This window comes from Schistosoma haematobium, chromosome ZW (genome assembly GCF_000699445.3).
Source record: "Schistosoma haematobium chromosome ZW, whole genome shotgun sequence".
Lineage (NCBI taxonomy): Eukaryota > Metazoa > Platyhelminthes > Trematoda > Strigeidida > Schistosomatidae > Schistosoma > Schistosoma haematobium.
The window spans coordinates 69,432,289-69,483,419 of NC_067195.1; the positions used below are offsets into that span (position 1 = coordinate 69,432,289).

At 33.9% G+C, this 51,131-nt stretch overlaps 1 protein-coding gene across 1 annotated transcript; it reads left to right on the forward strand.

Moving 5' to 3' along the window:
* Positions 1 to 529: 529 nt before the first annotated feature.
* CHD6 (choline dehydrogenase 6) lies at positions 530 to 44,812 on the forward strand. Its single transcript, XM_051212159.1, has 27 exons — positions 530 to 2,570; positions 4,122 to 4,804; positions 6,179 to 6,323; positions 7,550 to 7,672; positions 8,792 to 9,033; positions 10,429 to 10,537; positions 11,941 to 12,753; positions 13,354 to 13,902; positions 15,251 to 15,493; positions 15,579 to 15,764; positions 16,583 to 16,764; positions 19,209 to 19,282; positions 21,807 to 22,087; positions 22,788 to 22,964; positions 24,504 to 24,614; positions 24,761 to 25,748; positions 26,072 to 26,281; positions 28,708 to 28,897; positions 29,686 to 30,121; positions 31,622 to 31,695; positions 33,562 to 33,854; positions 34,363 to 34,627; positions 36,602 to 37,134; positions 37,767 to 37,918; positions 38,912 to 40,060; positions 41,121 to 41,562; positions 42,980 to 44,812. The coding sequence occupies exons 1-27, from the start codon at positions 669 to 671 to the stop codon at positions 43,795 to 43,797; spliced, it is 11,370 nt and encodes a 3,789-aa protein (XP_051072310.1). The 5' UTR covers positions 530 to 668; the 3' UTR covers positions 43,798 to 44,812.
* Positions 44,813 to 51,131: the final 6,319 nt, after the last annotated feature.

Genomic DNA, 51,131 nt, shown 5'->3' on the forward strand with positions numbered 1-51,131 from the left:
GGTGAATACCATCACTACGTTTCATTTGCCGTTTAACATACGAAAACAATCGTTTCGGACAAGTATGACTGTCATATACTAACTGTCGTTCGTAAGTGGTACGGGATTTGGCTATGGTTTTCTTACAGATATTACGGAATTTTCGGTACTCACGCTTAAATGGTTCATGACCTGTCAACAAGAATAAGTCCCAGAAATGTTTCCTACGCTTTAACGGCTTCTGGGTTTCCTTATTAATCCATGGAGGGCAATGTGATAGCTTACGTGCTGACCATGGGATAAACGGCGACGTTATGGACTCGAATGCAGCCTTAAACTTATTCCATTCATCTTCGATCAATCCATCCGCGTCGACCGACCAATCAGTCTTGAATTACCCTTGAATAATGCATACTTCATCAATCTGATAAGCGTAGGTCTACTTTATCACTGAAAAACAGTAAATAACATCTTGTTCATACTATCCTATGGACCCAATATTTGATAAAACTCGTTGTTCTATTTCGCTGCTTTTATTCAACCTTTTCAGGGTTACGTTAGGTCATTCGGAAGCGGTGTCATTGAAATGAAAAATGGCAACTATTATCCTAACTTCCACTGATTCAAGAGATAATACGCATTAAAAACAGACATACGGGATATATTCTGTGAACTCAACTTATTTTCGAATGGAACATCAGTACCGATCATTCGGTGTCGAGTCATCTAGCTTCCTGGAAGACCTAAACGACCCAGGATCTTGCTCATATACAGTCCACCAAAACGTCCAGAGCAATCCAAACTTCACCACTAATTTTCAGCAACAGGCACCAGGATATTACGGTTACGAGTCTAGATTTAACATTCCACAACAGCAGCAGATTCGTTATGATCCCAAATTGTATACAAGTGCCCCTTTAGGCTTTCCGAATCCCGAACATCAATATGATTGCAGTAACAATCGACAACGATTAGTCGCCCCAAGATGTGGTTCCCCATATGACCGCCCGGAGTACACATGGGACCAAAATTCACCTTACACCTCGCCGAATTACAGTGTGCGACCAGGTGATGCACGTTTTTCACGACCCCATTCACGAACTTCTGAAGTACATCCTCAAACTGTGAATCAGTTTGCCTGCCGTGTTTCCACTAATCAAACTCTTACATCCAACTCATCAAGTTGTGCATCGAGTTATTTAAATGGAAGTAAAGACTCAGGTTTTCATCAAGCCATTCAGACTCCGTCTAGTATTCAGCCTCATTGTTTACAAAATGATGCAACTGGGTCATATGTCAGCACTTTAGATTGTAAGTCTCAAAAGGTCAGTTTATACAAGGAGGAATCAACTCGGATTTGCGATCGTTTGTCTCAACTGTATCGTTTGTCATCCACTTCCCCAACTGTTCAACAAGAAATCAACTTTTTACAGGGGCAGTTGAGAACTTTAGAATCGTCTGCCTTAATATCTGAAAAGCAGTCTGTTCAACCGTTTTATTCTTCTCAGAACTGTAGTGATAAAACACTTCAGAACGTACCTCTCCCTGTTTCTCAATCGGCCCCTAATCCGTCCTCACCATCATCATTTTCAATCCATCGATATTCTGTAGATTTAAAACCAACTGGGACTAACTGTAGTACTTTCGATCCGCGAGTTGTTTGCTGTCAGAATGATACATTAAAAGTTTCACAGAAAATTACTAGTACAAACGATTGCACAACCCCATCCATTTCGTCCAGCTGTATTTCTGTCGCGAATACTTCCTACCCATATGTTGTCACACCCCATTTACAGGAGGGCTCTCCGGTTGTGAGCGGCCATCTGTCTGTCAATACAGTTAATAGTTACTCAACTGTTCAACCCACCTCAAATAATCAGACTACTCTGTCAAGCACTATTTCAAATTGTTTCATAGACAGAAATATATCTTCTGGGTCCAGTTTACTGACTGTATGTTCTCAGTCAGGTAATGTGTGTGGTCCTTCACTTATCATATCCCCAAGTAATAATATAAACCCTTGCGTCACCTCTTCATGTTTATCAAGTTTTTGCCAGTCAGCTGGTGTATCTAATGGATTTTTGGAAAGTTCCATTAACCAGCAGAGTCGGGAATCACTTGCACCTGCAAGCGCCGCATTACCTCAGAATAATCTAACCCTTCAAAGTTCGTTAGTCGTTTCTAGAAATCAACAGGTTATTAATGATGCGAAATCAAATCCAAGAAAAATTCCTGAGTCCTTAAGTTGTACTTCTGTAAACACTGAATTGGACTACAGCAAAATGAATATATGCACTAGTCAAAGTAATCTCATAGGACCACTTAACTCCAGTTCATTTACACTCAATTCAGATACAGTTCAGCAATCGATTCATGGATCTACAATACATTATCGCCAAGCTGAAAATTCTTCTGATATTTCTTATAATCCTCTGTGTAAAAATATATCAGAATCTTCTTGTGGGAGCGTTTCATCTGTCACTTCTGGCAATTTTTCTCAGGTATATCAAAGCTATGGACAGTACGTCCCATTTACACAAGAAAGTCGACTAAACATGAATACTGGAAGCTACTGGAACCCACAATACCAGGTAAATGCGCTTTTTCTTGTTCTGAGTAAGGATTAGCTTCGTAGTTGTTTCCTTTACACATACAAAAAACTTGTGCATTCAGAGACCAGAGAAGCTGCATTTTAAAACATTCTAGGATCTAGCTTTTTAAGTTTCGCAATGATAATTAAAACTTCTACAATATTTCGGAGTTGGACGCTAAGTGCTTGGCAAAGATGCTATGTCAGTTGGTGTGGTTTTAAACCATTATCGGATGGTGGGGTTGAAACACATTGCTTATGTGCAACCAGTGTCTACCTCAACGAGTGTTGACAACTGGTATAGGAGTAGGTTGAAAGTTACGTGTGACCGAACAAAAACGTGGCTGGTTTATGAAGTAGTCGATTGTTAAACTAAAGTGTTTTGGTGTCTATGAGGTGATTGCAATAAATGGTTCGGGACTTCACGCGGCATACCTCAAAACGATCATAGAGGAGATGCGATTCCTCGTATCTTGAGTCTTACTAATCATTCGTTCTTACATTTTCATCTTCCCAAATTGTATCCTTAATATCTAGTTTTTCTCACCATTGTTTATACTATTATTATTTGGAATTCACATTGTTAATTTAACTAGGTATCGGGAACAGAAATCCATAGAAATTTAGGACCTCACCGTAGGTGTATTCATTTGTTGCGGTAATACTCCTGTTTTTAAAATCTTTGTAGCTCGGTTCTACATTATCATTGCAATCCAAGATTGGAGACTAAGTTACATAATCCAAAATTGGTAATTTCGCTGTAGATGCATTCACAGTTTATCTTACTCCTTATCTTACTCTTATGATTCATACTTTTCATTACTGAATTTTGTCCTGTTCTATCTGGCAATGAAAAGCTTGCTCACTACATGTAACATGGTGTTCTTGCGCTAGCAATTGATATCTGCTATACGTGTTGCTATCAAGGTTAGAGATTTTAGAATAATTAGCCTTCAATATCGTCTCAAATTAGCCATTTTAGACAGTTCTCTTTAGTTGGTATGTGACTGAATGTCTCCAAATGATTTTACAGTACTTAAGAATATACGTTTGCCAAATCACAGTCACTACTTTTACTACTCTGGAACCTGCTCCGACGAAATTACTAATTGGATATGGCAACTCGAACTAATGTTCTCATGTGTGAGACTCTACGTTGCGTTTGATTGACTGAGTTACTCCTCACTGTTCTTAAGTCAATCAATGTCTTTTACATATTATTTAATACTAACTTCAGAGAATTAGAATTCTTAATGTGATTTGCAAAACCAGTTGAATAGACACACAAGTCCGTTCTCGTTACTGTGATAAAACACCAAAATGAGATTTTGAGCTTCTGTAATGAAAATGAATGTAATTGATGGCAATCATTGTAGCCTTGAGACGCTTAATACCTGTTAAAAATGATTCTAATCAGTCATTTATTTATAACTTTAACGGTAAATAGCTATTCTATATTTCCTATGAATTGGTTCATATTTTTTTGACGTAAAATAATTGCATTCTATTTAACTCCCTTATTCTAACTTGATAATCTGTGAATATTAATCAGGGGACTTCGAGCGAATTAATTGGACAGCACTTACAACCTATAGCACCAGCACCTGTACATTCCATCGTAGGACCCGGAACTCAATGTATTGAAATGAATAAATTCAATAGTCTAGGCTGCAGTGATATCTCTTACGCTTCTATACTACCGAAAACTACATCTACTGAATCACAACCAGTGAAAAAGACTAGAGGACGTAAGCCTCGAAATCACGAGAATGATACAGATAAACATCCGCGAAAACCAAGAAAGAGTCGGGAAGTTGGGGCTCCGACAAATGAAGCGCAATCTGACAACACTCCTGACAGACCTGTTTTTATAGCCCCGCTAACAAAGCGTCCGCGTGGTCGTGCACCGAAAAAACCTAAAACAGATGTTGAGAGTGTTAACAACATCGACTCAAATCCTTATGCCACTGAAAGTATTGGTGAAAATATCGATGTCAGGGGTGACGAGTCTCTTTTAGAATCCAGAAAGCGTCGGGCTTCTATTCGTCCTGTTGAGGTTCGGAAAAAGCGAAAGTACAGAAAGTCACTTAAATCCACATCTATGTTAGCGAATGATTCTTTGAATATTTCACAGTCTTCAGAAACAACATCACCTAATTATGCCACACAGTTATCTGAAACAATAACGAAACAAGTTAAAGTCGTACGAGCTCGACCTCGTCCAAAGAAAAGAAGGTGCGTTTATTCATCTGATTTTCTCACAATTTGCAACATATTTTAATGTACACTTCTTAAACTCATTTTACTATTGTCTGCATTACGAAACATAAAATTAAGTCTGGTTTTTCTTAAGTGTTTTGTGTTAATCATGTTAATTAGAAATAAAGTTACTGTGCAGGTCTTTTACTGGTATAACATGTAACCACTTGAAACAAGTATAAATTTGTACTAGGTATTGTCTGTACGTTTGTGAATTCACGCATTTGGTTTTGTTTCTGACGTATCTCGTAATTAGCTTCGCAAAATACCAAAGACCATGTCTTGTTATAATCCCTTTTTCCAAAACTTAACTACATGTTTGTCGGATTTCATTCATAATGTCTTTTTGTTATCGTTAATTTGTTACTCTATTATCCGTGCCCAAAGATTGGTAATGAAAATCTCCACATTTGATTGCTAGTACTCTTCTTTTCGTTTCCACTTTTAGTGATGTTTCGTAAGTTTGTGCTCGGTTTAGTTGATCGAGAGATTCTATGACGTTTGTTATTAAAAAGCATACCGAAGAAGTACATCAACTTTGTATAGGCTCTCTACTTGAACAGTATTGGTCAAGTTCGAGTTTTAACCAAACTCACCAGAATTCTCAACCTCAAGTGGTTTGATTATGGCTGTTCACTTTCTCTACCGTGATTTAACTTCGTCATGGACATCCTTTCTGAGCTTACACTCTCATAGACTGACTTTTAAGAGGTTGATTTCCTACTAGGATATTCACTTATTGACCTATAATAAACATATGTCACAACCCTGTTCGTCGAAGATAGTGATAAAATAGTTTTCTGACCGCTTTACGCAACAATACAACCATGTTTGAGATGAGTTCCTATCTATCTAAATATATAACTCTTCAGAAGTGGTCTGCATCAGCTTGGATTATTGGTAAGTAGTGAAGTATCTGACTGTGTTGACTGCTTCACTTGTTTTGGAAGCCTCATCAACCCTGTTGCTTTGGTGTCTAACAAAATCTCAACACGGACTCTGAAAATTCACTTGATCTTTGTCATCTTGCGTCACTTGCGGGATAAGATAATTGTCCAACTCCTTACCAATGGGAGACTAAATAGTAATGAAAATAATCAATTTTATTCAGTTTTCCATCAACAATCAAATGAAGAATAAAACCGCTTGTCATTTTAATTTTATTTCTAATAGCTAATCGTTTGCAGAAGGATAGTCTATCCTCTTCACTCATTTCTTAAAATATGTTAATTCTCTGGTAAAAAACATTTTATAATTATGTGATACTAGTTAGTAAGTGATGCATACATTAGCATTATCACATTGTTTGCAGTGTTTACTGGTTAACATAAAAAGTAAACTTTGTTTTAGACCTTTGCCTACGTTGATCAAACGAAAAAGACGCTCAGCATTTTATGGAGATGACTCAGGATCCGAACCGGATGTATCAGGTCGCCTAGGAAGCCGTACTTCTGAAGTTCGAGTAGAATCCGAGGGTGCTAATAACTCAAGAAATGTAAGTTCTCATATTGATTTCCGGCAATCTTTACCCATTTTTCAAAACTGTAAGCTGCGAACTAAGCGAACAATTAGAATATAATTATCATAAGAACCGATTTTCGGGTTGGCGAAATTTGTTTCCAATCATGGACTTGTCTAAACAAAACTGTTCGATTAAATTTCACAAGTTTTGTCACAGTTGTGAAAAAACTAAGAACTCGGATAGATTTTCCAAGTTCTTTTTTCACTTTTATAAGGTGTTTTAAAACAGATTATCTTACTCATGGATATAAAACATTATAGTTGTGGTCAAACAATATATGTATTTGAAGGTATCGAACTATCATTCTAATTAGATCGCTAGTATTTCACAACACCGCTTGATTATATTTTAGTTTCCGGAGAGAAAGTGTCGTTTTTTATTATTGAATTAATCTACAAGCTTTCAGCTTCTCTTTACTTTAACAAGAGTAGTGTCAAATGAATTTCAAACTTTGACGCTGAAGAGGGTCAGATAAAGATAAAACAAAGTATATATCATCTGAATGATAGTTATCGTCCGGTTTCTTTCGTCAGGTTTTTATCTTAAGGTTTCCTAGTTTTTTTCTATAGCCACGTTCTCATTTAATAATCTGGCTAACCTCGACTGTCTAATTTGACCTCACTGTCATTACATGGCACTTAATAGGTTAATACTTCCCCAGTAAAAAGATTGATCACAGTGTTTTAATTATGAGTAGAATATTATATCAAAAATAATATTCGGTGGACGATAGTGTCACACTATAAAGCATATGATTAAAAATGAAACTGTCATGTCATTAAACACAGTATAATATTCAGTTTCCATATTTCTATTATTTTTACATCCTACATAGTGTCAAATAATTACTAAATCTCTTTTACAAAGTCTATACTATTTAGATCAGCGCATTGGTGGAGTCGGTGGCTTAGTGGTTAGGGCGTCTAACTTTTGGCCACCTAGTCTCAGGTTTGAACCTTTCTCGGTCTACTTTGGTTTCGGTAACCTAATGTAGTTCATGTCTAAGTACGTGGTGTGATTTAAAAAAGTCATTGTATTAATGTCTTAATTATCTCAATTTTTCGGCCAAATTATGGTATTGTCAGAACTTTTTCTTCTCTAATAAAAATGTCAGGTATCTAGATTCTAGCTAAAATGCTTTTATAGATAAATTGCGTTGATAAAATATAAAGTTTTTTTACCTTTATATTTTATTATAGAAACGTCGTTCCGAACGAAATACTGGCGATCGTAAAAGTTATACTGACGATTTACAGCTTAACCTCAGTGATGATGAGATCGATGGTCAAGATGGTGAAGTGATTACGCTCAATGATTCTGCTGTAAGCAATTTCACGAAGAATAATATAATGTTAATTAACCATATTTTTCCTACTAAATCCTTAGTTGGACTTAAAACTCTCAGTTAAACACTAACGTATTTATGTGCTATTTCATGTCTAAATTAAGTAATTTAACACATTTTGTCAATGTACTAAAAACCGATAGAAGAAACAAAAGTTAGAGGGAAAAGTGAGGACGTGTAAATGATATCGTACTTGTAATACGACTATAAGTTTATGACGAGCGTAAGCATTTTTTGTTGAAGTAAACTTTTGTAGGAAAATGAATGTATCTGGCTTGCGAAATGTAGTATAAGCTACTAAATACTAGTCAATTTTCTTTTATATCCAGGATTCTTTCATTTAAGAAGCTAGTCTATTTTCTTTCTAGTATGACTAATCCAATCTTGAGATATTGATTACCAATCATACTGTAAAATGTGCCACAAGAAATTACATGTGTTTGAATACCCATACATCATATCAGTACAGCCAGTAGGATTTTTAATGTTAATCTCTAAAAACCTTGTTGTAATTAACTCGTTTTTAACTGTAGAAGTAGCGTATTAAATACATATTTTCAAGCTTATAAAACTTTCGGCGCAACACTTTTGAATGAGTTACTTTTCATTTGAGCAAACTTTAATACATAATCGCTCAAATAACGATGTGATGTGCTACTTTCAAACTTTTTAAAATTAGTAAGTGTCTGTATTTTACGAAATCTTGATAGGAATGTGAAAAACAGCATATTTTTGAGGTTTGTTATCCTCGAAAAGTAGTTGTGTTATCGAATCATCCTAACAGCTCTCTACTTTTCTTAAGTAAATATTTCTGGTTCTTGGTTCTTAGGATAATAAAAGCTAATAATTTTATGCTGCACAAAGTAACCTAAAATAAGGATGTATTAACTATAGAGCCACGTTTATATTAAATGCGTTGTACTCATGATCACTGTGTTAGAAGAATCACTGGCCTAGTTATTTGTATGGGTTAACTAGTTAATGTCTCTTTTTGTATTCAATAATCCATAAACACTATAAAACTCAAAGCTTATTATTTAGTTTTCCTAGAATCCTCTTTTAGATATTATACCGGTTTTCGTATTTTATTGTTTAGGATTTTGCCGAAGATGTTGATAACAAGATTGTTGAGTCTGTACTTGGTCGACGAATTACTAAGAGATTGATCAAAAAAATTACTCAAACTGAGATAAGATCTACTGACGATGTTATTAGCAAAAATAGTAAAGTTGACCTGCAAAGTTCAACAAATAATTCAGGGGAGAAGTCTCAAATCACATTTACAGAAGAAGAGGAAGAGGAAGAAGTTGAAGAATTCTATTTGAAATATAAATCTTAGTAAGTTTTCTAGTGATTATCCTTTTAACGTTCTCTACTCGCCTTGTTCCCATTTTATGGTGATATTGCGAAATTCCACTAATAGTTTGTGAATTCACGGGAAATCGTTCTGAACATATATTTGTTAAGGCAAATTTTTACCACCTGTATTTAATCATACTTCTTCCTCAGAATACAACAATTTATGTAAATTAAACACAACTATATACACATTTACCTCTGTCTGACCATTAAAGCATACATTGTATTGTGATACTCAACTCTTAGTGATTTTCGCAGTTGAAGCCACAAGTCCATCTGCTCTAGACCAACAGTGGAAACCTGTGCGGCCGTTTCGTCCCGGTACGGGACTCCTCAGCGGTGCTCATCCACAATCTCGCACGCGGACTCGAACCCGATACTTCCGGTCTCGCGTGTGAACGCTCAACCTCTAAACCAATGAGCCGGCATTCTACAGTGTTAATGTCTAGCTTCAATCAGTCCACAATGTTGCGCGACCATCTTCCCATTGTCTTCGAAGGGTAACTTCCTCACACCCGACACAGTTGAATTCCACTGTTCATGGCTCCGTACTAGAACTCCAGGAGTTACACCTTGAAGCTAGTCACTAGTAAGTATATGATTGTTATTAGTTTAGGGGGTTTGTAGAGATTGTGATATCTTCACAGACAAGAGTTCGCGTGCGAAGACGAAGGTCTTGGGTTCGAGTTCACCCGTGTGGGATCATGGATGCACACTGCTAATCAGTCTAATACTATGGATAGACGGCCGTTCCGTGCTTGAATATTCTGAATAGTGGTCTAGCTTATGTAGGCTCGTAATTTCAACTGTGAAAATACTTCTATTTCCAAAAATTTCCCATCTTAATTATCTCACTGTTTCATATGGCCTGAATATTTATTTCGTTAGAAAAACTGTACAAATAAAGACAATATTTCTTAGGCTACATTATTGAAGTGAACCGTAATTGGAAGTCACCGATTCACTGTCTGATGAATTGTCACTATAAAAAGTCACATCAGTTGCAATAAACTCATGTTGTCTGTTCAGTCTCTGCCAATACCCTGAATAATTTCAAATAATAATAAATAATTTCAAAGCTTATAATAAACCACATAGGTGTGTAACAATAACAACTCCTATGCCATATTATTTGGAATGTAGGAAAGTTTGTGAAAACGTAATCTGAAAATCCTATCAGTTAATTGAAATTTAGTTTTAGCATTGTAAATTAGCGTAGGTTTGAGTTATCAGTACATGGTACATATTCAGCTATTATGTAATCTCTCTGTTTCTCAACTATAAAAAAATTATTTACTCCTTTCTCTTTGATAAGAATGATCTGTTCATCAGTAAAGCATGTATTCGGTGTCATTTTAAAAAATATTTTTGCAGTTCATACCTTCATTGTGAGTGGCGTGCTTTAGATGAAATCACTGATCCGCGTATCCTTCCGAAAATAAGACGATTTGAGATGAAACAGGCCAATTCGATACGCACCGAAGTAAGTCTTTATTTAACTAATTAAATGGTTAGAGAATTTTATTTTTACAATTGAGCGTAATGCTAGCGTATTATTGATTGTCTAACTGTTCATTTAATATGTGCAAATGTCACATATCACCAGCATCACCAGGACACATACATCATGAAATCATTTCTGGCTTTTATAGTGTTGGTGGTCAGCAGTGGGGTCCATATTATGTAGTTCTTCCTATTTCAGACTCACGAAAGGGCTTCACACACCCTAATTATTATACTTTTGCTAACAATCAAATGTTATCATCTGTCAATCGAGACGACAGTGTTATCCGGCGGAGTACCAAATTACCTTCACCAGTCAGTTAGTTCAATCATAAAATTATTGACAAGAAACATTACCTTAAATGTAACTTACGTATATATTTCAGAAAAGACGTAATAGGCTGAACAATGTAAAATCTCACATCTTAATTCATCCGTTTAAACAATTAACCGAAGCAGAATAAGTACACAATGAACAAATATTATGTTAATGTATTATTAGTATATCTTGGGTCATAATTTCCAGTTTTTTATGATCATCGCTTTATAAGCACTTAGACCTTAATCTAAAAGCTTATAGTGCCGCATATAATACACGCCGATGGACACAACGTACAAGCGTTTATATCATTCTACTCTACTCACTTGTTTCTCATCTATCTGCCTGTAACAAGGTAGGTAGCATAAATAATGTATATCACCCATCTTAGCTGTTAGGTTTTCGCAAAAACATATCAGCACTTTTTTATTACTTAAACTCTTATGTTAAACCTTAGGAATTCAAAGTTGGTAAATGCCGTGAAAACATTAGAAATAAAATTTTGGTTTGCTTATTTGTTTTATCTTGGGTAATCACAGGATTACTTGATAAGTTATTAGGTAACTTCACACCACAAGTGAAATTTTAAATCACACTTTTAGTTGGTAAATTATTTTGATGATATTGAAAATTGGTCTCGTGTTGTAAAAGTAGTGTGGAAACTACTACATCATTGTTTGAATAGACTTTGTGTTTCCTTGCTGTGCTTTTTGCCTTAGTAACCGTCTTGAACTTATTGGTTAAAATACTTCTTTAGATTTCAAATTTAAATCCTGCCCCACCTACTTCGTTTTGGGCAACGGGATAATGTCATTATCCTATACACGTAGTATATCTCGAAGCTTATAGCATGAAGCTCCTGTTTGTAAGAAAAATAAATTTATTGATTGTTCATTGTAGTGTTAGTGTAAATTATACTTCGACTTTAATTCTTATTAAGTCTTGATTACACAAGGAAATGCCATAACGTTAAATAACTCGGATTCACATATTATTTTTCAAATATATTTGCTTTTCAGGTGGTTTTACTTATACTCTTAATTTATTATGATTCTAACTTTTAGGATGATGATGTCGTATTGTTTAACCCAGATTATGTGGAGGTTGAACGCGTACTAGACGTTAAAGTTTATAGTAATGGTCAACTAGTACCTACGGAGAAGTTAGAACGTGAGTCTGGTAGAGAAAGCTTCAGTGGTGATCCGGCGGATTTAAAAAGGTATATTAGACGACACAAAGAGCGCAATAAAGTCCGTAATGTTCATGAAACAAAATGCAAAATAAAAAGTGAGGCTCCATCTGAGGAGTCGACTATCATGTTAACAATGAATACTTCAGAATCTGTTTCAGAAAATCATTCAACAACACCACTTACTGAAGATTTTCTTGAAGCTGATAACAACACAAATTGTCCTCCTCCTAGTAGTTCCAATGCAGGCGATACATCTTCACATATCTCTCAAACCACACTTGTTGAGTTAGATATAAAATCTACAGACATTATTTGTCCTAGCCCTGCTGATCTAATGTCGTCTCATAATGAAGAGAAGGATAGGCTTAATGACATCAGCGATGGAAATACATCGTCAGCAGCCAAGCAATCTGAAATAGAAAGCGTTCAATTAGAAGCAACTTTACTAACAAATAAAACTGGAAAATATGATGATATCGATGATAAGGATGATAATGTTGATGATGATGATGGCACCTGTTCACCTGTTAATGTAACTTACTACCTGGTTAAATGGCGTTCATTAGCTTATGAAGATGCCACATGGGAATTATCTCAGGATGTTGACCCAACAAAGGTTAAAGAATTCTACAAACGTCGTTACCCACCAAGGAATCCTTTTATTCCTAGGGATAATAATTACAAGGTAATATTGTTTTCTATTTTCCTATGTCTTGGTAATATATATACATATATATATATATATATATATATATATATATATATATATATATATATATATATAGAATTATTAACTAATATTTATTAAAACTGCTATACTATATAATATAGATGAGTGTTTTTACGGTCTTAGATACTCTTATAATATATGTCAGTCATTTTCAAAGTATTTTTGTGGGTATATTATTCAATGTATCTACTTTTATCTATACGTTTATAGACTAACTCTTTGCAGATAGCAAAGGATGATTTTGGTATTCTACATGATTTTGATGCTTCAGTTGCCATAAATTATTTTTATGCAAATTTCTACCTCTTTTTCTTCATAATTTGTACTGTAGAAATTTCCAAAGCTCACTCATATTAGAGGTCATTTCATTCATTTTTTTAAAGAAAAGTCAAACACATGGGTACACAAAGTTTTACTCTGATCCTTTATTTTCATCAAAATATGACATTAAAGTTTTTATGTTTGCTGTTTGATTACTATTTTATGCTTAATTCTAATACATTTGGTTTCTAATGGTTAAAGATATTTTTTGTGAAATGTTTTACTTCCTTATAGATTATTCGACCTGATCCTTCTACTTGGAAACCGATTGATTCTAACACAATTTATAAAAACAATAATAAACTACGTGATTATCAAGTTGAAGGGGTGAATTGGCTTACATTCTGTTGGTATCATCATCGTAATTGTATACTTGCCGATGAGATGGGTTTAGGCAAAACAGTGCAAAGTGTTACATTTCTTTTAGAAATATTTAAAGCTAGTGTCCAAGGTCCATTTCTAATTATTGTTCCTTTATCTACTGTTGGTAACTGGCAACGAGAATTTGAAAATTGGTCAGATTTTAATGTGATTATTTATCATGGAAGTTCTGTTAGTCGAAGTATGATTCAAGAATATGAAATGTTCTATCGTAAGCGTACATCCGGTGCACCTAGACACGATATTTATAAATTTCATGTGATAGTTACAACTTTTGAAGTTCTTATGAACGATATTGAATTTTTTGGTCAAATTCATTGGGCAGCTGCTGTGATAGATGAGGCGCATCGATTAAAAAATAAAAAGTGTAAACTTGGTGAAGGCTTGAGATATTTAGATTTGGTAAGTCAAATATTTGTTCTTTTTTCATTGTGTTTGTTTTTTATTCAAATGGAATGCCCTTGTTATGTAACATATTTAATAATAATTTGTTTTTACTGAAATTGATGGGGATAGGAAACCGTTTTCGTAGACTAACGTCGATTCGTTGTACGATTTTTCTCCTACTCATACGCACTATTCACCTTGATTAGATTTGTAATGATTTCCATGTTTTTACAAAATGTTCATCAAATAAATAGGTGAAAGAGGTGTTATGTAATATTTATATTTGTAGTATTTCTTTGTTACATATATGAAATGTTACAACAACCGATTACCTAAGTAATTTAATGCTATGGTTGAAGAGATTACTAGTTCACCTAATCTGAGAACGAAACGAAAACTGTGACACAATGACATAAGCTAGCTATTTCCGACGCGTCCCAGTCCCGCTAACTAGAGTAAGAAGTCCAAGTCCAGAGAGAGAAATATATTCCACTAGCAGCCAGAAGCACGAACAACTTCAAGCACAGCATAAAAATGTCCTTGGGAAGCGTTACAAAATAGCATACTAAAAGATACAACGAACCAATGGCGTCTAAGACCCTCCCAAGTGGAAAATACGACATGAAGGTAAAAATGAGCGCCTTTGGCGCAAAAACAAGAAATTCAAGTTTATGAAATATAATTACACTAATAAGTTCTGGGGATCTAACATCCTCAACATCTAATGATCATGTATTTCTGGATTGTTACTTCGACTGGAAATTGATTACTATTCTTAATAAACGACATTTGCCAATCAGTATCTTACAATTTTATTTGTGCATTGAAAATAAGTAGAATAAAAGTTTCACTTTAGTGATTTTACTAATTACTTGTTTATATATTTTATCTAGCGTAATGTCTACCCATACTACTATTGTATACTTTGAGTTAAACTGCTAGTACTTTTTATAAGCTAAATTATACCCAATATAGCTCTCATAGATAAAGCTGAAATATCAGAGCGAGCTTGATCAAATCTGTGAATGACTTTGACAATCTGTTGACACAACCAATTGAAATGCAGCAAATATGAACGAGCGATTTATGGTTCCGGCTTAGTTTTTAGGTTAAAGATGTGTAGTTATTTCTGTAAGGTCAGGATTAGAATCCAGTATCTATTTCAAAGCCAAAATTAGGTTCTAAGGCTTATAATAGGTTTTTGGTTAGGGATTAATTTTCAACCTTAATCTCACATGTAAACAAATTTCAATACTGCATTATGTAGGATAATGATATACATTTTAGTCTAAATAAAAGAAGTGCAACCTGAAGTCAATATGGCTACCGAGTTAAATTTTTCCTTTTACCGTATAACTTTCAGGATCACCGTGTTCTTCTTACTGGGACTCCATTGCAAAATAATGTAGAAGAGTTGTTTGGTTTATTGAATTTTTTGGAACCTGAAAAATTCAATTGTTCAGCCACTTTTGTTGCTGAGTATGGTGAATTGAAAACAGAAGAGCAAGTTGAACGTTTAAAAACGGTGCTAAAACCTATGATGTTACGTCGACTAAAAGAAGATGTTGAAAAGAGTTTAGCTCCAAAAGAAGAAACTGTCGTTGAGGTAATTCAGTAAATTGCTTAATTAATATACGCGCTATTAATTTTGTTTTTATCTTGTCACTTATCCAATTTTTTTCTTTAAATAGGTGGAATTGACTAATATACAGAAGAAATACTATCGCGCAATCATGGAACGTAATTTTTCGTTTCTATGCAAGGGTTCCAGTACAAATGCACCTAATTTAATGAATATAATGATGGAGTTGAGAAAATGCTGTAATCATCCATTTTTAATTAAAGGCGCTGAAGATGCTATACTCTCAGAATTTCAGGTATTAATTAACTTTTGAAACCTTTGTTTTTTCTCGACAATTAAAATATATAAATATAATCTATTTCTCTCTGGAACAGCATTTTATATCATTTGAATAAAAATAGCGGTTCAATGTTTATTATATATATATAAAATTGATTTGATGAAACTGCACATTAACACAGAATAACCAGCTTGAGAAATTCATTTTTAAGACAAAATATTTTAGAAAATAATAAATTCTCCTAGCTTTTTATACTCGATATTAATTTTTTTATGGCCACCATCTCATGGTTTTCATCATATATGTATAGATCATTGCTTGGCCTAAGTTTGGTATTTGAAATTTCTGCAAACTGTTGATGTAATCTCACTATACTTTACAATCGACTATGTTAAATCATTATACATACCGTTGTACGGCTTTATTGAATAGTCTTCATTCTTGACCTGAGGAAAACGTTTTGTAAATTTAAGATTACGGATGATTAAATCTGCTGTAAAGTACTTGTAAGCGTAAACTTTTCGATGTGTTTAACTGGATTCCATAAACGATGCCAATCTGTTATATAAATGATGGCAATACAGTTATTTTTAGAAATAAAAAGTGGATGTAAAGATTGAAATAATTTTTTCGGCATGAAATCGCTTCACTGAATTCCGTGTTTTTGGTCCATAATAAGCATAAAATACGAGTTTTACTGAAGACAACTGAATGGATGACAAAATCAATATTCTTTTCATATAATTCTGTCATGTGGCTTACTCAGTTTAGTAAAAAATATATTTTTGATTGTTTTACTACGGAAAATTAATGATTTTTCAATTTTATTCAAGGCAAACGATAATACTTTGAGCGAAGATGATCTGACCTTTCGAACAATGGTCTATGCCTCAGGAAAGCTTGTGTTAATTCATAAGTTGTTGCCGAAATTACGTGCTGATGGTCACAAAGTTCTCATATTTTCTCAAATGATTCGTGTACTCGATATTCTTGAAGACTATCTTGTTCACCAAGGGTAAGTTGCTACTTTTTCAGATGTCATGCTGGCAAAAAACTTTTATCGTGTTGTATTTTCCTTAATTTTAAAGTTACTTTATAAACAATTGCAATTATTCTTTGACATTCTAAAAATTAATAGTACCAAGTTATTTGACTAAACCCTGTTTCTATCTGCGCACCCGGGCAGTAACACAGCCCACACACAAATCAAGTAGCGCATATGTATTTGGTGCCTCATGTACCAATATTTTTCTGTTCAAATTATTGAGTATTTCAGTAAAACGTTCGTACTATTTATTATTATTATTTGAACATATAAACATTGGTACAACGAGGCACAAAATACATATGCATCACACAATAATAATGAGGTTGTGAAGAGATAAACAATGTAAAGTGAGTGTGATAAGAGAGCAACAACAATAATGAACAGAAATTAGTGTGTGAGAATGAAATGATAATAAAGTAATGGGAGAAACAGTTCAGTTATAAAAAAATATAACCAGAAAGAATTCTTTCAATTACACGAACTTCCCGACTACTTTTATCTTCTCATTACCCATGGTGAGTGCAGGATCAGGGTCCTGTCAGTCTTGTAGAAGTATTTTGCACTTCGAAAGTGCAAAGCACATGTCATACCTACAGACACTGATTCCCAACTGATGAAGTGCGGATTGGATGACTTGGGTATTGTCGCTCAGTGAGACAATACTCAAGATCGAAAGGTACTTTTCCGGGCAACAAATCCACGCCAGCATAATCTACATCCATCAGGGCTGTTTCTAGAACCTCATCAATGGCAACGTTGGAGAGAAATGTTGAGATGGGGCAACCCTGCTTAACCTCACTGCTTGAATGGAACAGTAGAGAGAGGTGGTTGTATGCTCTCTCTGCCTGAAGTGTTTTATATAGGGCTTTCAAGAAGTTAATAAACTCCTCAGGCACACTGTTCTTCAGTAGGCAATCCTAGAGAACAGTTCTGTCCAACGAATAGAAGGCAGTCCCAATATCAAGAGACATTATGGTTGTTAGCCTGTGATAAGTGTGATGGTGTTCTAACATTTGGTTCAGGGTGAAGGTATGATTAATACGTCCTCGACCAGAACAAAAACGAGCTAGTCAGTGGTTCTCGCGTTTTCAATAATCTGCGAAATATAATGGGAACCAATAGTTTGGTCGCAATCGCCAGTAGACTTATCCCACGATAGTTGTTGCATAATTGACTTAAATCCTTTTAAAGATACGGACGTCTATCGCTTCATTTCATGATGTTGTAACACTCGAATTCCAAAACGTTTGCAAGCAACACAATAAGTTCCTTAACCAGAAAGACTCCACCATCTTTAAAAAGAGCTGGAGGTAAGTCATCTGTGCCTGTTGATTTGTGGTGCCTCAGGAGTTGGAGTTCCTTGCGGACTTCTGTCTCGTTAGGTAGACCATTCGTCACGAGACATGCAGAGAGTAGGACAGTTTGATCGATGCCTCTGGGACATCAGACCAGTTGAACTGCTTCTCGATTAACTTTGCTCATTGTTTAGGACGTCGATGGATGCTAGTCATTGGCATCCCGTTATCTTCACATGTTGTTTCGCTGTTAATCCTTATTCTGATTGTAAAACATTGCAAAATGTCAATAAGTTAGTGAAAATGAATCTATTACAAGTGAAAATTCTCCATACAATTAAGCTACTGCTAACTGACTGTTGTCTCGTAATCAAAGTTATTAGGGTACAGTATGTAGTCATGTAACATGAGATCGAAGTCTAGTTCTACTTAATTAGTATTCACATTTATTTTTTATCCCTTTTAAACAAAATGTCTCGTGAAGAGTGCTTGTATACTTTGCATAATTGGTTACTCCATTATCGCCTGAGTTCCTCTTATTCATCATGTAATACTACTTATCATTGACGTTTTGTTTAACTGATGTCACGTTTAATCTGTTTTTACCACTGAGTAAAAATAACTTTACAAAGGTACTGTAACTTAGGCCTATTATTTTTAAGTCTATAATTTGTGCTCTCCAATAATATAATAGGTTAGTTTGCATTGCTATCTCCGTAGACTATTAGGTAATTAGTGCTTGGCTTAGAAGTTAGCATTATGGGTTTGTAATTCATACTAACATTAGTTACAATATTACGATTTATTAGTTCTTATGTTGTAATATTCATGTTAGTATAAAAAACACTCCAGCTAAATTATGGATGTAGGGATTTTATTTATTACTAACTGGCAAGATTGTACTATCTCAATTTTGCTGCTTATTACATTAGTAAACATAATTTCAAAATATCCTCTCCATAATTGATTTATGTGCCGCTTGAATATAACATTCATGTTATACTTTTCTAAATATTTTCGTTCTCATGCAGAATCATTCATTGTAGTTTGTTAGCTTCAATTTAGTTTACCTCATCTCCCTATAAATCAGATGCAACTTATGTATACTGTGTTTAGGTTTCAATTTGAACGTATCGATGGACGGATTCATGGACCATTACGTCAAGAGGCAATAGACAGATTCAGTATTGGTGAGTTTTAAGAAATCCTTTTACAATGTAATTTATCAACCAATTCCAACAAATTTAATTCTATTAGTCATAACAATTAACAAATTATGAGGCATTATCTTTACTGTAAACATTAATAGAAAAGTAAATATCTTTATTTTATAATCATGAATGAAAAATATTTTTGGACATCTTTAAATATTGTTAACCGTAAAAACAGGAGAACCTATTGGATTTTTTTGAAGAAAATAGTTTTGATCAATAATGTGACTAAGCCAACTATATTTTTCTTTCAATTGATACTACACTATCACAGCAATAAGGTGGAAATACTCACGTATTGTTCATTCACCTTATGACACCGTTTATTTTACTTTTACAACTGTAAAAAGAACAATTAATTCAATAAAATAATCAATAAATAAATATTAAGTTTAATAAATCATATAATTTACAAAGCAGTTCCATAGTATGATTAGTAGTACACACCTCAAAGTCGATTGTAAGCTGTATGATATTAACTTATAAATCAATTTATTTCTTGGAATATATCTTGCTAGATAATTATCAATATGATTTCACATCGATATCATATAACATCAGGTTTCTTTCCTTTCATAGGTATTGTAAATTTTAACGTTTTTTTTCTCATACATCTAGAGTATCTTATGCGTGATACACTATTTGTCTCATCAAACATGTACTCTCTGTGCTTCTTTATATAAGTTGATTAGAGGAAACTGATATTTAATAACTTTTTGAACCAACTAATTGTGTTTGCTATTATATAAACTGGAAATTTTTTTACTGTACATAGAGTATGTTGTCATGTTCAGGGGATTAAATCATTTTTCACAGTTGTAATTCTTTGTTTCCCTATTTCATCAATCGAACAAAAGAAAAATGAAAGTTCCTACTTCAATAATTTTCTTTTTAAAACTAGACTAAGACTTTTCGTTCCACTAGGTATCGAATGTCTTTTAGTATATCCTTTTCTTCTTTTCTATTAAACTATGTAACATGTACATTGTTCAGTAGTTTCCTCTTCTTTTTTTTCTTCATATTTTACTAAACTATATTTGGTTTTCAGTACACACACACACACACACACATACGTACGCTCACATACAAATAGTAACAAGTAATTCTATGGTCATTAAACTAAACTATTTATTTCTACACGAAACATCTATACGTATCAATTGATCCTTTCTATTTTTTGTTAAAAATATAAAAAGAATTATCAGTATGAAATATTTGTCTAAATTGTTAACAATTTCATACATTATCAACTAATGGTCATGAATGGTAATAATGATATTGCTAATAATCATATAAATTATTTGGTGACATTTAATATTAAGAGAAGAAGAAACGTGCCTTGTTTATTACTTTTCTTAAAATTCACCATTCAGATAATCGTTTTGTTTAATTAACAGTAACGATGATGATGATGATAACGATTATGTTATTAGTTTGTATAATAGGATGTTAACAACTTTTATTGATCGTAAACGAAGTAAGCAAAAGTTTTCATGATTTGATTTTTAATTCTTCTTGTTACCCATATAACACAAACTGGTTAATGGTTTTGGCAGCATTGTGTGTATAAATTCGTCTTAGATCCTTTTACGTTTAAATATGAATTAATAGACGAATATCATAATCCTGATTTTGAATCTTTGTATTATTGATGATAATTTTTTGACGGTATATTGTTTTCTTTTTTGGTTAAAATTAAACAAATAACTCTATAACTAATATTGTATAGTAAAAATCTTGATCTTTCAATAAGTTTTAAAGTAGGAATAAACGTACCAATTCCCATCTGTATTAAAACTTCTTGATGTATAGACAACACTCGACACTTCTTGAACATTAACCTAGTACTTTTTTAAAACACCAGTGATCAAATTTGTTCTTATTTCTAACCTGCCTTAAAATTAACAGTTTGAAGTAATGTTTTTTGAAGACTTTCTTATAATTACCGTTAACAAGTTCACGTATCATCGCCTACATACTTGTATATTTGTTGAGTGTGAAAAGCTAACTTTCAAATTTTTAGCACCAATTAAGATTATCTTCAAAAATCAAAGTAATCCTAGAATGTTTTCACGACCATTCGCTTATATGATAATTAGCATAAAGCAGAATACAATTTTCAGTCTGTGAATACGTTAACTCAAACACATAGTGGTCAAGATTGTAGTTGTTGAAACTACCACTTTTGACATATAGGATATGAGATCTATCTACCGTTAATTGAGTTAAACTGTGCACAAAATGAATAAGCTTTGTTTTGACAAAATTATTTTCGGAGGTATGTTCACATGACATTGCACTTGTATAAAATATTTTATCGTTTTGATTTTTCTGATATTTTGACGTTTGGTTTATTATTATTTCTCTACATTGACTCAGTTCATCATTTATATTAACATGTTATATTATTATTCTGTGTATTCCTTATGGCTTTAATCGATAATATGATGCCTGTTAATGATTATTTTTCTTCATTTTTTTATTTGTCTTTCTCTTAATTTAGACCCAGATAAATTTGTCTTTTTGTTGTGTACCAAAGCTGGTGGTTTGGGAATTAATTTAACTGCTGCCGATGTGGTAATTATTTACGATTCTGACTGGAATCCTCAAAATGATCTTCAAGCCCAAGCACGTTGTCATCGTATTGGTCAACAAAAAATGGTTAAAGTCTATCGTTTAATTACTCGTAATACATATGAACGTGAAATGTTTGATCGAGCATCTCTTAAACTAGGTCTAGATCGAGCAGTTCTTCAGTCTATGGGCAGTAAAGAAGCTAGACAAGTATGTGTACTAATGTAGTGATGGTTATGTTGATGGTATTTTCTGTCAATAATTAGAATCTAAATCAATGGTATGATAATTATTTTGTCGAGTAACTAAGTGTAATGTAATTTTCCAACTACAAGTATTATTGATTATATTCACACTTGATGGTGTGTATTAATTTCTGATTTCTCTATATTTATTGATTCAGTTTTACATCAAAACTCTTTTAACACGTAGTAATTCTCATCGTAAGTATACGTTTTTTTTTCGAGAAAAGTCATTTCAAGTTAAAATGGTACTAAAAATTTTAAGAAAAATAAGTTCAAATAAATTATGGTTACATAATTTTTTACATATTCATACATGTACGTCAAATGATCTTTGCTTTGTGTATCAAGTAATTACTGAATTTACGCGCTAGAAGTAGAAGGGTTTTGATCATTTATAATCATTTAAACGTTGGCAGAAATAAATCTTTTTCTCTATTTCAAACTCCAGACCAACCTCTTGTATATTCAGTAAGGCTAGATGAAGTGGATATGACTATAATGATTACATTTGACTGACTCAAACCTATATTGTAACAAAATTGAAGATGAGGATAAAACATTTCCTTCGAATATCACTTGGCTTGCTTCACTTACAATTACATCCGTTATTTAGTCTTCATCATCTCCTGAATTCAGTATATTTTCTCGATTTTTATTTCTCACAGGCTCAAATGACAAAGAAAGAAATTGAAGATCTTTTAAAGAAAGGTGCATATGGAGCATTAATGGATGATGATAAAGCTGGTGAAGATTTTTGTGAAGAAGATATTGATCAGATACTTCAATCAAGAGCACGTGTTGTTCAATTAGAACAAGGAAAAGAGAACTCTACTTTTTCTAAAGTAATGCTACTTTATGAAATTTTCATTTTGATTTTTTATGTTGACTGACTGATGCTGATCATTGGTTTGTCTTTTCAATGAAATAATGATTATCAATTTTTCTCTTTTATGTCATACACTGCTATTTAAATCTCTACATATTCATTTTTTATTCTAACTAGTATTAAGCAAATTAAGTTATCTTGTGATTTTATCATGTTCGATCTCGCAGAATATTCTGTTTTCTGTATTTTATATTCCTACAATTAAAATAGTCGAAATGTGCTGTTTACTATTTGTATAAATAACCTTTTTAGAAGTTTCCACAATGGAAATATATATCCTAGACATTACATATGAGGATGTGTGACAGACTAACTTGACTACGTGTTATTCTCAATATTATATCTGTGTTTGTGTTGTTTGCTTTTGTCGTGCTTAAGTTTTGGTAATAATTATTCAATATGCTAATACAAATCTTTAGTTCAGTAGTTTGTACACTTAACTGCCAACTGATAATTCCGTTTAGTTATTTAGGTAGTTTGTCTAGCTTTCATATAATTATTTTCACTCAACGCTTCACCATATAGACTGTTATATGTATATTGAATCACAATAGGTAGTGTATTCGATAAGTGGCTCCCAAATGCCCTGGTACGGTCGCCGGTGAGGAGAGTCCGCTCGTCCTCTCGAAATGCTTTCATATGGCCACGCTTATACAGCTAATTTCAGGGAAGTCCTACTCATTGCCTTCTCACGGGGTGGCTGTTGTTAACGAAATTGAGAGAACGAAAATCGAATGCTCGGCGCTTTAACCGGGTTGGTGGATATGGAGGATGTGAAAAACCCTGATTCCAAACCAGTTGTGCACTTGGTCTCCGAGATCCTGAGGGAACTAATGGAGTATGAATCACTTGTTGGTTACCGGCTACCATGGGACTGCATTTCTTTACGTTGTTTCAGTGCCTTGTTGATTAGAAATATAGGTCAAGGGTTCGGCGAGTTGCCCTCTACGAAAACTGCCTGCTTCGGTTTGGCTCCCTGGCAAGTATCCAAACTCTCACACAAATCGAATGAAGTGTGACGCATATGTATTTGGTGTCTCCAAACCAATGGTGCACATGGGCTCCAGTATCCTGAGTGAACAAATGGCATATGAACAAATCGTTGGTCACCGGCTACCATGGGACTGCATCTCCTCACGATGCTCCACTGCCTTGTGGATCAGACCTGTAGGTCAAAGGCTCGGGGTGTGGCCCCCTAAGAAAACCACCTACTTCGGCTTGGGCACCTGGGCAGTATCACAGCCCTCACACAAATCAAATGAGATTTGTGTGGCGCATATATATTTGGTGCCTCATTGTACCAATATCTATGTGTTCAAATAATAATAATAATAATAATAATCTCCATCTACCAGTATTTTTGTTTTAATAAATTCGAAAAGTAATGGCTAAAATGCTGAACCTTTTGTCTGTTCTTAAAGACTAATCGAATAATTAGAGTCTATTCTTCTTGTTCATTGTCTACTAATTTTTTTACTTTGAAATCTTATTTCAGGCGACATTTTCAATGTCAGATAACAGGAGCGACATTGCATTAGACGATCCGAATTTCTGGCAGAAATGGGCTAAAAAAGCTGGAGTCGATGAAACAGCACTAGCCATGAAAGTAGGTCTCGTTTTTGTTGTTTTTTTTTAGGTCGGATATAGTAATAGTTGTCTTTTCTTAGTTTAGTTCTAAGAATATATAGTCTCTGTAGTATTTCAGCGTCACTTCGGAAACCAGTTTTAACTTTATGTTCTGACTCCTTGTAGGATCTGATAGTCCAAACTCCACGTCAACGCCGTCAAACTAATCGTTATTCGTCAATGATGGTTAATGAACCTTCTAACATTCCAAGTCCAGCTAGCTTTAACATGTCTGATTTCGATGATAATGGAAACTCAAACAGTTCTGGTGATGAAACGGTTATTCAATGTTCATCAGGTCGAATTCGATCCCGTCGGAATCGACGAGCTGCTCGCAATTCACGAAAGTCAATACCAACTTCAAATATCAAGCAGGAAAAATCCCTTGTTTCAAAAGAACCTGATGGATGCATAGAAAGTAATCAAAACGTAATTGAACCGCTTGATCGAGCTGATCTTTTTCGAGTTGAGCGTTGTTTACTCACATGGTCCTGGGGTCAGTGGGAACAAGCAATTTCGTCTGTCACTTTTAAAAGAACTATGCTGCCATCTGAATTGGCATATTTTTCATGTGCGTTATTGGACTATACTTTGCAGTGTTTACCACCAAATTCAGATGTTCGCACACGTGCTATCTGTGAAACTCTTGCTCGTCCTGGTACCTGGAAACTTGATATTCATCAGGTGAATACTGTTGTTTCAGAAGCCACCGCTAAAATTAAATGTATGGCCCCTTCTATATCTCTTAATATCGATGTTGAAAACTTTGAAGGTCAAACACCAATGCTAGAACAAAAAGTGAACAAGAAAGATGACATGTCATCTTTCGAGTTGTTAACTGAGAATAAACGTTGTTTAGACTCTCCCATTCCTAGTGATTATAATGCGGTTGGCAGTCCAGTAGTAGATGATGTTTCATCAACTGATCCATTAAATACTGCAACAGTGAAACTAACTGCAGACGATACAGATATTGTGCATAATATGGTTAAATGCAATACCCAATTGGAATCATGTGAACCAGTTGAAAGAAATGAAATTCCTGAGAAAGATGAAGATGATATTGATGATGAGAATCCTATCAAAATAGAAGAAACCCAAATATCTCCTAGACGTAAGTTTAACGTCAATAAACTGTTGTTTTTTTATTCCTCACTTCATTAAAAATATGGCAATTACATGATTCAGATTGTATGATTGCTGAGGTCTATAGAAGCTTTGGTATATCTGTTTCATAGTAATAAATATGCATTAAGGTCAAAAGTGACTATAACCTAGTTTTCTCAATATCTACTTCTAATTGTTTTTTGCTTGATTATAATTTCAATAAGTGATTTCTTTATTCAATATCTTCATACTACTTTTATTCGTAATCAATATAACCATAAAACTCAACTGTTCTATTGTTGTTGCGTGTTTTTTCTATTCCATTTCAAGTTGCGGCATTCAAACCCGAACTTCTACTACCATCTGAAAGTTTCAAAAAGCATGTTCAAAGAGCTGGGGCTAGGCTTTTGAATCGTGTCGCTCTTCTATTCTTTTTACAATGTGATATTATTGGCATAAATCCTGCTCAAGATTTGATCTCGTCCAAATTAAGTCACACTGATTTCAATGAGTTAGCATCAAGTTTACCTCCGTTAGAAGGTATTTTGTAGACCGTTTTTTATTGTCTTTTGCATAAATTATTTTCAGGGAATTGTTTACGTTTTGACATTTTTAGTAGCTTATCCTATCCATCCACATTCGTATTTTTATGTGTGTTAGTTTTCTGCTTGTTACTGAATTATTATCATACATAATTTTCTCTGAAAATGGCATTCAATTTTCACGACTCCTGGCAGTTTTTCGACACAGCATCATTTTTACAGGCTCATTATTGATTTTGGGATTTTGAAGTCACATAATTTATCCGGTACATAAACCTGTTTATATGACTTGATATCAGTTACTGTTTGAATTGTTAATAGAGGCTATTAAATACTTTTATTAAAAAATTGAGAATGCTTCTACGTATTTTTTCTGGGCATACGTTTTTGAATGAGTTTACGAAACATTATTGAAACGCGATAATTTGATGATCGACTTAGTCATTTACTTCGATATCTGAACATCATAAGATTGTATTCATCCAGCCCATCTCCATGGTTTACCCGAGCGTAAACTTCGAGAGGATGAAAAAGATGACAGTCCACGCTGGTTCATTCTATATATTTCTATATATATATATATATATATATATATATATATATATATATATATTCAGCAAACAGTTCACCGATTGCTCAAATGGTCTCATAGTCATTGTGAATATTTTATCTTATCATACTTTCTTAACACATCATTAGTAGCTGTGTAAGTGCTGATGGTGGCGTGAGTGATGAGATCAGTTCAGGTATTGTGAAACCAGATCGGCTTTTACCAATCTAGGTTATCTTTGACGCCTTCGTGATGTTAGTCTGACTGTAAAATGTCGAATCTACAACTATTGTGAGACCTGGCCTCTCCGAGTTGAAGGTGTTGGACGACTCTGTGTTTGATCATCATTGTCTCTGGAGGACTAATGACGTTCAGTGGTAACACCATGCTAGTAACGAGAGTTCAGCAACGTGTGTTCGGGTACATCGACGGTCACCATCTTGAGAAACCGACTTCGGTGGCTTGGACATGTCCTACGAATGTCATCCCACAGAATCCCACGTCGTGCATTATTTGCCGACGTTGAGACTGGTTGGAAAACTTGCAGAAGTTATCAATCTCTGACATGCTGTCGTGGTATGAAAAGGAACTTCACAAGACTCGTTTCAGTTGGTCCTTCACGACTCCTTGACTGGGGTCCTAGAGATGGTGCAACACAGAGGCTTGAGACGTTATCAGATATCGCTCAGAATAGAAGTCAGTAGCGATCCTACAGTGACTCTCTCCATAAAAAATGAACGTAACTTCATTAATTGGAAGAATTCTTTCTGTTGTATTTTTTCTAACTGAACGTCCTAGAAACAGCTCTGATGGATGTAGATTATGCTGGCGTGGATTTGTTGCCCGGAAAAGTACCTTTCGATCTTGAGTATTGTCTCACTGAGCGACAATACCCAAGTCATCCAATCCGCACTTCATCAGTTGGGAATCAGTGTCTGTAGGTATGACATGTGCTTTGCACTTTCGAAGTGCAAAATACTTCTACAAGACTGACAGGACCCTGATCCTGCACTCACCATGGGTAATGAGAAGATAAAAGTAGTCGGGAAGTTCGTGTAATTGAAAGAATTCTTTCTGGTTGTATTTTTTCTAACCGAACTGTTTCTCCCATTATCTATGGTTCACTTTACCTACGTTAATCTGTCATTTTTCTAATCCTCTTCGTCAGTATTTTTTATTTTATCCTCCATGATCTTCACTCGTGTTGCTGATGTCTTGTTGCAACCTTATCCACTGTACGCTCTTAGCTTCTGGAATTTATGCTATATTTATTGATATTTTATCGTGTCAACTTGTACCTGAAATTTCTGATATTCAGCAATAACAATCTAATACGTCTAAGAGCTGGGATTCAGTGATAATTCGTTTTAACTATCATTAAAAAATGTCAGTTTATTCAGATTTAAGCGGTTAAGAAGTATACTTTCGACTCTTTAATCGCATATTTATTGTTTAGTCATTCAAGGTGACTTTCTTTTCTTTAACTGGGTTGTTTCATTATTCAACTTAATGCTATTATGACAATTAGCATTATAGAAGTTCCCTTTACTATATTCATGAATAGTTTATTAATTCTCATCATTTTATGAATTCCTGTCACTTCACTGATATCAGATGTAGCAACGTGGTCTAATGCTCATTTCTGCTAGGTTTATTCATTTTTCTTTTATAAGTGAATTTTGCGTATAAGTGAGATCACATTTTCTAATTTATCATTTATTTTATTTCCAGTATCAAGAGTAATGCTTAAACTATCGCTGTGTAATATTACGCCCTCCTCATTCCCAATTATTATATTATTTTAATCCGTCTGTAATTAATTATTACACTCAATTTATAAAGGTTTAAAATCGGTGTCATTTTTTTTCTCTTAGCTCTCGATTCAGATTTACCTGCTCCATGGTGGGATGCCTGTTGTGACAAATGTTTACTACTTGGTATTATGAAACATGGATGGGAAAAATATACAGCAATTCGTTTAGACCCTAAGCTATGCTTCCGTTCTCGTGCTGTTGAAATTGTCCAATCTCAATCTCCGACTGTATTAGAAGGTTTAATGAAGAAGTTAGTTCGTTTTATTATATTAGATAGATATTAACCATAATCATTATCTTGTAGTTTCTAGTTTATAATTTACAGTCGTTTACACTTACCATAATAACTAGGACATAACCGGCTCGCCTATTATGCGTAACATTACTACAAGTTTTTATAATTTTTTTGTATACGGTTATACGTTTTCTGTGAAATACCTCAGTCAATATTTTGACTATCTCCTCAATCTATGTCCATAATAATACTGGAAGACACTTAAAAATCTATTGGCTGTATTTAGCTAATTAAGGTTCATAAAGTTTAATAGTAGCTTACTGTTGTCCATATATAGTAATGCCTTTAGTTTTAAATATAAAAAAAACGTTTTAGTACTTTTTTTAGTCCTGTAGAAATAGTACATCTTTCCGGAAAATCGACGGTGGAACCCACCATTCTAATTCATAGTATTTATCGAACTGTCGTGATCGTGAAAAGATTTTAAAACCACTAAGTCAAGCTACATGCTATTGTGGTAAATATAACTGAACCTAAATACCTTTGGGGTATATTATCTGAATTGTATTACGATTGTATGATATCCATAAACTTTTACATAGACTACGTATTAATCTTTCTGATATATAAACAGACAAGTGATTTTATGGATTTCCTCTAAATGTGTTTTTACGTGTATGTGTTTTCCATGCTATTATTACGATGCCAAAGGATATTCGATCATTTGTTATTACTGTTCAGCAACTCCTTATGATTGCTAAAAACTGGTTGCACTTATCTACTCTTATTTCTGTCATTTCTAGTAATCTTGGTGAATCAGAGGTGGTTGCAAAAAGTCCAAACGGTGACTACGAGACTGAAGTGGATTTAATTAAAACTGATGATACAACTGAATCTAAACCAGAAGAAAATGTTCTTTCACTCTGTGATCCTCTCACCTTAGTTGTTCCTGAAACAACTTCAGAGAATGTTGACACAGCTATGGATGATGTGAAAGTTTCAGAGGTGGATGATAATAAATTACACAACCTAGGAGAAGACAATATTTATAAGCCGCTTGAAAAAGATGTATCATCTGTTCCACTAATGGATACCTCGAATAATGATAACAATATTTCAGATGATATTCTACTTGCTGCTCTCCCATTTCCTCAACTTGCAGATTTAAACTCTCGAGCTAGAAAACTTGTTGGCTTTTTCCAACGCATCAAAAGTCAACTAGAATCTGATTCATCTCGAGTTAGTTCAATAACTTAATTTTATATCATTTGCTTAGTTTTAAATAAATCTAAACATTGTGATAATAAACGATTTTATTTCAGTGTCAACTTTATTACTTTCTGGAACCACAACTGATAGCCATAACTTTTCTACTTTAAATTATATGAATCATTAAAAAAAAATTTTCAGGTTTTATTTTATTGAATTTAGTGTATTTTATTTTTATTCTATTTCAACACATAAATATTGGTACAAGAGGGCACCAAATATATATGCGCCACACAAATCTCATTTGATTTGTGTGAGGGCTGTGATACTGCCCGGGTGTCCAGACCGAAGCAGGTGGCTATCTTAGGGGGCCACACCCCGAGCCTTTGACCTACAGGTCTGATCCACAAGGCAGTGGAGCATCGTGAGGAGATGCAGTCCCATGGTAGCCGGTGACCAACGATTTGTTCATATGCCATTTGTTCACTCAGGATACTGGAGCCCATGTGCACCATTGGTTTGGAATCCGGTTAAAGCGCCGGACATTCGCTTTTCGTCCTCTCAATTTCGTAAACAACAGTAATGCCACGAGAATGCGGTGAGTAGGACTTTCCTGGCAGACGCTGTATACGCGTGGCCGTGTGAGAAGATTTTGAGAGGGAGGGCGGGCCCACCCCAATTTCGGCCATACCAGGGCATTTTTTAATATAAATCAGCGTATTTGTTTTACTCATACTGACAAATTGGAATTTTTATTGATCCAGATCCCAGTTGATTGTCGTGAATAAGTATATCCAAATAAATATATTGTTCATTTATTCATTTAATTATGACACTACAACTGTTTATTCACCATTCATCACAGGAAAAATGAAATGTTATAGTCGCGATGAAGTATAAGTAAGAAAGCTATTGCCAAAAATGATTGTGTTTTTCTAAAAAAAAAAACAGAACTACCAATAACATGATTAAAATAGATTTCATCAGTTTGACTGACAATGAATTATATGATTTATTGAGCATGTATTAAGAAACAGCTGTAGGTTTACCATGAATCTCCGTTCTAAGCCGTTTTCGATGATGCTTGAAACTACTTATTCATACTGCTTTGACTAGATTCCCACGTAGTAATAATAACTACTCAAACGATGCTAACCATACAGATCTCTATAATTCTCCATTAAATAATTATTTATTTGTAATTTTTACTAAAAAATTTGAATCATGTGGATAATCACATCTCTCAGAAAATGATTTCATAAAGCTACTTTTTAGACAGTCAAAGTGACTGTCATCCATTGAGTGGCATTGAACAATACATAAGTTATCTTTTATGATAATAAATTCCAAATTCAATGAGACTATCCAGATAATTAATTAAAAGTCTCCTAATCATTAGGCCTTTTTATACATTTTATCTTATACACTATTACTGTTAGTAAAACTTTGTGAACAATATTAATTATCAGCAGTATATTACATTGTAATCTTCCTTTACTGATTCATTTAATATATTATGTCTTATTTCAGCATATCCCTAAAGTTGAAATTGAAGAGTCTGTAACATGTTCACCTGTTGTAAAACTTTCGGAACCAAAAATTTTGTAAGTTAATTATTTTATTTTTTTCTTTTATATTAACTTCGATTGTTTGTGGGTATTAACGGAGCAAATAATTCGGTCTTAAGATTAATACTTTTAAATAGAACAATCCATAGTGTCTATTTAAACATTTCATTTCATAAACTCAAATTTAAGTTGCTAACAGTGGTAGATAGGGAAATATAGATCTAGGTTATTTTGATAGTTGCTACTTATATAAAATAGGTGTATCTGTAATTCTGACAGAAGTTTTATTTCATATTATTTTTATAAATAACGTCTGGGGGTTTTTGTGTTATAAAGTTGAGGTGGAAATATTGTTTTTTTTTCTTGGATGAATATTTTTTTATCAATTAATTTAACTTAAGAATCGAACCTCATATCCAGATTTGGATTTATGATGTGTGGTGTATTTACGTTTACAAAGCTGTTTAAATTTACTGGCTTAGTTTTTATTGTTGAAATATCTTGAATTTATTAATTGATTTCTCAAGTTGGTAAACACCATGTGGTGTTATAAGTTTTTCCCTCCGAATTCATTTTTGCTATCATCGAATAATACTCGTGATTTCGATATATTATCACTTCTTTATCCTTGTCTAAAGATAAGTGGTGAAAAAACACTATTTCAAACTCCAATCTACATAAACCTGCCATCTGATAACAGAAACTTATTCATTCAGTTATTCCTTTTGTAGAATAAATAAGTTGATTTCAAATATTTGAGATACTGATTCGAAACAATACAGCTAGGAAATGATTACATCTGCGTAATATAAAGTATTTGATTCACTTGAAGAAAATATTTTAATAATCATAGATACAGCTAACCATGGAGAACAAAATTTTCCTATTTAGAAATTCCACAGTGTGGCGTGAATCGAAACCCCTAAATTTGTATAAGCCACTTTTTTTCTGTTTTATATCTGCCAAACAAACAGACGTGTTCAGTTTTTCACAGTAGATTATGAATTACGGAGAGTTGAGAACATGATATAAATTGACACTAATATGTATCGTTGTAAGTTGTCATGTTTTACATTACTACCTAAAAAGAGCAAAATTAATAATGCTAACTGAAGTGAATAACTGGAAAACAGAATTGAGTTAGAAACAACGAGTCAAAGATCTGATACTCATAAGATAAGGAATAAGTGTGTATATGTAGCTGTAATTGATTATAACCAATATCTCTTAAAGTTTGCATACAAGGATTTTGGTTATTTTGCAGATCACTATCTCATAGACTGCGATGTTATGTAAAGCCTTATCATAAGACTATATCCAAGCTGTTTTTAGCACTTTGTTTTTCTGTGAACGGTATATTATGATAGTGTACTGTAAATCTTGTTTCACTCTTAACTTGATGTTATGCTATCAATTATTCAAAGACTTGCGCATATCCTTTACTTTCAGTATATATTTTGCGCATACATGAAGTAATATAAATAAAAGCTGTAGAGCATTATACTTTTCTTATAACAACCGTTTAGATATATGGAAGACTGTAGCATTGCTTTGTTGCTTAAACGTAAAAGATTTATAGTTTAAACTCTTCTTTTAATAATGAGTTTAGCGCCTAAACTATTGACCTATGTCTATTAAACAGATACACCATATAAAAGCGTTCCCCTTGATAATACATGATGAAATAAATACAAATGAAATCGGTTCAGATCGTTAGTTAACACAAAGTAATAAACATTTGAGACTAGATCAATATCACCTTTGATAAGTACGTAAACTTACTAGTGTTTACCGCATATTTAAGCATTTTAAAGCATTACGCCCAGCGTAGATATGTAAGTTTACTGCTAAATCTCTGTTTTTTTTTGTGTCATTTCACTAAATTTTTCCGCTGTGATTTAGAAAATGGACGCGTAGAGAAGAAGCTGACTTCTATCGTGTAGTATCAAGCTTTGGTGTGGAATTTACTGAAATTCCCCCAACAACAGATACTGATGAAGTGTCGAAATCAAACACTACTGATGTTATCGATGAAGAGTCAAGGCCGTCATCGAAACCACCAATTCCAAGAATATATAGTTGGATTAATTTCCGACAACTTGGTAATCTAGGTCGGAAATCTGATCAAGCGCTAGTTGAATACTTTCAAGCTTTTTATCGAATGTGTCAACGCGTCTGCAAAAAAGAACTTACTGGTACGTTTATCTTATTTTGTCCACAAAAACTGAATATTTTCTGGTACTTAACGTTCCTTTTTTTATTTCCCTATAAATGCAGATCAAACTGTGCTTTATTGTTTCATCATTCACATAGTGAATAATACTTAGCTTTCACTTCAAATGTTGCGTCATTCCTCATAACCTAGTTAGTCATTATTCAAATGTCAAACCTATTTTCTCGATATTGGCCATAAATATTTTGTTCACTAATTTTGGTGTATTACAATCGCAGAGTGTGTCTTAATGTTAGGTTTCTACTAGGAATTAACATTTTTTCAATATTGCTATATATAAATAACGTTTTCAGAATCCTCTCATCTACTCAAATAGAGTATTTGTGCCTGAGTAAGTCCTCCGTTTAGAGGTTGACTGTTTTTCCCCATAATTATAATTTATTTGTTAGCTCCTTTAGTTTTGTTCTATTATTTCATTTAAATACCTTGAGTTATATTTTATTGAAATCATTGTAATTATAAATTTTCAGTCTTTGCAGAACCTGCTTCCACTATCGCTACTACAACAACATCGGGATCAAGCGATTTAGGCTGTGAACTTGTGATTGATCCTATTTCTGAAGAGCGTGCTAGTCGTTGTTTGTCACGTATAGATTTGTTAGTCCGTATTCGGAATAACATTCTACAACATCCTGATTTGGAGGAAAGGCTTAAATTATGTCAATCTAGTTCTGATCTCCCAGGTTGGTGGATACCTGGAAAGCACGACAAAGAATTGTTGTTCGCCGCAGCAAAGTAAGTTGATAAAAAAGGATGTAGATGCTATTCTTTCTTAACTACATTTAATAGTTTGAATTCTGTCAGTCAGTCACTAAGTAGAACCTAGTACGTATATGCATCGGTTCAGTTTACCATACCCCACTACCTAAGAGAGACGAAATTGTCAGGCCCAGTCTCAGAATAGTAGAGAATAGTAACAGTATGAGTGGTAGTTGAAAAGCTTAGACATGGAAGATACGATTTGAGGAAATATAAATGAGTGAAATAATAATAAAAAATGTTATGAGGAATTTAGAATGTCGGAATTTGGGCGAAGACAAATAATGCATGCACCTGTAAACGATTTTGAACCATGTCGTGCAAGTATCTAACCATTGGTCATGATAATCACACGGACCCCAACCAGCTAGTTTACACCTATTAACATGGCTAAGTCCAATTGTCGGTGACTTCGTGGACTGATGCCATGTTTAGGTTTGCCCACTCCCAGTTTTCTTACATCAGAAAACATTGTCCGTCTAGGTAGGCATGATTGGGCATGCATAACACATCTCAAGCACCTCAATTGAAGAGGACATACTACTCCATCAATCGATTTCCCATATTTACCCAGTACTCTATTCCTAATCCAAGCGTTACTTACTTCGTGGTTTGAATTCATGTATTTAGTCTAAAAAATTACTTTTTATAATTCATAACTTTAATTCAATTCAATAATTCAAGTAAGTTTATTAATTTTCATACACATAGTTCCTTTTATCATTTTGAAAAGAGCAAGAACAAAGATTCTAGCAGAATAGCATGAATTCATTTTATTTCGTAGGTTCTCATCAGCTGCTTACAACCTGTGATATTTAAAAATCATAATTGCATAATGGGTTTAAATTACTTACTGAATATTGTAAATATATATCTAATGTGAAAGAATATTCTACAACATTAATTGTGACAACAGTTCAAAAGTGGGTTAGAAACAATTGATTACGTGATGAATAACATTGAAGGAATGTAGTGAGTAAAGTTCAGTTGAAAGATTAATAATTTGAAAGATAGTTGAAAAAATAAAGCAGAGTCAATGATGTAATAAATGCAAAAAAAAAGAAAAATAAAATTTTATGGTACAGTGAAGGAATATTTGTCACCAAGGCAAGAAAAGATTAACCACCGTCTCCTTTTGAATACATAGGTCAGGTTTTTGACGCCTGATGGCAATAGCTTCAGCAAACTTCAGAAGACTGGAGTTTGGCTGCTTACTAATCACCCTAAAGGATTGTAAGGTATCTACCTGACATATTCAGTAAGCAATTTAAACCCATTATGTAATTATGATTTTTAAATATCACAGGTTGTAAGCAGCTGATGAGAACCTACGAAATAAAATGAATTCATGCTATTCTGCTAGAATCTTTGTTCTTGCTCTTTTCATAAGTTTATTAAGGTGAATACACGTTAATCTATAAAAATTACTTTGTAAACTTTAAGGTAATGACACGAAATTCTATGTGATTGTACTTTAGGACTATCACACTTTCCTTCTATCTATTTCACCTCTTAAGGGATAATTTTTTATGCCCATCGGTACCAATTTATTAAAGATACACTTCGTATATAATAAGACTGGATTTTGCCGTAAAGTTGTGAACACTATTCGGACTTTAATGTATTTCTCTATTGGTTATCAAATTATTATTAGTGAATATATCATCGGTGATTAAATCAGGCTAGAAAATGTTTTTTGTACGAACTCCTTGCTTTTATGTGAAGATAATTATTGAAGTTGAGCAACAAACATAAACTTAGTCGGATGCAATTCGATGATTGATTTGATTACATAGTTCAGATATTAACTAGGTTTAACTTTTTCTTCAGTTATCGAGTGATATTATGTAAGTGTATCCAGAGAGAAGAGAATTATCGTTATGAAAAACTACTTTCTAGTGTTTGTATTTTGGGACATAATATTGAAGTTTTATTTATTTTTGGTGATAGGCATGGATTAGCTCGTACTGATCTAAATATTCTTCAAGATTCGAACTCGAGTTTTGCACGAATAGTTCAGTTAATCCGTGACAAACTAGCTCATGACCCAGCTGTTACAGATTATCCAGGCGACTTGAATGCTAATCAATCAAGTAGATCAAGTATAGCTGCAGCTGCTGTGTCAGCAGCTCGTTCAGCTGCAGCTCAGCTATTGAAAGAAGAAAAAGGAGAAGAACAAGAAAGTCCTGATCTCTCTGAAATACCGTCATCTGAACTAAATGTAGAAAAAGTTGATGTACCAGATAAATTAGAATACAATCAATTAGAAAATTATTCTCCGATAATTTCTACAAATTGTCAAGATCCTGTCACTATTAAAGATGACAATGAAGCAGATTCTGTTACTTCTGAAATTGTTGTCGCACATGATGTTACAACTCCATCTGGTGTGAATAACACTGAGAATGATCTATCATCAGATATGAATCATATTGTCAATGAGAAAAATAATGTCAAAGTCACTATCAAGGAAGATCACTCAGGTATTTAATTTCGTTTGTTTTATATATCTATGTTTAGCTGTTTGTTTATTAATTTCATATTCTTTGTAGTCATTTGTAAAAAATACTTCACTGAACGCCTAGTACATCGCATATCTCTATATTTACGCATTGAGTTTGTAACCCAAAGTGTGTAAAGCATGTACTCTCAGTGTTCCACCTTATTTAAAGGAAATTAGACTACTCTACCTATATTATATTAAGTGTAAATTAAACTTTAAATAATTAAGTATTCTTATACCAGAAATATTTTCAAAGGTAATTGTTTATTATTATTAGTATTATTAATTAATTGTTAAACCCTATTAAGATGTCATTGTAATTCTACTGTTATTAAATTAATCGATTTCGCAAAACAAAGCTACTTACTCCTGATGTGGAATATAGCCATTAACAAATTTCTCTTTGTAATCATCACTGCGATGGTTACTGCATATCAAAATAATAATTACCATGTCTGTGTAGAGAAATGAACAGTTTGTTTTGTGATCAACAAAATGTTTTACGTTAACTTCCGAATTCCCAACAGATTTCCGTTTTTCATTTTTGTAGTATTTTTAATATGTTTAATTTATCTTAAGAATTTTACATTCTTTCAAATTCTGCTTCCTTAGTTGATGGTGCGAACAGCACTGATATCATTAAAGTCGGATCTGACTCGACCGTTGCTGAATGGTCTATCAAATTCGCTACTAATCTGGCGATCTCATGGCCTAAAGACAGGACTATTCAACATCGCTTAGAACTCATTTGTCAAACTGTTGAAGTAAGATGCTGTTATATTCAATTGTTTTTTAGGAATTCTTGATATTGTACCTGCTCTTTTGGTATAGTGTTCTCAACAACTACGCGTTCTTACATACCTATCCGCCTTTCTTAATTTACATAACTAGAGGGCTATCACACTCAGTTCCTTATTCGTCTTCAACTGTTTTGTTTATGAACAAAAGCATAAAATCTTGTTAAATTTTGTTTTTATGAAACAAAGTTTTTTCTATCTTGGTCATGTACATCAATTTTTCAATTTACCATGAAACATAAAGATATTGATTCCCTTACCAGTTGTCGAAATGTTACGAATCATGTGTTACACTTTTGTGGATATTTATGAAATCGTGTCTAGTCGATTTCAACAACTTGCTTAGAGTGGACCTTTGATAGATCTGAATTTTTGAAGTTGCTTAATCCAGTCAGTCAGTCACAAACTGGAACCTAGTACGTATATGCATCGGTTCAGTTTACCATACCCCACTACCTAAGAGAGACGAAATTGTCAGGCCCAATCTCAGAATAGTAGAGAATAGTAACAGTATGAGTGGTAGTTGAAAAGCTTAGACATGGAAGATACGATTTGAGGAAATATAAATGAGTGAAATAAGAATAAAAAATGTTATGAGGAATTTAGAATGTCGGAATTTGGGCGAAGACAAATAATGCATGCACAATACAATGTAACCTTATCTATTTCAGTAGTTCCTTGTCCATAAAGAACTGGATACTATACTCTAAATGACTTGAAAGTAATCATCTGTTAATAATAAAAATTTGAAATTGTATCAGAATTTATAGCTTTAGATGTGTCAAAATTATTGTTGTCTCTAGTGTTAGTTGACTAATTTAATTAAAAGTCAATCATTAAATATTCTTCATTTAAATTACAAAATGATTATCTTAATGAATGTTTTTATTCAGGAATGTGTCATTTCATGTAATATTTTCACTAAAAAAACCACCAGAATTTTTAATGTGTTGTTTTTAGACTAACGAATGGCCGAATCCTCGTCGTTTCATTACACCAATTACCACTGCAATTTCAGTTTCATCATCTGTGGCAAATTCCACTCGCTCACATGCTGAGTCAAAAGTTACAGGTTTGAATAGTGTATTCCCTCAAAATTATCGAAGTTCATCGTCATTATCCCGTGACAGTTATTCCTTGTCATCTAGCAATTCTAGAAGAATTCCAATGAATGCCTCTCATGTTTCATTACCTCGAAAACAGTATGGTCTACCCGTTTTTTCTTCTGAAATGACCTCTAATTCACTTGATTCAACATGTGACCTGAAGTTATCCAATTTAACAGATATATCATCTGTGGTTACGAATAGTGAGTTTGACGATTCACCACAATTCGATTTCTCTATGAGTGAGAGGCATATTAATTCATCACACTGTAAGTCAGCGTCCTTGCAATCCTATTCTACTGAGACACAGTCGGCAGCCGCCATACCGACGGATCCTGATGAGAGTATTTCTACGTCTGCCAACATTCCATTAAATCTAAACGACAATCAGTTACCCTTTATTTCTAATCCCACGAACGAGAATACTTTGGTTGATCGAAACCGTGGTCGAATTCGCAATCGAAGTAATCGATCTAATTCACTTGGCAAAAATTTGTTTACTAGTCGTGATAAATGTCAAACCAATTCTGATTCTGATCAAGAAATCGTATCATTTCGTGATACAACTTCAAATTCAGAACACTTTTCACAAAGTTCCAAATCGTTGTCGATTTCTGCCAGTAATCCAGTGTCTGATGACAATGACTTTTCAATGCCACCACCCAGTATGACATCTGCACCACGCTCTATTTCTGGAACGAATAATCGTGGACGTAAAAGAAAAAGTGATACTTCTAAACTTCCATCGGATTCAAATTCAACATTTACAAAAGTTCCTTACAGTTCTAAACGTGAACGTCTCAGTTCATCTAAAATTGAGTCGAACAATAATGATTTACAGAAAGCTTCTCAGAATGTTAATTCTGACATTTGGGATGTGCGTGTCCCAGTAATTAGTTTAGTTGATGGTTCTTTAATTTATGGTGATAAAGCTCCTGAACGAAGATCACTAGAATCTTGGTTGGATGCAAATCCAAATTATATGCCATATTCAGTAGAGGTGGTAAGCGGTTCTGTTTAGAATAATTTTATAACCGTTCTTAAATTATTTATAAGTCAATTGTTGTATTATTTCTTGTAATAAAGTGAGAAAATCTTTTATTCATAATTGGTATTTACTGTGTTTAGTGAAGAGTAAAATTGTTTTCTTTATCTTAAACTTTACTCACTGATATGATCTCACAGTGTATATAGTTGACAAATCTATTTTTTAGATTTTTACATGTTTCATTTATTAAGATGAGAATGAGTAACAATTTTGTATTTGAACTTTGTACTATATCAACTAATAATCTTATTATTAAGTCATAATCAAGTTATTGCTATTAATGGAAAGGGGGACTGAAAGTTCTTAACTATTAATGGATAAAAGGATACTCTTAATAGTATTTTTCAGCTTTGGAGATTCTTCTAAAGTATGAGAAAAATTTTTCATTATCTTTTATACTGAATATATTTTTATATTTTAAGATGTGATATTCGCTTCTCTTAACTAGAGGTTATTGTTAAAAGATTGTTTCTGTCAATGACAACTTGAACATATACACTTTTGTCACTTGCAACTGATTGAGGGCTGTTTTTTTATCTGAAACATATGTGTTAATGTGAACCTTAAAAGTTCTTATGTTGTGCGTTTAGCACATCAAGATCAAAGTGTGAAGAAATAAAAATTATGCTGAAAATAAGTGGTTTACCACTAATAATAAGAAAAAGGGATTAGAAGAAAAACCAGTCCACTTGGCATACAGAATAACACACTGTTCAAGACTTAACTGCTACTGATTTCGACCACTCACTATCAAGGAATTCTAAACTAAGCTTTTAAAGAAATAATTCCTGGTTTCTTATCATTCTTTGTAGTGTATTGATTTACAAAATAGTTTTCTAACTAGATGTGGTAATCATTTATCTTTACATTTTTAACCTTGTTTTTCAGTATAACTGGTTTTAGGTTTCTGTCCCATATTCCTACACAAACCAATTAGCTTACACTAATTTATATTCTAAATTTTCTTAGTATTGTAGTGTATATTTTTCACTGCTTATATTTTTGAATATTCCAGGAGGATCGTGCAATCTATAATCGTGTTGCAAGTGCTAGGGGTCAAGATACAAGTAATATGGAGGCATTAGCCTATAAACATTATCTAAATAGTTTACTGGCTAGTGCAGCAACCAGCAGTGGTGTCGGCAATAACAATGTAACAACATCCAATTCTTCATCGTCTGTTGTTGCTTCGCAGGTTAATAATTTCAATACACAACAATATTTACAACAACAACAGTTATTAAATACATTTGGCGCCTATGCTCGTCATCCAGCATACGCTAATTTGATCGCTTCTGCTTTAAGTAATTGGCAGTCCATTTCCTCCGTACCATCATCATCCACTGCTACCTCTGGTACTGGAGCTGTCTCTGATACTACCACTTCTAAATCACGAGTTCCCGTCTCCACGAGCTGTGCACCGTCAACGTCTCGTTCTTCGAAATCCCGTTCCACTGGTAAAAATATTTTATCAAATTGTTATCGTGTCTGTGTTTCGATCTTTTTAGTCTTTTTTTAGCGATGATACCCATTTAGATGAGTTTTAATCGATCATAAATGTAATTGGTTATTAGTTTTCAATTCCTAAACATGTAAACCTTGCCTACGATGTGTCATTTTGTAAAGTATCCTGTTAAGTTGTTTAGCTGTATAAGATTGGACAAGAAAATTCTTAAATAATCAAATAATTAAAAATAGCATAGTATTCTTGTTAAATTAAGTTGATCACTTACTAGGAGTTTATAGGTTAACAGTACATGAAGGAGAGGCTTATACATGGTATTTTAGTAAACGTCTAAATAATCATTTTTTTGTAAATGGATTTTTAAAGAAAATAATTAATACTAGTGGCAACGTTCTTAGTGAAATAATTATGTTGGTTACAAAGCAACAAAGCTTACTTTAATGCTCATACCATTAAGCACCAATCGACAGTCTGTGGTTTATATCGTTTTATAACTATAATGATGGGTTTGTCGAGCTTTGCTTATACTAATACTTCACTGAATTATGTATTGATTCTAGATTAAGATAAAAATAAAAAGATGAATGCAAATAAACTAAAATATAAGTGATCCGCAATAAACCGTTTTAACTTTTCATCAGTTTGATCTCAAAATATACTATGACTAGCAGTAAAATTGCAATTTTACTTCAACTTTCTTCGCTATCATATGAATAAAGTATTTACAGTATGTCATGTTGAGTCCTCAGTCAAATCTATTCTCAGCATAAATCAATTACAAATTGATAAAATAAATCACAGATGAATCGTTGATTACAGTATGTAAAATTATTATGCCTATATTATTTATTAGTAATCACTGTTAGTCCCTTTTCCCTGTATCTCATTGGTTAAACTAATTATCGAATAACTGGCTATGGTTGGAATGAATTTTGCTTGGACAGTCATTTTGAACCTTTCATTTATTTTACGTTTGATTGCTTTGTAATTGACTGTTGTTGTCGTCTTATCTACCTTGAATGTAAGCTTAAATTTAACGAATCATGATTTATTGTAGAAACACATATATATTCATATATAAATATTTCCGAGTGACCAAGACAGTCTTTAACTCAAATGGATCTCAGGTGTGTTATTCAAGTGAATTCAGCCGCTATTCTAGTAAATCTGACATAGCATCTAAGTTTTATTTCGGATAATAAAATAGTATTAGTTTATATCCATCAGTGAAATAGAAGACTTAAATTCATTTTGTTTCCTCTACTTAAATTTGTGGCTATTTTTTTAAATATAACCTATATTGTGTAATTATTTTAAATCTTATTTCGTCATGCAGAAATTGTCTCTTCTATTTCATATTCTTTATGATTCATAGCTTCCTTTTACTTTATTTTTCATCATTACAACAGGAAATCGTTCGGAAAGTTCTAGTCGCCGACGTGATCCTGTCGAAGTGACAGATACCCCCCTCAATTGTCAAGCATATCCATTTGTTCCCGAGAGGAATTCCGGTGGTGGTACTCCAACAATACAAGATCCATTCCAATTAAACACTGGTAACCAACGGATGGATTCAATGTTAAATGCTGTATATCAGCAGGCTGCTGCAATGAATCTGGCTTATATGTGCAATCCTGTAACTGCAGCAGCTCTATATAGTCAACTTATGTTAGCATGTTCTGGGTCAGTCATTCCACCTGATATCGGATCATCTAATGTTAATTTGACATCTAACGCTTTTGCTTCACAACAAGCCACTCTGGCTTCTTTGTATGCCAACTACTTGTTGTCAGCTAAACAAATGCAACAAAGACAGGCGACCCAAACGACTAATCACTGGGATTCTCAACAACTCCTCGCATCTTTAGCTTCAACTTTAATGTCTGCTTGTGGAAATTCCGGAGAAATAGATACTACAGCTCTTTTGTCAATGTTTAGTGGAGCGGCAAATTCTTCACTTGGAATCGGAACAACGTCTACTCCTGTTAAACATTCAAGCTCTCAACAGCAATCATGCACTCAACCAGAAAATAGAATTCATCCACTCCCAACATCTCCTACCCCTGCTTCTGAAATAGCTAGCTCTGTTTGTTCAGAGCGAGAAACTCAGGATTCCGGAGATACCAGACAAACTGTATCTTGTAGACATGCTGATCAATCTCAGGATAAATATGATAGTACTAAAGAGTATGAAGAGAGTCAAGCTATTTTAGATCTCAGTAAATAATGATTTTACTTTCTTCTCCAGGCTTTTGTGTATCTATAGTATGGTAATCAGTATATATATATATATATAAGTTGCGTGTGTTTTTATTTGATAATCGCCTTTACAAATTATTTCTACTTCAACTCGGTGCGTTATCCAATCTTCTGTTTGCTTTCTGGGCATTTCACATTATTATTATTATTATTATTCGCTTTTCCTATTATTCTTTTCTCTACTCCAAGTATCTAAAACTTCACAAATATTGCTTTTAAAATTTACTTGTTTAATAAATGGTGTTTCAAGCGATTTTAATGTGTATTTATTGTGTGCTTAACTCAGTCCAAAATATGTATGATAATAATGCGTTTATATTCCTCCTCATCTGTACGTTTCTGAATTATAACTCATGAAAAAGTATGCCCTGTTCATATCGTATGTTGTCCTCTTTTTCCAGCTATCGATTAAACTATTTAGAATTTTTTTTTTGAAAAAAAAACTAACACAGTCCCAGCGTTTTCAACAAATTATTTTCAATTCTCTCCCTATTTCAATTTTCCTGACTTTTTCCACGTTTTCCTCCTCTTACATATACACGTTTGTATATGTGTGTTTGTGTTCACGGATTTATCTTAGTTGTTATACGTTAAAACCATACGTTGCTGTCTAAGAACACTTTGTATCTGATGCATTTCTCTTCCGTTTTCTTTTCCAACAAAACTCAGTATGCATACGCATGTATGCATAGATATACATATACATAGATATATTGCTTCTCTAGGTATTTAAAATAATGAGTTTCTCAAGTGTTCAGCGTATTGTCTCTCTTTTTTTAATTCTGTTTAATTGTTATTATAAGCAGAATGTTTTGGTGATTTGTAACATGAACCTAGTTTAAAATATTTATGATGTTCATTATTATCTATTGTCAGTGTATTTAAAGCAAGTTGAAAATAACATGGGATTTTCTAATCATTAATATTTACTTAGAATTTAATAGCTCTACACTTCTACATGTGTACTACTGTGTAGGAATTCCGCCTGCAAAATTTATATATACTTAAAGCGATAGAAAAAAGGCGAGTAGTATTATTAGATATGCCTCATAAGTCACTCCCGGATGTGTGTGTGGACTTTATACGTTAATTACTAAAATCGTTAGAAATAAGCTATGAAGTCAATGTGGATATGCAAAACCCAGTTTTTTATCACATAAATACTTATTTAAATCTTTTTGTAGCAAATTAATGCGTGAAACAGTGGAATGATAGTACTATAATAATGGTGATTTCTTGATAAATATCAACTTGAATCTGTCGTTTACACGATGGTTTTTTTTAATTTCCTGACAAGTTAAGGCTGACCTGAATCACTTTGAGTAGCGAAATTCCCTATGAATGTGTTGAGACAATTTTATCTCTTAAGCTGATCCTTAGAATAGTGATGAAGACAATTGTTTGTAAGGTTGGTTACAATACTAGGGACTGGTATTACGTTTGGAAATTCATCTTTTCTTGATTCAACATAGCTCTAAGGAAAAAGGCTGGTAGATCTGTTAACATGTGTCAGTGTAGTATTTGCTCAGACAGACTGAAATCTAATTTTTATGTGCCTAAATGATATTGACTTGAAAATATCCCCAATTTATCAAATTAGTGTCATTACACGATAATGTAAACTGTATCTCTTCCGCTTAAAATACTGAAATTGTAAATGGATTAGTAGTTTACATCTCTAAATTGTTCCTGCCTTCCAGAGCGGTAAAATTACGAGAAAATAAGATTTTCACATTACTCCTAACCAACTGATGAGACAGGGGTTTTGTGAAGATTGTAGTAATTTAATAATCGAATTCATGAGTCGATTGACCAACATGACTGGTGTAGAACTTTTTCATTGCGATACGAATTAGGCTCCAGACTAGGATGTGCAAGTTTGGGGATCTTCTCAGAGGGTAAACCCTGAATGCAATTGCTCCTTTGTTGTGGGTTATTCTCATATTTCATCTATGCACGTGTAAAATGCATCTCACTTCACTAAATATCTCTGTCGACAACTAGGTGAAGCCACGCGGTTGTTTGTGTAGCTTACAAGGGCTGTCACATCCTCATCATGAGCCGAAGCCCACATGTACCCACGGAATAGCCAATTTCTTGTCAGATAGATCGAGAACAGTCTATCTACTGCAATCACTCCATAATTATGGCTGAAGCTACGAAATAAGCCTTACAGCTCAACGTTTTTCGTTTGCAGTAGTCGACTAATATACGCCTTGACCTAGTAGGAAGAGAGAATATCTACGAAAGTATTTATGAAGTGAGTTTATCCGTTCTTTATTTTTATTATATGTCGATTCAGTGCACATCACTTCAGAATACATTCCACACGATTGGATATGTCATTGAGTTGCAAAACAAGTCGGGTCAGAATATCACCTGAATAAAACCCGCTAAGCACCACATTCTGGCGAAACGGAGGACGTAGCTTTAAAATCGCAGTCAAAATTCACGCTGGGTTATTTGTTTGAATATACATTTACATAAGTGGAGAGTATATTTCACAAGGAAACCGCCACCAGTGACTTAGACAACCTGAAATCCAAGCTCAGCAAAAGTGTGATTAAATATTTATAAGCTGGCTACTCTTGAGTTAAACGACGATGTGAAACGAACATTTGGTACATTTGCTGGTACTTCCCGCTCACGAACTTTTGTCATAGACTAAGCTGAAACTATTGCTGTCAGTACCACACATTGGACATGGCAAAACGATGCTGTGCTCTTTTTATATATACAGCTCTTCCTGAGAGAAGACAAATGATAAATACAAAGTCTAAAATGGCCAGTAAGTCTTCAGTAGTGAGGGTAGGGTTCAAACAACCCATATCCATCCATGCGGTTTGTAATACTGTGGAGATCTAATCTCGCTCTAAATGTATCAACAGAAGGTGCAAATATTATGTGCTCTGGCAGGTAATCACTACTCGATGCGAGAAATGGAATTTCGAACGCAAGCGATCTGATCTCGGTTTCTGAATGTCCTAGATGGAAGGATGAGACAGTGACACCAAAATCATTCAGTGTGATGTAAGCCAGTATTAAATCACCCCATAACCTGTGGCAAGGTGAGAAAAATAGGCCAATGCATTTCAGTTAGTGTTCTGAGGTTGGCCAGCGAGGCCTTTAAGCATTTTCATCTCTCGCCGTTGAACTCGTTCTGTCACATCCGCACCATACTTGAAACAATTTTTCGTTGCTTGAGTCCCATATTCGTTATTACGACTATTAGATTTTAACAGGTAAAACATCACATATTGTGTTGTGATATGAGTTGTCTGAAAAATGGAGCGCGGTTCAGTAAATTAAGCGGTGGTCATTTAAAAGTTCTTATATCGATGGTAAAAACTGAAACTGATTCTGAGCAAACCGTTGAGTATTTCGAAAAAAATTTGAAAAGAGAATTAATGTTCAGTGTGTAAAAAATTTGGAATATAAAGTCGTCGAACGTAAGCTATTTTGGATCTATAGTTGCTCTTTTGTTGGACTTTCAACTATGTGTTTTCAGCCTTACGTATTAGTGAGAAAGTGTTCGAGTGCTACTATAGGGATGCTGATCAAGTGATGAGAATAACGTTCGGTACATAAGGACAGATGAAAATGTGTGGACGTTTATTAAAAGTTATTTGACTAGAAGAAAAACGAAAGCATTAGATTATATTCAGTAAATACATACCTATTTACAATAATGGGTGTTGTGACTTGTATAACGGGATCTTTGTTGTATGTTTGATAAGGAGCTAAGTGATCGTGTAGGTCAGTTCACTGTACCATATAGGGTGCTTTTGTGTCGCTGGAATTATGTCAGGTATATTCAAGTTGTTGCTCGGATGTTATAAAATATTCGATTTAGTAACTGCGAAATTAAACTCCGAGTACTCCGTAAAAATTGCATCTTCACCGACGGAGATATTTAGGATATTTATTACGCATGTTCACCCACCAACTACCGTGACTCGCCATTATGAACGGTATATGTTGTAAAAAGGCTAGAGGCACACCAATATATTTCGAAGCCAGAGCTGCAGGTTCTTCACGAAATGGAAAAGAAAGTGTTCTGTACTACCTAAGGCCTTCACTTATTACATGTGATCTGAATACGAATAAACACGTACTGCACAGACTTCTTACCACAGTTAGCTTTATAAATCCAAACAGATTCAACAATAAATCTATTTTTATTAGATCTTGTTGAGTAGATAAATTGCGTTTCTAAAGTTCCCTGACTTCATAGAAACCACATATTTAGGGTGAATAAATAAACAGATTAAAGTAACACTACTTTAAGTAGTACCATGAAACAAAACAGAGTATTTTTGGTACAATCAAAATCATAATAGGCCTGAATATTTCAATGTTAAGCTGTCTTTAATCAAGGTGGATTTGCGTAACTTGTCACCGTATTAATTTATGATTTAGAAGGTGGGTATGAAAGACGTATAAATTTACTTTATGATGTGGTGGGGTTGAAATCGAGTTTGTGTTTGTAGATTTAGTGGAAAATGAACATGATAAAATGTGGTCGTTTGGACAAACAGTACAAGTTGAATGAATATTCAGACATTCTTTCCTATTGAGGCCAGTGTTAAAGCATTATGTGAAACACTTCAACTACTCGCCCATCTTTGCATTTGAATAGCCTTCTAAACAATCTTGATATTGTAGAGCCAGTGAAATGTCATCGGGCCTTGGTCAGATCATTCCAAGTGTTGGGTTACCATATATCTACCAGTTCACCAGTCGACGCGCATCGGTAAATTTCACGTCATGGACTGACCAACGCAGAAGTGGTCGCACTCTGTTCCTTGTGCCTACTCTCATCGATATATTTCCGTAATAACGTCCTTTGTGTTGTGGGGTCATCTAAGCTACCAAAGAACCTGGATACAGCCAAAAGATAACCTATGCTCGACACTAACTCTGATGTGTGACTTCGTAGCTAGCTAGTTCATGTCTAACTTAGTAGGCCCCCAATCATTCGAAACAGATCACCTACATTGAATAACACAACCTACGATTAGAATCTCTATTATTTCATTCTACACTTTTCTTTCATTTCGATCGTCGATTAAGTTCATCGATTACCGAGAATATTCGCTGCTTTATATCAATGTTGATAAGTACTTAAACTTTATAAATTAGTTCAAACGATAAGACTAAGCAACCGACTACGTTTGTAACCAGCTATCATAGTTCTTCAACAAGCATTGGAAACACACAAATGCTCCTGTGTGATGTCTGTTAAATATTAATCTCTCGCATTTATAGCCACAAGGCAACACGAGCGCAAACATTTGCAACATATCCGCCTGCATAAACAAAACGATATCAACAATCGGTTATAAACTCATCTTCCTGCCTAATCACTATACACTGTCATCCGTCAGAAACTATTTGCTAGAGTGTTTTACTTGCTTTACCACTGCCTGTCTAATTGCTATTGCTGAATTCCACGACTAATCGAAAAATACAAATGCCAGAAATTTACTTAAATTTCAAACTACAAATTTCCTTCAGTCTTAGATTTTGTTTAGATTGTTCGTTCAAGTTATGCCACGTATCTGACCTAAGTTTTTTCTGGACCCACATAAATCCGATCCACAAATTAATTGTAAACCAACAATCAAATTAACAATACCTCGCATTTAATCCAAATGCGAACCACTTTCTACTTTAAATGCTCATTGCTTGGAGGCGCGAGTAACCCGGGAGAGTTTAATAATTGCATTAGACTATTCCTTACTATGTTTGTGATGGATGTACTCTCCCATCAAAGCTGCACGGGATAAGCCACCTTATTTTTCGTATGTATTTTGAAGTGACTTGGGCTGGATGCTTCTACAGTGGTGCCACTAGGGTCTGTAATCCAAAAGCATCTTGTGCAGCTTGGCTGTGAAGTGTACTGTTATTTGTAGAATAGTCTTGATGCTTAAGCTCGTGGCCACAGCTTAATTTAAAGTCTAAGTGTTTGTATTCGATTGTACGTCTTCTTAAGTTCATCCTGTGTCTGTCCGGCATTGTATTGGATAAAAACTATCATCTAGAATGCACTCATTAGTATTAAAATTAACAAACGAAATCGGAACAGACTCACCTGTTTCCTGGGGTTGCGTAATCAGCATGTCGGTTGTGTACTGAAACCTCTGCTACCTAGAATTTGAACCATAGACTTTTAGACGTTCCTCCTTTACGAAATAATGTTGGATCTTTATATCCACAATTTATGAACAATGTGGCTTTATCCAAAACACATTTCTCACATTGGTTACAGTAAACATTAGAAGTGACTTCGTGATAAGGAAAAACAGCAGTTGATATGGAATCTTCCCGATTGCAATCAAACTCGAGCTCATTTAGTACTTGTGCTTCGCATTGAACAAGTTTCCCACAAGGAACAAATGCATTATGAGGACAAATAATACTTGACATGACATCAAGATTTAATTCTTCTGTAATAGATTCCTCAACTTTACTAATAATGTCATTGCAGAGTAAAGTATCTCTAGGAAAATCAGCATCCATCAAAACTACATCAGGTTTTTGATCATGACTAGGTTCATTCAACATATTTACCCCAAATTTTCAAAGAATTTCGTCAGAAATATGTGAATCATCGGGAAAAACCATATCTGGTACAATAAGATGAGAAATCTGATATGTTGATTGATTAGAAACTGTTGTCTCACAAACATTATGAGTTTCACTTAACTCTGAACTGTTGTATCAGTCTACACTGTCTTTTGAAATCGTTGATAAATATAAATGATCATTAGGGACACCAGACTTAATAGAATCAGAATGAAAAGACTTAATATTCGTTGCAACGAAATGAACAGTAGTATTGCAAAGTGACTGAATATGTCCAATATCATCACCTTTAAAGCACTTAGAATTACGAAATTTACATGAATTAAGAGAGTGGAACTTGCCACAGGACAAACATTGACCAAACTTGTGTCCATCTTCGTGAACTGCATTTCAACTCCTCAATGAATTATCTGCATAGCCTTGAGTGTGCACTGGGTTGGGATGACGCAATGTAGTGGAATTTTTTATATCCTCACGAATCACTTCACAAGATCTCCTTCCTTTACCACATTCGAAATTTGTATACTTAATATAGTGTAGCAGTAGATCCTTGAGAGCTGTATAAGAAAGCGAAATGGGCTTCTCCGGTAAAGCCAGAGTTTTTACTAAGCTATATGCTTCTTTTCCGATGAATGTGAAGAAATGTGTACAATATTAACATCCTCATCATCTTCCTTGGTCATAGCCCAAATTTGGAACCTTTCAAAATAATCC

What these genes read in the sequence shown, in the direction of transcription:
- CHD6 (XM_051212159.1), top strand. Translation starts at nt 669, where the DNA reads ATGGAACATCAGTACCGATCATTCGGTGTCGAGTCATCTAGCTTCCTG. An exon ending in ACTGGAACCCACAATACCAG is followed by an intron (nt 2,571 to 4,121) that starts GTAAATGCGCTT and finishes AATATTAATCAG; the next exon opens with GGGACTTCGAGCGAATTAAT. An exon ending in GCAGTAAAGAAGCTAGACAA is followed by an intron (nt 22,088 to 22,787) that starts GTATGTGTACTA and finishes TATTTCTCACAG; the next exon opens with GCTCAAATGACAAAGAAAGA.